This window comes from Nilaparvata lugens, chromosome 7, assembly GCF_014356525.2.
Source record: "Nilaparvata lugens isolate BPH chromosome 7, ASM1435652v1, whole genome shotgun sequence".
NCBI classification, from domain to species: Eukaryota; Metazoa; Arthropoda; class Insecta; order Hemiptera; family Delphacidae; genus Nilaparvata; species Nilaparvata lugens.
The window spans coordinates 38,841,798-38,913,886 of NC_052510.1; the positions used below are offsets into that span (position 1 = coordinate 38,841,798).

The window sequence follows — 72,089 nt, forward strand, 5'->3', positions numbered from 1 at the left end:
TATCAGAAAGCATTTGATAAGATGATAAGATGATAGAAGTGCTCAGAGACAGTGGCATTGACTCAAGAGATCTGAACATCATCATCAATTTGTACTGGAACCAGACAGCAGTTATGATGGTGGGAGATGAGCAGACAGAGGAGGTGAAAATCTTGTGAGGTGTTAGACAAGGATGTATCTTGTCGCCCATCCTTTTCAATCTGTATTCAGAGCGTATATTTGGAGAGGCACTGGAAGATCAAGAGGAAGGAATATCAGTGAATGGCAAAAGATTGAACAACATATGGTATGCAGATGACACTATTGTGTTTGCTGACTCCATTGAAGGTCTGCAACAGTTGATGGACAGAGTGGTGGAAAAGAGTTCGCAATATGGTTTAGAAATCAACACTAATAATACAAAGCTCATGGTAATAAGCAAGGAGAATATAGGTGGAGTACAATTGTTTATTAATCAAAATGCAATAGAAAGAGTCTCACACTATAACTACCTGGGTACCATCATCAATGAGAAATGGAATAACACACAAGAAATAAGATGCCGCATAGAAAAAGCAAGAGTTGTCTTCAATAAATTGAGTAAGGTGTACAAGAGTCACGACCATAAATTGAGACTATTGCGTTGCTATGTTTTCTACGTTCTGTTGTATGGGGTAGAAGCATGGACCCTCACAAAAGAAACAATGGTAAAGATTGAAGCTCTTGAACTCTGGCTGTACAGAAGAATGCTGAAAATATCCTGGATGCAAAAAGTTACTAATCAAGAGGTTCTCAGGAGAATGAATAAGGAACCGGAGCTCCTGAATACCATTAAAAGTAGAAAACTCCAATACCTCGGCCACAATATGAGGAATAGCTCAAGATACAGACTTCTGCAAGAGATCCTTCAAGGAAAAATCAATGGAAAAAAGGGACCTGGCAGAAGGAGAATTTCATGGCTGGCAAATCTGAGGCTATGGTTTCACCAGTCATATGCAGAGCTGTTCCGTAGCGCCGTCAACAAAATCAGGATAGCCATTATGATCGTCAACATCCGAAACGGAGAAGGCACGTGAAGAAGAAGAAGAACTCATCCAATACCTTCCCATACAGATTTATTGCTGCACCAATAGTTGATATTCCCTTGACGAAACCATATTATTGATAGGAAGGAATAAGCTTGAATTGAACAAATAGCTAGTTAATCTTATATGGATTGAGATGGGTCGATAATTGGCGATATTCGTTTTCTATCGTTTTTCTGTATATAGAAGTGACTTTAGAGATTTTCAGGCGATCTGGGAAAACTCCCTGTTCAAGCATTGAGTTTATGATGTTGATGATAGGGGAAATCAACTCGCTAATACATTTTTCTATTACACTCATCGATTATCCATCATAACCTTTACTTCACTTAGATTTTATACTCTTAATGACGGAAAGAACTTCATCTGTATTTGTTGGAGAGAGAAACATATTATGGTTTGGTTCAGGCGTACTATACGCAAATCCGTCTCTAGCATTGCTTTTCAATATCTCATTCTCAGTTTGCATTCCCACTGACACAAAATGCCCATTAAACATCTTTAATATCTCACTTGGATTTCTAATCATCTCATCATCAACTTCAATTTCAGCAATCCCGGACTGACTAGTAGTTCTGCTCCCATCAACTCTGAAGCTATTGATCACACTCCAGCACATTTTGGATTTGTTTTCAGATTTAGAAATAAAATCGCCATAAAAGTTTTCCTTTGCTGTGACAACCACCGCATCATAATGTTTTTTATTCTATTGATTGCACTCATATCTACCTCTTGTCCTGCCTTCAACCTTTGGGTAGCCATGTTCAGATATGGGCGCATTTGCTCCAACTCCTGAGTTATCTTTTATGCCACTCTTTTTATTCTTGAAGTTTTTTTTGGATCTCAGAGGACAACACACATTGAAGTGGTGAAGGAGAGTTGAATGAAATCGAATGAATTTTTTATTTGTGTCACATTCCTCATAAATATTACTTCATGTTTCGTTGGATAAATGTAGCCTGAGAAGATCAATATTGGCATCTGAGCAATAATTGATCAATGACTTGAATTTATTGTTTGGCCTCTCTGTTTAATTAGTTTCAGATGTACCTCCAGTAGAAATGTCAATGTATTGGGCAGCATGATCCGATAAGAAAGTATGAATTAGGCTAGTTTCACACTCATTCGGTTCGTTTCGATTTCGCCAAATTCCGATGAGTGTGAAACGGTAATTCGGTTTGAATTCGGTACCAAATAGAAACCGCATAGAACCGAACGCCCACTTGACTCTAATAGATTCCATCAGGTTTCAATTCGTTGCTAGCGAGAGGCTACTTTCACACACCTTCGGTTCGGCTCGGTTCGTTTCGTTTTCGGCAAATTCCGATAAGTGTGAAACGATGATTCGGTTTGAATTCGGTACCGAATAGCAACCGCATAGCACCGAACGCCCCCTCGACATGAATAGGTTTCATTATATTCGAATTCGTTGCTAGGGAAACAGAAAAAAACAAAGTCTTTTACACACGCTTGCCTTTTTCTTTTTATTTTAACCTGATATCGTGATTATCTGTTTCAAAATTTTCCAAGTCAAAATCATATGGTCAATGCATTTCTGTTAGTTCACAGAAACATTTTTCTCAAAGAATAGTTTGCTAAAAAAATATGAAAGATATAAATTAAAACTTAGGGAGAATTTTTATTTTTTTCCCACGAATATTACATGATTTCATCAATGGAGAGAAGAGATGGAGTTTTTTATACCATGTGTCAAAACAAGGAACAAATTTCCAATTAAAAAAAATAATCTCTCTGAACTTCCAAAATTAACATGATAAAAATGAAACTATTCAAATAATCCACAATTTTTAATTAACTTTAAAATGTTGTTGTTCAAGAAATAACATCTTACAATTTAACACCAACTGTTATATTTAAAATATACCAGCATGAACTGTGAAAATCCAAACACAGCTGTGTTTGAGAAGAAAATACCTAATACGACCGTACGAATTGAAACCTGACTTGTGTGAAAGCCTCATTCGTTTTCGGTAACGAGCCGAACCGAACCGAAAACGAACCGAACCGAATGAAACTGAAAGCGTGTGAAGCTAGTCTTACTTGAGTGGAGTTCTGTGAAGAAGAAACATTTGTGAATATATTATCAATACATGTACCACTTTTCAATCTTGTTACCTGGTTAATTGTGTGTGAGAGACCACACTGAGTCAAAATTTCCGTAATTCTTGAGCGTTTAATACTGTCCAACAGAAAATTCACGTTTATTTAACCCCAAGTAGAACAATAGAGTCCTTTGAGCCCACTGACATTCTGTCCATCAGAGAATCAAGATTAGCAATGAGAGTTTCAAAGACTCCATTTGGGGGTTGATAAATTCCAACCACAATCAAATTTCGAAAGGGAAGATTTAACTTTATTCTAGTCACTTCTTCATCACCTTTAACACATAATGACCCTGTATTTGACACTGGAAATACCTCACTATTTTTGAAGTACTCATTGAAATTTTTATGAATGAATATTGCTAGTCCGCCTTTTCCTTTTTCGTCTGTACAATGGCAAGATACTAGGGTGTAATTGTTCAGATTTAAGTCTTTAATTTCAAAGTCTCTCAAAGCATACTCCGTAATGACCAGGATATCAGGAGACTCATCTTCCAATAGTATGTCCAATCTATCCATCTTATTCATAATACCGTCGACATTTTGGTGAATAAATTTAATAGTCTTTCTAAATGGTATGTTGATCAGAGTTTGCCAAGAAGAGGCTCCGATTCGGCGTTTATCTATAATCTCTTTTGGAAGCTTATCAGACTGAGAGACTTTACCCGAAGAGAGGGGCGGTCTGGCTCAGTTGGGGGCCCTCGGCTATGACTGATTGTGGGGCCCCCACTGACGGGTCTGGGGGGTCTGAAATACCCCTCAGCAAGAGTGGGGGGTCCCGGGGGCCCCATAGTTTCCGAGGCCTAACAAATCTATTTTTATTTAAAATTTTATATAAATTGTTGCCTAATAACTGATTTTTACACCGTTTTGGAGTATATAATATGTCTAAAAATGAGTGGTATTTGGTAGCTTATTTCCAAAACATTTAGTTATTTTTATGAGAAAATACTTTTTTGAATTGCAATTGAGAGTAACTAAAATTGAACTAGGTTTGATAATAAAAACAAAATTTTTAATGTAGTCAAACAGATTTATTAGAACAATTAAAATTATTAAACGTGTTTCGAATACAACATGAAAATTCTAAATATAGCCAAAAAATGATAAAAATTGAATTCATTTGAACATAATTAACAAATTTACATTGATGTCAATGACTGTTAAATTACACAGAACGGAAAAATTACACTAAAAGTGCTTTGGACATTTCTTGGCTAGATTTGGCGAGCTTGTCAATTATGGTCTTTGACAACATTGTGAAATAAATCCCTCTCAACGTTCATCAATGGTTGAAGCCAGGTCCTGTCCAAGCGTCGCTCTCAAATGCGTTTTCAACTTAGAAAAAAACTCGCTCGCATGTAACTTGTGTGCATTGACAAACTCGTAGGCCACATACCGGTACAAGTTAACTTGCACTGCTCGCAATTTTGTCATCGTCACAATTTTAAGCTTCGTCAGGAGAAGCTTCCTCTGACTCGGAGTCTGATGTAAGATCTGATTCTTCTAGCTCTTCTTTTGGAATATCATCTTTATCCTTGGTGTTAGCTCCCTTTGGAAGCTTAACTTATAACTTAACACTTTTAACTTATTAACTTATTTCTACTTTGGCCAGTTTAGGGATAGCGCAAAGTATGTCTGCAGGAAAGCTGTCAAGTGTTTTCATTTCTTTAAACTTTTTCGGAACAGTCTTTCAAAATATCTTGGTTCGGAACAAATCGTTCTTCAATACTAACCAAGGCACAATTCATAAGTTGGAAATATAATAATGCAGATAATGTATTGTTTGGTAATGAGATTCGGGTACACTTTTCATGGTTTATGCGCGCACAAGAGCTTTTGCTTTGGTTGCTCAGAATTTAATAGCCTATCTTTTTGTTACCTTGTAGTCCAGTGAGCGAAAGTTTATAGAGGGAAAAGTTTGGAACACAATTCTCACTCCACAGCTCTTTTGAAGATAGGATTGACATATCAAAAGTCCTCACCCCTATCCCCTCCCCGTGCTAAAGGGATGGGGGTGGTTTGAAAGTACCATTTTTCATTTTTCGCATATATCTTATGAACATTTGTATTCTGTGTGAACTTAATTTTGAAGTTTACAAAATTACAAACAAGTTTTGTCCTTTACATTTTTTCCATATCTCTCTTAGTTTCTGAAATATCCGCTCTTGAAGGTAAGACATTTTTTGAAAACACTTCTATCTCCAATTTTTTCATATTTTCGGCCTTATAATTTTTGAACGATTGATGATAAAAAATTCGTTCTGATTATAAGCTAATAGAGCATCAAATTATCTACAATTTGATGTATATATTCACTATTTTACGTATTTCCCTACGACTGTTGCAGCAGTTTTAGTGTTGAGAGTGAAATTTTCTGTTCAGCAACAATAGATCAGTTGACAATGAAATTTGGAGGGAATGTTTGGAACACAATTTTCGACTTTGCAGCTTTGCTGACACTAGTTTGGATGTGAGCATATAAAAAATCCCAACCCCTTCATCAAGTGCTGAAGGGATGAGGGTGGTTTGAAAGTTGCATTTTCCACTTATTACTTACATGCTTATAATTATCTTGGAAACAATGTGTTCTATTGACATAATCAACTACATAGAAATGAAGCTTAATCAATTTCCTACAAGTTTTGTCTGGTATAGACAAACAGCTGTTTCTGTTTACTTTTTAGATTATGTTGTAACACATTGTTTGGTCACATACGTTTTTAAAAATTATTTTATTTGCAGTTTTTATAAAAATGTGGGTGGAGGAAAAATGTTGTGTATATCACGAGTGAAAAAAGTTTTTTTCCCTCAGGAAAATTGTTGCAGCTTTACTACAGCTTTACTTGAAAAATAGGTTTTCGATAGATATGATACTTTTCGAGATATTTATGCTCTAAAGTGATGCATTCGAAAAACCAATTTTTCGTCTATTTTTACACTCTTTCAAGTCTTATAACTTTTCAACAATTGATGGAAAAAGAATGTGCGAATCACGAGATTGTAGAATATTAAAATAATTATCTCTCATTTCATGTATAATTCGACTATTTTACGCATCCCCATACGACTGTTGCAGCAGTTTTAGTGTTGAGTGTCAAATCTCAAGATTTGCAACAAGTGACTTTTCTCGAATATCACACTATTCAGTCATAATAAATTATTCAAATTGGCAGTGTGCTTCAGTATGAACAATCATTTTGAGTACCTATTGGAACGTCTCCGGAACTAAACACAGGGGGTGTTTCTAATCTTCTTACCAAACAAAGACACTTAAAACTAAAACTGCTGCAACAGTCATATGGGAATGCGTGAAATAGTCGAATTCTACATAAAATGAAAGATAATTCCATGCTCTACAATCTCGTAATTGGTACACTCTTATTGGTAATTTTGTAAACTTCAATTTTGCACAGAATACAAATGTTCATAAGATGCATGGTTTCCGTGATATATGCGAAAAATGAAAAAATGTACAGTACTTTCAAACCACCCCCACCCCTTTAGCACAGGGGGTAGGGGTGAGGACTTTTGATATGTCAATTCTCTTACTATCCTTAAAAGAGCTGTGGAGTTGAAAATTGTGTTCTAAACTTTTTCCTCTATACCTTTATTTGAGCATTCATTGTCTGGATTATTGTTACTACGAAAAACATTCAAAGTCCAAGTGAATTTGCAAAAGCAGGCCTTACATTTTGGGGGCCCCAATAGGAGGCCCCTTGGCCTCGGGGCCCTCGGGGATCCCCGACCAGCCGACCTGGCCAGACCGCCCCTGTCCGAAGAGATCAATACCTCCTTAGCCACCTCATTAAAAAGACTCTTTCTTACCTATACTTCTGCATGGTGATTTATTCTCAACCAATTCCGCCAGTCTAGTACTCATTATATTGTATCCTGATCCACATGTCGGGTAAAGTTTGCTCGCCTCAGACTGCATCTTCTTCACAAATTTTCGTTTTGTGACAATGAAACCATTAGAGTAGACCATTAAAATGTACAACATAGGCCTACTTATTAGGTTTTTATATCACTTTTATCTTCAAGAAATGGCGATTTTGCAAGGTACGAAAATTAGTTGAACTCTGTGAATTATAACTATTCGTGGAAAGTATGTGTGTTTTGTTTTGTCAATTCCTCCTCTGAACACGGACTCATTCCATATCAGAGGAGTGATTTCCAGGGCAATATATTGTAGAGTGGACCCTTAATGAAAATTGGATAACATTGAATTGAACTGTGTTGACAAAACTGTGTGACTGGGACAATAATTGTTTCAACATGTGTTACGTTTATGTTTATCAACTATCAATAATTTCGGATGACATGAATTATAGGAATTAATCAGCTAGGGACTCAAAGTAATACAATTATTGCATTTCCGTTGAACCTGTAGCTATAGCCATGAAAAAAGCAATGTTACTTTATAGATTTTCTCTGCTGTAGCTTAGGAATTGTTTTTCTCTACTCTATAGCAAAACACGGGTGCCCTCTGATAGTAAAGTAACTTGCTGACATAGACCTATGGAGACTGCATAATCTGAGACTTGATAGTACAGTCTCTATACATGACCTACCGGTAGTATTTTGGTACATTCCCTGCTGAATTAAATTGATAATGAATATAAAATTCAAATTGAATGCAACAGATATGATAGTACGTTTTCATAAAATTAAAGTTTTGAATGTTGTAAGAAAATTACGGATTGAAAAAGTGATCGCCATTTAAACCTATTCGTGTAGCCCACACCATTTGATTCATAACCTTATAGAATTGAAGCTTTCATTTGAAGTCAACTGATAATTTGAAATATGAGCAATAACGAGGAGATTTCTACCTTGTAATAAAAATATTATTAATACTTCATAAATTTAAAAAAAATTAACTGTCTTACAAAATAATTGTCAAAAATGTGACTATTTCCCAGCCAGCATTCTTGTCCTGATTCGAAAATAACAGTAGAAACTTTTCCTAATAGATTCACAATATGCAAAATACTGTCATGAAAAGTTTATTCCAGACAATAATATTTTTCTTGATTAGCTCTACCGTGGAATTCCTAGAGATATATGTAACTTCTCACGAGCCCATAATATTTTTGCTTAATGACATTTATGTGGATTTTGGTCTTTCACATTCCTCATAAAAAATACTTGTGTCAAAATAGAATAAGAGAAGGAACTTTTCCCGATTGACTAACAATATACATAAAACTGTCATGAGAAGTTTTTCCACACAATAATATCTTTCTTGATAGATACTCGAGATACTTTTCAATTCAAAATAATCAATTGAACTTGCTCTCTTTTTTACAGGTAAGCTGTAATTTCAGGGATTTGCCAGTCATAATCTCTGTAGAGTGAGTAGGATAATAGTTAGCAATTATAGTGGTAAATTAGGCCTAACGTATGAGATGTAGTTGTATTGAAGACTTTTTGAAAGATATTTTCATTATTGGTAATAGAGTATTACCGGTGTTTTATTCTCGATGAATTGCAAAATTACTTTCTTGGGCTTATATTTGCAGTCGACCAGTATTTTTAATGAAAAAGTGTTGAAAATGATGATGTTATTATAACAAAAGATCCATTGATCCATTTAACAGTGCTTCTAGCAACTGTGTTATAAATACAATTAAGTTAAGTGAGAAATTTACTGAATAACTTCTGAATTAACTTTTAACTGATTAGATCTCTCTAATCAGATAACAGTTGAGTGAGTGAGGTGACTGAATGTATTTTCATTCCTTCAATCATTTCATTTTCATTTCGTCCAGTCTCTAGTCTCTCAGGCTATACGTCATTCGTCAATTCTATTGTTGGAGGAAGTTCACTTCATAAAGATCTCACGATTTCAAAATTCATTACTCACTGCACAAGTGAATTTTCCATCAAGTTTAGACGTTCCCGTATTTAAAAAATAAGAAAATATTGATTCAGTAACCATTTTTTTGGTCAAAAGTTACTACAAATGAGTTGAATCAGGTGAATATTTGAGCTTGAATTCAGGTGGTTCTATGCCATTTTATGATAAATTTCCAGATTTCAAAATAAATTCCAAATATTTCCTAACTTGGGTTGTTGGAGATGATCTCCTGGTTGACAGTCGACTGCGCACACTTTTCGTAATTCTGTCTTCTTCATGTGTGGTTAGTAATCGAGGATACAATCAATCACAAGCATTAAAATGATCAGAATAAGCTCTGCCATTGAAGCTTTGCCATAAGCCTATTCAACGAACATATTCAACGAGTTGATAGCTTGCAAATAAGATTCAATATTTTTGGAATGTAAAATAATATACATGCCTAAAACTCGGTAATTATTATTAAACGTGGGATCTAGGAATTAATGTTGTTTTCCAAGTTGGAAGTTTATATAAAAATAATTTAGTGATGCATGAAGTTTTTTCTCTTGATTTTGAATCATCGTGAGAACTAACTTCATTATCTGGTAGATTAATGAGTTGGTGAATTAAATAAAATGTCCCTAGCCCTCTTAATTAGTAGTATCCATATGATATGAAATTCCAGGTGTATTGATTTTGATGTTCCCTAGGGAAGAGGCAAAATGATAATTTAATAATCTAAGAAGATATTTCATCTCAAATATAAATATCTTGAAGGAATAGGATAATAATTTAATAGAATGAAATTCAACTGAATAAAATTGTTCAGAAATGAAACAGGAATGATTGATTATAAGAATGAGAGAACATTATAATAATGCATTGAGTGTGAAAAAAATGCTCGATTTTAAATGAATAACAATGAAAAATTTCGTAATGTATAAAATATTTGGAATTTTTCAAAAATGGAACACATCAAATTCGGTTAAGGTATAAGTTATCAATTAATTGAGAAAATTGTCTCAGTAAAGTAAGGTATACGATTATTAATCCAAAGTCAATGATTCAGGAGGTTGAAAAGACCACACCACTTTCAGAATTAATTAATTTAATTTTTCATCATATTGTCTTAAACTTGTTTACATATTATTTGAATTTACACACACACTCCAGATCTCACTGCACTGGAAACATACATCGTCATTCACCTGAATGGCATTAAGATACACCATTAGCATTAATATCACAATATCATGTTGTACAAAACTATGTACTCTAAGATGTGCATAAGAAGAATATTTTCAATAGATAATGTGTAATCGTATAAAATAATCACGATAAAATAATAATAATAATAATAATAATAATAATCATAACTAGATTATGAAGGAATTTGTGAATGAATAAGTGACCTTGATCGGTCAATAATTAAAGCTTTGAGTTGGTTAAGTTTTGCATTCATAACTTTTCATCTTCTTGTATTTTATTAAAACTATTCATGTTACTGTGTTTTAAGAAATTTGCTTTGACCTATTATTTTTCTATGGAACATATGAATAACCTATAGTTATGATTATTCTTTTACAATGGGATGTTAAAAATGATAATATTTATTATTCTATATTTTTACAATGAAGATGAGTTATTCAAATATTGGTGCAAGCCTGAATAGTATCATTTGGCACTACGGTAGGCCTACTTTGAATTTTCTCATAAATCTGCTCATCTAATCTTCTAGATTGAAATAATTTTTTGGGTCGAATAATATTACTATAAATGTATTTGTGTTTAGGAATTGAATGGTCGTGAAAATAGAACTGATAAATTGCTAGGTTATTGCCTTGCTATAAAAGGTGAGGTATCTGATTAGTCAAGATGAATTCAGATGCTATAATAAGAAGTGTAACACTGCGATGTATTCATCATGTATCATTGTTAAACTTGAACACTGTAAACCGTGAGCGCTTTATTGAATATAATTTCAAGTTTAAATTGTGATAATCCAAAAATAACTCGCCAATAATAATTGAAAACAATATGAATTAACAAAAAACCAGATATTCTTATTATCAGCTAAAATTCCATCTGAGAATTCGTTCATTTGATTGATTTATATAATTCATACTATTATTATGGATAACTTATAGCCTGTGAGAAATAATATCAATTAAATATGATATTAGATTTAGATTTAGTAGATTACAATTCAGGCAATATGCATATTATTGTTGTTACATCACAATAATAAACATGAATTACCTTTTTTATGATTTTCAGCTAGATAATGTAGAGGAACGAGTGAAACCTTCAGTTTTAACAAACAACGTTTTAACATAACTGAGCGAAAATTGTATGCCAACTCCGTAATAAATTGAAAACTCCATAAAGAATTTCACATCACCAACCATCAAATCACTTCAAATGATCTAAACTTATACACCGTTTCTTGAAACAAGTAGGCCTAGGCTACCGTCCTATTTCAAGCATTAACACAGTCTCATTCCCATAGTGATGTTCGTACTTTAAATTTTACTTTTAAATCTATTACAGTACTCAAAATAAATACCATAGAAATGAAGATATAACAATAAATTATCAAGCTCATTCAGAATGAGTAACATTAACTTTCCGTAAAGTCTTCAATGCTATTTAATCAACAATGACTAGTTTCAAAACTTAATATTCTTTGAATAATATCAATATGGATTCGAGCAATAAAATACCATAATCTTCAGTAGTATTTAAACTTATATAGATATCCTTAATAATAATATGTTAACAACATTCATACAGTAATTGAGATAAATCAGTCTGATATTTATAGAGGAGTCACTAGGACACAATTGCTTTTTATCAATGCTTCATCAAAATATGCGTTTGATCATTTTCATGGGATATAAAATTGGACAAGCATTGTTTAAGAGTTTTCATAGAGTTTGATGATAATGATTGGACGTGATTCGCTTCTCATTACTAATGACTTTTCGATTTAGTCAGATTGAGAATAATTGCAATGATCGGGGTTTTCAAGATATTCTGAGAATTGAGTGGTCAGTTTTGGGAAACTACTCCAACTTTAAACTTTGGCTCTAGTGTAATTTATGATACTCTTTGCATTATAAATGAATTATTAAATTTCTCGATGATTATTCATAAACCACTTTAATATTTCTGATTCAAAGCAAAATAGTTTAAAATTTCATTGCAATCAAATCATACTTTATAACATGGGACGTTATCTACATCAGAGTAAGCGAGTATTTTTTTAAACGCATTGATGTTTTTAATAGCAACAATTAGTTTGTACTCCATAAATTAATTCTATTTAAAGCTGTTGGAGAATAACATTCAATTAGTACATATCCCTATTCGTGGAACATGGAATTCAGCTTGGAATAATGATAAGCTTCATCCAAATCGTTTTTAAAAACATTCATCATAACGGAATTCAATAACGATCAGAATAATCATGTATCATACACAATTCGTTTTCTTCATAGGTTTACTATGGATAGTATAATTTATAATATAATTTAGCCTGTAGGATTAGGTTCATTATTAATGTTTTGAGTACAAATAAGAGCATCCGAGAGCGATAAGAGAACTGGCTTCTGTTATCTAACTTTAGCTTTCAATTTCAAAATATTATAGAAGTTTGATTATATTGAGAACTGCTCAGAAACATTGGGATGCTTCCTCACTGAGCAACATTTTTGAACAATATCACTTTTCTTCCAAGTAAGATAGAGCACTATCATCCATAATTGAGTACAGTCTGTCCAAAGTATAGGGATAGCAATGCATAAATCGGAGCTAATTTCAACAGAAAATATTGTTTGACTTTATATGGAATCATGCCATATTTTTGAGTACGATTGTATTTAATCCGAAAGAGTAAACTTTTAAGAGTAATATCGTACTTCATACAAATACCGTAATTTTCAACCACTGTACTATAATTTGCATCCAGATTACACACATGAGTGGTGTTAACTTTCAGAACGAGTTTTCAATTCTCCAAGTCATTATCTGACTCATCACTTGATCATTTGTCTTGATTTATTATGTAGAAGTTGTCCTCACACAACATAGTTTGTATAACTTAATTCCACATAAATGAACAAATAGACTACTCAAAGATTCGATTGAATAGATTTCTATTACATGCAGGATGCAGCTAGTTATAATTTAAGCTGAATTGTCAGGATGAATCACTAGACAAAAGTATACGATCCATAGCTTTCTTTTCTTTCGGACAAATGAACTAACATTATAACATTTTTGTCCTTCTGGTAGGGATGTTATGCGGCTAGCTTTAATAAACTACGAATTTGATACAATTTCTTTATAACTAGAAACTATTGAAACCAAGGTAGTAACAATACAAAGTAATAGGTGTTAGTGCCTTGATTGGAACTATCATATTATTATGAATTTCATGCATTTAAAGTATTGATTCGCAGTATAAATGAGTAGAACCTATTATTTCAGTAGTAAATAAAATAAGTGAATTATTGGATCGTTTGATGAATTGATTAAGTTGATGCTGATCAGTTTCAATAGAACCAATTTTGGATATTTGAGCTGAATTTCATCTTTTACAATAGATTTTTCATGATGGCTCATGAAAAATGACACAATGTTGAATCAATATTCTCAGTTTTTGAGGAGCTCATTGACTACCGCTACCGTATCTCCAAAAATTTCAACAACAAAAATAATTAGCATCACTTTGAACTTGAAATGCACATGAAATAAATTTCTCTGTATCTTGGCGGGAATTTGATACGATTTCTCTCAAAGCTTCAATGAAGCTCCAAGAAACTAGTTTCATATCGAGAATGATGACTATTTATTCAGGAATACCGGTATTAAACAAATCGATAGATACTCATTCCTTTATTCAAATGTGAGTTTATTGAACTTAAATTTGCTTATCCCAAATAGTTTGTTATTGAAAATGTCAACTACTCAAAGATCTGATGTAGATGTAGTTAGATTAGTGGAAGCATTTAAAATTTATGATTCATTTTTCAGACATGATATAAAATATAGTAATAAACTCAATATTTGTTCTTGAATTAAAACATACATATTTAGTCAGATTCCAAACTCAAGCCTACTAGATCTACTGTATTTTGATGAATATCGATTCTAGATCGAGCTAAATTACTGCAATCACGATTGATGTAATCGTTCAACCTAATCTTTAGTAATATTCAAAGTGGACTGATAAATTCTATAAAATACTATGACAGCAATTATATTTCTCGAATATTTATAAAGGTTTTAAAGAAGTGTGATTAAGAACAAGATATTATGAAACATGATGATTAGTAAGAGATAAATTAATAAATTTGAGTGTGGTTCATGAGAAGAATGTGTGAGATGGATTGTCTTAGTAACAGGGAAATTTAATAAAAACGATGAGTGCTGAATTCATTTTAGTCATCGGTGAGCAAGCTATGATCTAAGCTTAGATTAGCGATTTTAACCCTTGAAACTAAGTGAAGGTTTGTTAAAATTTTGAGTCATTCTGTTAACTGCTGAGATGGAAGATGATGATTGAGATGGTTATGATGATGCAGAATCAATTCTCTAGATTTTCACGAATTCCGATTAATCTAAAGTGACGAGAAATTAACGTAGTCTACGTTGTCTAATAATCGTTAGTATCGTAGTCCTCCATATCTCTGAAAAAGAAAGAAATTGATTACTCTTCTAAAGCTCTTATTTGGATAGAGAAATATTTGAATCATGATCGATAATCATGGAAATATTGATGGATATTATTTATTCATTAAGTGATTTTGAATGAGTTATAATATTAAAAGAACATCATGAAGTTATTTGTTTGAACTTACAATAGATTGTATTCATATTCTATACTGTACCTAAATATAATTGTTTTTTGTTATTTTTGAATTGTAAAGAATACATAAAATACTATTTTGAAAAGTTGTAATCGACTATTATCCGAAGAATAGAACAAGTTATACAGGTGGCGATTCCTGGAAATTTCAATATTAATTAATCTAGTTTTGCGTCATTGAATTTTAAAGGAATTGAACAAATCCCATCCAGAGAAAATGTTTAGCATGTTTAAATAAATAAATTCCAATTTTATGAAATTCTCTATTAAAATATCTATTGAATCGAGGATACACAGATGAAATACATCGTGAGTTGGTTCTCAATAATATGAGGAATGATGAGGTGGTCTCAAATTGTACAGAATCATTGCCTGTCTATTTTTATTATTTTGAAATTTGCATAATTATTTTTGTATCACTATTTTCGAACTTGAATAAGTTTGTTTGGGGTTTGGCCATATCGCTCATGGATCCAATTAGGAAAATATCCGGTTTCGGGAGAATAGCAACGTTGCAAAACCAGGTGCAGCCAGCTGGCAGCCTCAGCTGCGTTTTCAGGCCTTCAACGAACCGTGCTCGTTTTTATAGATGTTTAGTTTTTAAAAGCGTCCCAGAGATTCGTATTGGAGTATATGAATTGTCAAGATTCAAAACACATAAAAAAAAGAAAATATCACACAAATGAACCCTTTGTCCACACATACTCTTCCGTGGTTTATAGGATACTCCAGCTATCAAAAAGCTTTTCAATCCCTTCCCAAAAACATTGATTTCTTCACAATTTTCCAAATGATTGAGGAGCTTTCTAATAAATCAGATGTGCATATATGTTTGTTTTTTCAAGAAGGAATGTTTTGTGGTATAGTGAAGAACAGTCTCCTGTATTCCTTATATTATATCAGAGATGAACGAAACTATAATACAGAGTATAACTCTCAAACTATAATTTGAGGAAGGTTTCTGAACAAGATTCGAGATCTGTTACTTTATTGTGTTAGTACCAAGTTGAATAGGAGAGAAAAAAGTCCGAGAACGGCTTAATATCTCATAGACAAAGGTAATTTGACGGTGGGTGTGATTGGATGAATGAATGAATTTTATTTGCCAAAAACAAAATACAAAGGATTGAAGATCCTAATCAAATTTAAAAAACTACATTACTATGACTTTAAAAATCTGATCCGCCATCTTGGATCCGCCATATTCAATGCAACTTTTTTTTTTAAATAGGAAGGTGGTTATGCGATACATGATTCCGATACGGAATTTCAAGAAAAAAGAATGGCGAAAACTGCATATCGATATCTCAAACCGTTTCGAAGATATTCACGTTATTAATCAATACTATTCAAAGCAGAAAGGAGAGAAAAAAGTCCGAGAAATGCTCAGTATCTTCTCATGAAACAATGTGATTCCGAAGTAGGTGTGGTTGGGAATCCTACCCAAATTGAAAATACTACTTTACTAAAACTTTAGAAATCTGATCCACCATCTTGGATCCACCATTTTGAATGCAACTTTATTTTTCTAAATAGAAAGGTGGTCATGCGATACGTGATTTCGATACGGAATTTGGAGAAAAAATGTATTGTGAAAACCGCACATCGATATCTCAAACCGTATAGAAGATATTCATATTATTAATCATACCACTTATGCATTTCATTTCTGATTTGCATAGTATTGATTAATAATGTGAATATCATCTATACGGTTTGAGATATCGATGTGCGGTTTTCGCCATTCATTTTGTCTTGAAATTCTGTATTGAAATCATGTATCGTACGACAACCTTCCTATTTAAAAAAATAAAGTTGCATTCAATATGGTGGATCCAAGATGACGGACCAGATTTGTAAAGTCATAGTAAAGAAGTATTTTCAATTTGAGTAGGATCCTCAATCACACCCACCATCAAATTACCTTTGTGTATTAGATATGAAGCCGTTCTCAGACTTTTTTCTCCCCTATTCAACTTGGTACTAACACAATAAAGTAACAGATCTCGAATCTTGATCAGAAACCTTCCTCAAATTAATGCCAACCTTACAGAATTGGACTGATTATTGATTTAGTTACCAATTCAAACCATCTGATTTGAAGAGGTAATCTAGATTACAGTCTTTTTTAACATTATGGTATGTACATTCCAATAATAAATTCATGTCCCATGAATAACATTTGAACATTCTGAGAAATCTAGAAGGAAAATTGAAATATGGGCTTCGAGGAGCACGAGATTGATATTTTTAGAATCCATGTGCAAAATTTGGAGATGTAAATAATTCCCGTTTTTCCGGTATGCAATCCACAAGTTGACTTGTTCCGATGCGAACAAACGAAAAAACACAACTCTACTCTCTCTTATTATAAAGATAATTTTGTTAATTTGTAATTTAATTTTACAAGCTCCATATTGTTTCTCCATCTCCCACTAGGTTAGTTTTGTTCATGCGAGAATTCATTCTGAATACCCATGGAGTCATCGTCAATCAACATACAGAGTAGGACAAGAAGATTTGAATGATTGTAGAGACATAATAGAAAATCAAGTATTTCAACAATCACAGACAATTCCTCAACGAAGCTCAATTTTCATTTCTTGAATGAGTAGCTATCACTAACGATTAATATAACTTTAGTTGAAAAACGAGCATGTGAATGTTATTGGAAATCATTCATACCTTGAATGACCAATCCTCTTTAGCTTTGAATAAAACTGTCGATAACAGTTGATTGGGTATGATTATCAAACTCAAACCAACTCTGCATACCGGTAATCAAATTAACTCTAGTTGGAAAAACAAAATAGGCATCGTAGTCATTTATTATTTAATTATGAAATTACTCTTGTTTATCAGAATGTTCAGTTTTCTATTTTATAACAGAGTCTCCCCTTAGTAGTTTTCTTTGGTATATAGGCTGAATAGTACGGCATGCCCTATCCCACGAGAAATCTTCTTGTGTATGGTTTTTTAATGGTGGAGGGTTATTTATTCAGCAAATCGTGAGGGTTAGAAAGGTTTTATCGTAACAATTGAATACATACATAATAAACATAAAGAGTTACTAATAGCAAAATAACAAATAAAATTAACTATTTTCAATGGGCAGACACACGATTTCTAGGAATAAAGGGAGTTGTCCTACCAATTGGGGTTTCAATTAATTATTGAAGAATTGTGAAATTTTTGCGGAAAATGATGATAAAATGAAGTGTAACTCACTCATCCTTGGGTGGGGGAAACTTTTCGACGAAGGAGGCGGTATCGATGTCTGCCTCCTCCTGATTGCAGCGGGGACAATACCAGTAGCTGAGCACACTGATCGAGATGACGAACAGTAGGTTGGGGATGATCAGCGACAGAATCATGTAGCGCAGGTTATCGTCCCAGCTGTAGCGCGCTACAACCATTTCCGGGTAGTTCTTGCTGTAGTAGCAGGGGAAGGGCGTGCCGAGGTTCTTGTAGCCGTACTTTTTGGCGAATACGGAGCAGTTGACTCGCGGCGGGTAGCCACAGCCCTCTGTGTTGATGAAGAACTTTGTGTCGTTGACAAACCAGTCGATTTGGTCCACTGGAGTATTCAGCTGTCAATGGAAAAGTGACAAAGTTTAGTGGGATGACGAGCTTTCGAGGGACAAAGCATTAATGTGGTTCAGTAATATAGTTGTGTATAATCAATAATAAGCATACAGGGATGAATGAGGGAGCAATTTTGTCGCCGTGAGACGGGATGTTTAACTGTCAGCAACGCTTCCAGATAAAACTCTGAGCAACTACTTGAATTTAAGGTAGTCTTCACACTTACAGTGTTGATGATGATACGCTACACTGGAATACGTCTTTGGAAGACGTAGCTGTCCTATCCCTCAATATTGAAAGCTACGCTACGCTAATGTGAACGGGACAGATTCGTAGCGTGGATTTAACATTTAAGAGATAGGACCTATTTTAGCTTTGCGTAACTAAGTGTGAAGAGAACCTTAGCGCTTCAAATGTATGTGCTTGAACGAAGAGACTTTAGAGGTGCGTACAGATTTATGCGCAAGGAACAGGCATTTCTTTCGCTTCTCATCAGCTGATGTTCAGCGTATTATAAGTGTATTTTTTTACAGAAACAGCTGTTATAATAGGCATAGCAACAGCTGGATTGCGCTTGCTCGTGGCGCATAGGTCTGCATGCACTATGGCGCCTTATATCATGAAATTACAAAATCACCTGGATAATTGACCTGGATAAACAACAATCGAAACCGAGAAAGGTTTTATCGTAACGACTGAATACATAGATAATAATCGTAGAAAACACTGATAGCAAAATAATGATTTAAATTGATTATTTTAAACACACCATTTTTGAGAATGAAATAGGCCTGCCATGAACTCTCGTCTAAGTTACCAATTCTGCAAAACAATTCGAGTTAAAATATCAATATACATATTCACCATCTCTTCATGACACATATATGTTAACTATGCACTTTTCGGTGAATTATCACCATTTTTTCGGTTGCAGATTGACAGTGAGGAGGGCTGATCATTTCATATCAATATTCTTATAGTATGGAAATAAAGAATTATAATCGGAACCTTTCCAGTTTCATAACTGGTTTGGTCACTTCAGCTACATTTTGTACATCATGTGGAACAAAACAGTTATTTTTTTGTATCAACCTTGGACAAAAATGATATCCAGAGAGAACAATATTTTATCTTACCAGAGTTTTATGATGTATTGATAGCGTAACTTTCTAATGAATCCTCTTCTATCATTCAATATGCTCATATAGAATGCAAATGTTGAATGATAAGAAATTTTCCTGCATTAAAACGGAAACAGTAAATTCATTTGAGCAAAATTTTGTATATTATGTGGAGCATAACAGCCATCCAATATCTCACAATATGGTGCACAATTTATGTTCAGAGAAGAGGGAAGATTTATCCATGCTTTGCTGAGGGTGATACCCACATGAGCTTCAGGCTTGTACGTGAGTAATAAGACACGAACATGGTGTCTCATTACCCACTGGATGATGAGAGATGGGTAGACCTTCAACTGTAGGTGGGTTCTGATCCAGCGGAAAGCGATTTTTAGACTCATGAATGAAGTGGGATTAAGTGGGACGGTGACCTGTTTGTAAGCTAACCTTGGTCCAGTTGTCGAATGTGATGAGCGAATAGTTGACACGTATCTGATGACAGCGTAGCGCGGCGGTGGTGCATCCCTCGCGGCAGGAGGCCCACGTGCAATTGCTCAGTCCCTCCGAGTATACGTGTTCGGTCGCCACACACGTGACGGGCTCCTGTTGGTAGTCGGCCAGGATCGTCGAAATGGCCGGATCTATAATGAACGGAATCAGAAACAGGAACGCAAACACCGACAAAATGGCAGTTGTACCCATACATAACGACGTGTAGAACTTAGCCTTCTCCATGAGGGTCTCAATCTCCTCCACCTCTTCATCCGCTCCTGGATCCTTGGTGGCTGGATCCTTCTCCTCATCCTCCACCTCTTCCCCTTCATGACTCCCATGCTCGTTCTCCTCCTCCTCTTCCTCTTCCTCCTCCTCCTCCTCCTCCTCCGCCCCCATTATGATCCGGGTCTCCTCCGAATCTATGCTGAGGCCGTTTCGTTTTCTCGTCTTGACGGTTAAATGTACCACTTAGCTAATTATCATAACCTCCTACCCCTCACTACACGCAGTTCTCCCCTACTCTTAGGAGATTTTCTCTCTACGATTTCTAGGATTTCAACAACTTCTCGGTGTAATCTTTGCAAGTATTTTCCTTTGCTTACGCTGCTACTCTCATATATCAGGTCTAGAAATCCACACACAAACAATTAATCCACAATTATATTGATCAATATAGACTTGGAAATTCTTTGGGAAACCTTTTTTATTCTGAGTTGTCTCTCTATCTCAAGATTCAAAGAACACTATGATTCTCTGATAAAAACTTTGTTCATCCCTCTATCCTTCCTGATCGCTCAAAAGTTCCACCATTTTTTCCCAGTTTATACCATATATACTGTCTGCATTTCTAGACTACTGGCAATTTTTAGAAATTATTACTTTTCTCGTATTAACTGAAATTATACTTTCTAGGTTCAAGCAAATCACTCACACACTTCTTATTTCTGTTGTATATCCTCTTATATGCTTTTTAGACTACTGAATACCATTCTGAACTCCTATTACATAATATGTCTTTCGTCTCTAGGTTCCCCCTACTTCAAACAACTACTTCTACAAAGCTATTCAACCGTTAAATCTCGAATCTAAAAATTCCCTCTTATTGTTTCTCTTTGTTTAACCTAGTTCAGCAACTAACAATCTAGCTCTTCAAATCTCTAGTTAAAAATCATCAAGCGAGTTTAATAGCGAATTTAATTGAGAGAAAAGGCGAACCGCTACTAACGTTTTTTCTATGACGCGATTTGGTGATCTACGCGATGATCTTCTAACATTGCCGTCTGAATTTAATTTATTATTATCATTATTATAACTGACATAACTCAAAGCTTCTCCAAAGATAAACAAGTAAGTGTACGAGATTTCTAATGATAGTTACGTGGATAACTATAATATGGAAGATCAATGTTAGCTCTTCCTGGTAATTTTGTGTTTAGTTTAAAAAAAATATCGTTGATATTTTCAAAAACAAGCGAACATCTGTAATTTATATATTTCGCTGTTGCTATCCTCGATTAATATTATATTTTATAAACTTATGAGAGAATAGTTTCGTGGAAGGTCGTTAATATAATAAATTTATAAAGCAATTGTCTTTTATCACTTATTTGGCTTCTGTTAGTAACTAACAAAATCACAGGATAAAAAGCACCATGCTGCTTTATTCACCATGGAAGGACTGGATTATAATTTGGCTTCCCGCGTGGATTACTTTTGTTTGTTGGTGGTGGCCGATAAAATTGTATGAGCAATTTTTTCCCTGTCAGACGTGCTTTCCTTCACAGTTGGTTTGCGACGGTACTTATAAAAAATTCGTAATAAATTTGATTAGAAAGTCTTTTTGTTCGGGCGACAACGACGATTCTTAGTGCGGAATCGCGGTCTCAAAAAGGAGCGAAGACGCTTTCCCCTCCGTGCGTTGCGTTGCGTTGCGTTGGCAAGTGCTAAGTAATAGTCAATATTTACAGATGCGTTGGTGAGCAGCTTGCTGCATGGCCAGTCAATAGTCCTGCAACGAGAAGACGTGCTGTTGCTGGTGTGTAGGACTATCCTGGAGGAGGGGAATGCCTGAAACATGCACAAATGCAAAACAGTTAGATATTATTCCCGCTTCCCGCTTACAACCACAAACTTGACAAATAACTTCTGTGATATTTTCATTTTCCACTTTTCAATTATTTTTCACTAAATTCAGACTGCAGTGTCGGCAAAAATGATTCAAAAGTGGAATATCAACTACTTAACAAGTTAGTCACAATAAGTATTTGAATATAGCAATGGAAACTACGAATAGAATTTAAATAATATTGAGAAAACTACATCAGAGAATCTGCAGAAATTTTATTCTGGAGTGAGTTACATTTTCCAGAATATTCTGATGTAAATTGTTCATGTAATTCATAAATTATTCTATAAAAGTTATAAGTAAAAGGTCCAAAATAATGCATAAATATATTGATTTGTCGTGGACTGCTAAATTCAACCTTGTTTGCACTAGTAATTCAATGAGAAACGTTGAATTCGAAATTCAAACATTGAGCTGAAATTTCATGTATTTCATACATGATAAATAGGTACTTTGTATAGGCCTACCTATATGTTAGGAAAATGTAAAGATAGAGAGAAGGGTGTTTGAGATTTCCAATATAGAAGAGTGTGAATATTAAAGAAGAAAAGATCAAACAAAATCAATAAATTAATGTATTTAGTAACATGTTACCTTGAAAAAATAAACAATAGGCCTATACATGCTGAAATAAGAATAAATTAGATGTGCTATTTTTCCTTAACAATGTCTCTAGCAATATAAATGCAACTTATTTCTCTTATTTCCACTGTGTAGTCTCTAGCAAACAACATTATAACAATAAAGTTTCATACTCGCGTTCACATGATAATCTATTCATCTCTCGTGTATGTAAGAACCCTAACAAAGCACAGTGTATTTACGTTGGCGTGTATATTTTTCGACGCGAGGTGATCTTGTATGTGTGTGTGTAGTAAAGGGGGGGGGGTGAGTGGCGCTCTAAAGAAAGCCGTGGGGATCAATAGAAATGTCGCAGTCATTCCATAGATAACAGCTCTTATTTGCCAAGGTCTTTGGGCTGGCTTTTCCACTCCACATCAATAATAATTATTGAGTACAAGCGACTAATTCTGTTCCGGTGCTATCAATAATCAATAATAGTCGATAACTGTCAGAAATTTTGTTGGCATAATTATAGAGCCGCCACTCGAAAGTCGAAGAATACTTGATTGATTCTTCAAGCACGGTATTCGGGAAGGTTGTTTGGCTTTTGGATTGGAAACCTAATGATGGAAATATGCCTATCACGCAATCGATTTCAGTTGTAGCTGAGTAGAAAAGGGTAGAAGATTTTTGACATGAATAACATGAAAAATTACTAGAAGACTTTTTGTTTATACCTTCTTTAAACATGGCTACCTTTCAAATATTGATTTTTTATGCTCGATTTTCGATGCCATTTCAGACCATATTTTGGTATTTAAATGCCAACATGGAATTCTATAACAAACTAAGGGTATAAATTGCTTCATGCGTTGCCATACACATAATACTGGATAATTTCTGTTATTGGAAATTATAATGTTGAATAAATATCATAATAATTTAATTAATTTTTGGATATAGCAAACTATACAATATAGTTAGGAGAGAAAAACAAGCTATAATTGCCCAAAACTTCCTCTATTTCTCAATTTTGTCTTGAATCGTCAAAATATTATGTATGTGGCTATGCTCACATTAATCCCTACACCAAATCATTAATATTGAAATTACAAATCAAAATGGAACAAACAATTTAAAATTTAGATAGGTTGATAATAGAACTTCCTAAAAACCTCATACTTCAAATTCACAGAATATTGAATAAGAACAAAATTGTAAGAACAATATAATATTTTATATTGTTCTTACATTATTATGTACCATATTATGGTACTTTTATACCAGGTATGAACCAAGTCTCCTAGAAATTCCTCATGTTATTACCGTGTAAAAATGTTCAGAATCTTTCACCCTTTTCAACATTTGTATGATATTTTACTTCATTTTTGAACATCTGCTCCATTCTTCCCTTATTATTGTACTTGTTTGATGATTTAATGAAAGATATAAATACTACTCAATGAATTAGACAAGTCATTCTCAATTCCCCACATCAATTATTGAAGAGAGATAGATTGAAAAGAAATAGATTATGAGAAAAGAGAAATATTTGTTTAAGAAGTAAGAAGTGAATCAGGAAGTTGACGAATGCATGACAATTGGCGTTCAGCCAATATAATATTTGTTGGAGAAACTAATGAAAATGACGAATGAACAAGTATTTTTTATTTTTCTTGTATTGAATTGCAAAGTATAGAGGCTCCACACAACTGACACCCATAGCTGTCGAAAATGATGTTAATAATGATAGCTTGATGCATGAGTAATTGATGCATTAATGGTTGAATCACATGTCTCCCATAGGAAGTTGAGGCAGATTGATGAAGAAAATTTTTCACGTCTTACTCAACTTATATTATAATTTAAGATGAATAGATTACATTACTCATCAACTTTCCACTTGTATTTGCAAATCTCTATTGCATAAATGTGATACAACGGAATCACCAAATACAATATATCTCTATTGCTGTATCTAATCTACAATAATCTTGGATACCTCAACTTCCATAAAATCATAATTTCATTGTCAAATGGTGTTCGTTCAGTTTATACTGTATTCAAATCCGTCATGCTTCAGAAATAGAAACTTGAAAATCGATATTATTTTTGCATGTCGTTCAACTATCATCATGAATTTTAGCTATTTCATAGCATTATCTAAGACGGGACTAGGACTAATATTACTTGAACTGGAATATCAACATATAAACATTCGATGCAGTACTAAAATTTGCATTCACTTGAATTCAGCAGTTCAACATTGGATTCTCGTGCTGCAAGCTATTTATAAAATTCAAATAGAACCTAATGGGAGTTCCTTGAACCGATTCTTCGACTATATTTTTATCGTAGGGCCCACATTCCAATGGGGAAAACAAAAATGATTCAGAATAGAATACATTGAAAGATCAACTGCTACTTGGAAAAATCAGAGATGGATTTCAATTCAATTAATAAATAAAGTGAGAGTCTCAATCAGATCTAAGACAGCTTAACAACAATTACATTCTACTTCTTGAAAAATGAGAGTACTCTTGTACTTTCAAGAGTTGATTCACTGAATTTATTCTATTCAGTACTTATTATTATTAAACGAATAATGTAATGTCGCTATGTAATTTCCATCTGTAGACTGGCTGGCCGCTATGGCTTCGTATAAAATGAGCGCTGCTATCCGGAGATTGTCAGTTTGGTGTAAGGGTAAGCATTCCTGACCGGCAATTAGGAGGTACTTGGTTTTATTCCCGGGCTGCCAAATAATTTTTGAATAGTAGCGCTCATCGAATTTCCATCTAGCTGTTCACCCTGTTGTCAATATTTGCAGTAGCAGAAGTATTCGGGGTGAATTACAGCATTTAATTTGGATTTTCATTTAATAATAATAACTAAATCATTAGCATTTGAATAATTGCAATATCTTAGTAATTTTCATCTGTAATCAGTACTTTATTGTTTGATTATTGTATTGTGTTTTTCCATGCAAATCATATTATTGATTATTCATATGATTATGGCAAGATTTGTAGAGATTGTTGACAGAAGACAACATATTGATCGGCATTTGGTGAATATGTATTTTATCATGATTATTAACAAGGCTATATCATGTTTGAACCCTTTAATCAATCATAATCATAGAGGTTATTATCAGTTCATTAGAAAACTATTTGAATATCTTCGAACAACTGTAGAATGGAGAGTTTATCTCTAGACTGACCCTATGAAAGGTTCTGTTCCACATTCTCAAAAGTATGACATTGGGTTTTATCTACAGCATATCAGAAGTATGTATTTTGTACTGACACTTACTGATGATGATGGGACCCACTTCCTTGAAACAAATCAAGTAATAATAGTTGACATAAGAATACGTTATGAGTACAACCATAGAGGGAATAATATAGCATATCTATAATAGAGTAAAGATTGCATGCTGTTGCATTGTACTATAGTGGTTGAGAGAATAAGATTGTGTGAGCATGTTTACACAGTTACATTATAATCTGTAATAGAAGAAAAATGTAACTGATTTATCCCAAATATAATAATTTGTGAGAAAAACATTTGTAGTAACTCCCCTCTCCCACAGTAGGCTGAATGAGAATGGGAAAATTGAAATTGCCAACTTTATGAACATAGTTTGACTCCTTACGTGACGGATCTCAGAGTGCCATAGCGGCGTCGCCCCCTCCGGCGTCACCAAGGCCGTTGTCCTTCTCCGAGGCGTTGCCGGCTCCTTTCCGCTTGAAGCGCATTTTGGCGTCGTCGCCGACCTCCACCGTTCTCTGGCAGAGGATGAGCGTCAGGCAGCTGACGATGAAGAGGATGGAAGGCACTAGCGAGGCGATGAGGAACTCGCGATAGGTGGCCTCCAAATTGAAGCGAGCCACCACCACGTCGGTGTTGTCGACGGCAAAGAAGCACGGGAAACGAGCACGTGCATTGTGGTCGGTGCCGTCCTTTCCGTATTCCCTCAGGAATTCCTTGCACTCATCGCGCAGGGTGTTCACACACCCTTCCAGGTTGATCAACAACCTCGACTCGTTCGAAATCAATAGATCCATCTCTGGTGGTGCCACCTTCCTCTTCTCATCCAACATTCTCGTATTAGTCACACTCAAGTAACTCAAATACGTGAAATTGGTCAAATCACTCAGCACACTCTTATCCAACAGCGTTCCGTTGATACAGTCAGTAGCCTGTACCCCCAGAGACGTATTTTCAATAGTGTAACAACTAGCCATCAAAATATTATCATCACTTTCATTCCACACTTCCTGTTCTGTGCCCATCACCATAGCACGTTGACACTGCGATAAATACACTCTATCACCACTTAGTAGTATTGTGTTTTTATTGCGAGTGGGTATATCAACACAGCGACGATCACAGTTGTAGGGAGTTCGAATTTTTTCACAAGTGCCTCGGTTACAGTTCTGTAAGCCATCTATGTCTATACAGTTTATTTTGCCGCGTCTGCCGGAGCACTTGAGAGGGGGATCGGTGTCCTTGAAGACACACTCGAAGGCGTCGGTGATGTTGATGCACATGCCTTGGGTGCAGTTGAACGTGCCCGTCAGGTTGCGACACTCATCGGCGATGCACCGCGACTTTTTCGCGTTCTCTTGGTCTATACCGTAACAAGTCTTGTTTGCACTGTTGGTACAATTGGCTAGTAACACACTGCTGCCGTTGTTGCGGAGATTGACGTAGATTTGGATGCAGGCACCGGAGGTTTTGCTGAGACACCACTCGCCGCACGAGCCCCAGTCGCAGTTGTCCTTGTTGACGGCGCGGGTGGTCGTGCACATGACGGGCGTCTCGGTGATGCCCGACTTGAAGGCGCGCAGGCTGGGCATGTAGATGGCCACCGTCAAGTAGACTAGCGCCACACTGCTCAGCACCGCTGTCATCTGACACATGCATATTGTGCCGCAGATCTTGGTGTCCTGCGGTGGGATGACGAGGTCCTCAACGGGCACTGGCTTGTGCTTTGGCATTTCGACCAAGTTGTTTCCACTCTCCGGTCACATCACGCGCCAACACCAACGTCTGATTCTCACCGGCAAAGTATGCCACAGCCTGGCAAAGCGTTTCGGGGAGGGGAGTTGCTGCCTCAGTTCTGCCAACCTCACAGCATTCACTTCATTCCTCCCTCGTCAGCCACCCCTTCACTGACACCCCCCCAACTACCACAAACAATGATCATAATAATTATTTCTTTATTCAACTGACGTTGGCTACGTCTGTTCATGACGTAAATTCCCATGGCGCACATGTTTCCAAATTATCAATTTATATCTATTCACGCTATAGTATTCTGTATTCATGTAACAGGAACAATAACAGATACATCTATTCATGCTGTTCAATTATGTATTAGCTTAATATTAAGTATAATTATTATTCAATGTTATTAAAATAATTTATAATTCATCATGTTACATCATTATCAAAATCATCAATGAATTACTGACAAACATTACCAGTCAATGATAATACAGTGATAATTTTCTAGATAGTAGTGCATTTGCATGTTCATTAATACCATTCCATGAAATTAAAAACATGATCAATTGTGATAGCAAGTACATGATCAATAATACATAGCATCATGAGTTGTATGCTACTGTGTGTTGTAGAGCTAGGGGTAACAGGCTATTGTTGTAGAGTGACATTGAATTGATAAACTTGAAATGTTAAATAGGCCTACCTACAGTTAATTCTTCTCACCCTTATAATTCAATTCAATTCTTTTTATTTGCCATCAATACAATTTACAATAAATTATTCAAGAAATTCATAGAAATAAAAATAAAACATAGCTTACAATGAAGCACATCTTCAAACACAAAATCCAAAGAATTCACAAAACTGATAAAGAATGAGCGTTAAAAAAATTATATTTAAGCTGGGTTCACACCAAAGTTATTAACGAAATGTTAATAACTTGATACTTATGTATTTTATTAGATTGAAGGGAACTTGATGAACACATATGTTCATCATGTGTATGAAAAGTTATGTTCAATCTAATAGAATCTATAAGGATTGAGTTATTAACATTTTGTTAATAACTTTGGTGGCCTTATTCACACAGGAGATATAGTGATTCATTTAGTCATTTTGCATTCCAGTATCAATGATTTGTTTCAATAATTTATTCTTCTTAAATTGATTTTCTCATGTTTGGTTTCACCAAGCTCGATCGAGACATTTAAATGTGGTTACGATTCATAACGAGTGCACGGGAAAATATATGATTTCTATAGTTACTATTCCAGTACTTACTTGTAAATTGTACCCAGCTTGACTGTGTTCACATGTCTTGACCGAGCTTGGAGAAACCGGGCATAATAGTGAATAATCCATGATGAACAACCTTCTTGCCTACACGATTCATAATTATTTCTTATCACTAGGATCAATTTTGATATGAACTATAGGCTCCAGCTCTATTCTTAAAAGTCGTCATCTCATCGGTTTACAAGGCGATAAGGTGCTTTGAGAAACTTATTGATATTATAATCTATTCAATTATATTCTACATAATCTTTTAAATTAGTACTTGAATACTTTTCGATCTACCAAATATTGTAAGCTAAGGAATTGTATCATATTCAAACAAGCATTTCCAATGCTTCACAAAAAACTTCAGATCAGGCTTGAAAACTTTTGATAAGGCTTCAAAAGCACTTGTAGCGTGTGGTTTGAAATATATATGCATTCGTGACTGACTAACAAGATTTTCTAGTGATAGGTGGGCAGGTAGCCCATATTGTTTTGTTGGTTCAGAAAGTCAATAAAAGAGCTTTAACATAACAAGTAGTAGGGAACCTCAACACGAATAAATAATTAGGTTTAAATTAACATCAATATCTGATTGATTTCTTATTATATTCTTGTGATTGGCCTATATAGGTTCACTTCATGGAGGCGCCCGTCAAATCTTTGTTCAAAATGCAATATAAAGTCCCCAAATCATTTATTTTCAATGCTTCCATTTTCCATTACAACAGTATTATTTTTTATGAAATCATAAATGGAGAAGGGTATTTTTCTGAAGGTAATAGACTGAGGAAAGATTAATTCAAAGGATTTTCCAAAAACTTGATTCTATTTTTTTATTCATAGGCTATCTTTATTACATTATCATTCCTATCACGTGGGATGTATAAAATTATTATTATCATTTGTTACGTGAAGCCACAAATCTGAGCAGAGCTCAAGTGGCATGTAACATGTCATGAACATTTTTCTATGCAAAGTGTATGCATCTGTATCAACTCAAAGTGTGAAGGCACCACAACATTCCTCCATTTTATAGGGACACGCTTCCACAAGTACATTAGTAATAATTGAAGACAAGAAAAGCCTATGACTACCACATAACCGTATTCCTTCAGGTAGACAATTGAAGAGCTTGAGTCCCGAATAATATGGACCTTTTTCCAAAAGTGTCAGTCTGTGAGCGGGGTACTGATAAAAATAATAAATTTGTCTTCTATGGACTATTAGCAAACTGAATCTAATTACTACCGAAAGTAGAACTCTGTATGTCGTGTATGCATGCAGAGGAGAAATTAAAAAATCTTGAAGCAATCTAATTTAATTATATTTTGATCAAGATTATTTGAGAGAAAAGTATATGAAAAAAGGCAGATTTTGTATCTTGGAACGTTGAATCTGTTTGAATAGCCCGTGTCTATTTCAAGTTTCTACTAGAGGAAATTCGTGTTCGAACCCAATGAGCTTTATTTTGTTACATCGAATTAGTTATAAATAGCCCATATCTATTTCAAGGGTATTTCATGTTGCTAACACTTGTGAAGAGTACAGCAATTGATCACTCTCATGGACAGACTGGAGTTATCAGAATTGGGCGGAAAGTGAAGAGGGGTGGTTCAGTAGAGTGAGATGGGCAGAAATCAGAAAAAAAGAGAAATCCATTCTGTGAAAGTACGGCATACTGTGTGAATGAGAACGGCCTCCTATCCGAAGGTCATGCCACGGAATCTCGTGCTGCTTTGCTTTTGACCCTCTTGTACCATTAAACCCAAATATAATAATTTGTGAGAAAAACATTTGTAGTAACTCCCCTCTCCCACAGTAGGCTGAATGAGAATGGGAAAATTGAAATAGCCAACTTTATGAACATAGTTTGACTCCTTACGTGACGGATCTCAGAGTGCCATAGCAGCGTCGCCCCCTCCGGCGTCACCAAGGCCGTTGTCCTTCTCCGAGGCGTTGCCGGCTCCTTTCCGCTTGAAGCGCATTTTGGCGTCGTCGCCGACCTCCACCGTTCTCTGGCAGAGGATGAGCGTCAGGCAGCTGACGATGAAGAGGATGGAAGGCACTAGCGAGGCGATGAGGAACTCGCGATAGGTGGCCTCCAAATTGAAGCGAGCCACCACCACGTCGGTGTTGTCGACGGCAAAGAAGCACGGGAAACGAGCACGTGCATTGTGGTCGGTGCCGTCCTTTCCGTATTCCCTCAGGAATTCCTTGCACTCATCGCGCAGGGTGTTCACACACCCTTCCAGGTTGATCAACAACCTCGACTCGTTCGAAATCAATAGATCCATCTCTGGTGGTGCCACCTTCCTCTTCTCATCCAACATTCTCGTATTAGTCACACTCAAGTAACTCAAATACGTGAAATTGGTCAAATCACTCAGCACACTCTTATCCAACAGCGTTCCGTTGATACAGTCAGTAGCCTGTACCCCCAGAGACGTATTTTCAATAGTGTAACAACTAGCCATCAAAATATTATCATCACTTTCATTCCACACTTCCTGTTCTGTGCCCATCACCATAGCACGTTGACACTGCGATAAATACACTCTATCACCACTTAGTAGTATTGTGTTTTTATTGCGAGTGGGTATATCAACACAGCGACGATCACAGTTGTAGGGAGTTCGAATTTTTTCACAAGTGCCTCGGTTACAGTTCTGTAAGCCATCTATGTCTATACAGTTTATTTTGCCGCGTCTGCCGGAGCACTTGAGAGGGGGATCGGTGTCCTTGAAGACACACTCGAAGGCGTCGGTGATGTTGATGCACATGCCTTGGGTGCAGTTGAACGTGCCCGTCAGGTTGCGACACTCATCGGCGATGCACCGCGACTTTTTCGCGTTCTCTTGGTCTATACCGTAACAAGTCTTGTTTGCACTGTTGGTACAATTGGCTAGTAACACACTGCTGCCGTTGTTGCGGAGATTGACGTAGATTTGGATGCAGGCACCGGAGGTTTTGCTGAGACACCACTCGCCGCACGAGCCCCAGTCGCAGTTGTCCTTGTTGACGGCGCGGGTGGTCGTGCACATGACGGGCGTCTCGGTGATGCCCGACTTGAAGGCGCGCAGGCTGGGCATGTAGATGGCCACCGTCAAGTAGACTAGCGCCACACTGCTCAGCACCGCTGTCATCTGACACATGCATATTGTGCCGCAGATCTTGGTGTCCTGCGGTGGGATGACGAGGTCCTCAACGGGCACTGGCTTGTGCTTTGGCATTTCGACCAAGTTGTTTCCACTCTCCGGTCACATCACGCGCCAACACCAACGTCTGATTCTCACCGGCAAAGTATGCCACAGCCTGGCAAAGCGTTGCGGGGAGGGGAGTTGCTGCCTCAGTTCTGCCAACCTCACAGCATTCACCTCATTCCTCCCTCGTCAGCCACCCCTTCACTGACACCCCCCCCACAACTACCACAAACAATGATCATAATAATTATTTCTTTATTGAACTGACGTTGGCTACGTCTGTTCATGACGTAAATTCCCATGGCGCACATGTTTCCAAATTATCAATTTATATCTATTCACGCTATAGTATTCTGTATTCATGTAACAGGAACAATAACAGATACATCTATTCATGCTGTTCAATTATGTATTAGCTTAATATTAAGTATAATTATTATTCAATGTTATTAAAATAATTTATAATTCATCATGTTACATCATTATCAAAATCATCAATGAATTACTGACAAACATAACCAGTCAATGATAATACAGTGATAATTTTCTAGATAGTAGTGCATTTGCATGTTCATTATTACCAATCCATGAAATTAGAAACATGATCAATTGTGATAGCAAGTACATGATCAATAATACATAGCATCATGAGTTGTATGCTACTGTGTGTTGTAGAGCTAGGGGTAGCAGGCTATTGTTGTAAAGTGACATTGAATTGATAAACTTGAGATGTTAAATAGGCCTACCTACAGTTAATTCTTCTCACCCTTATAATTCAATTCAATTCAATTCAATTCTTTTTATTTGCCATCAATACAATTTACAATAAATTATTCAAGAAATTCATAGAAATAAAAATAAAACATAGCTTACAATGAAGCACTTATAATGAAGCACTTACTTATAATGAAGCACATCTTCAAACACAAAATCCAAAGAATTCACAAAACTGATAAAGAATGAGCGTTAAAAAAAATATATTTAAGCTGGGTTCACACCAAAGTTATTAACGAAATGTTAATAACTTAATAGGCTACTTATGTATTTTATTAGATTGAAGGGAACTTGATGAACACATATGTTCATCATGTGTATGAAAAGTTATGTTCAATTGAGTTAACATTTTGTTAATAACTTTGGTGGCCTTATTCACACAGGAGATATAGTGATTCATTTAGTCATTTTGCATTCCAGTATCAATGATTTATTTCAATAATTTATTCTTCTTAAATTGATTTTCTTATGTTTGGTTTCACCAAGCTCGATCGAGACATTTAAATGTGGTTACGATTCATAACGAGTGCACGGGAAAATATATGATTTCTATAGTTACTATTCCAGTACTTACTTGTAAATTGTACCCAGCTTGACTGTGTTCACATGTCTTGACCGAGCTTGGAGAAACCGGGCATAATAGTGAATAATCCATGATGAACAACCTTCTTGCCTACACGATTCATAATTATTTCTTATTACTAGGATCAATTTTGCTATGAACTATAGGCTCCAGCTCTATTCTTAAAAGTCGTCATTTCATCGGTTTACAAGGCGATAAGGTGCTTTGAGAAACTTATTGATATTATAATCTATTCAATTATATTCTACATAATCTTTTTATTAGTACTTGAATACTTTTCGATCTACCAAATATTGTAAGCTAAGGAATTGTATCATATTCAAACAAGCATTTCCAATGCTTCACAAAAAACTTCAGATCAGGCTTGAAAACTTTTGATAAGGCTTCAAAAGCACTTGTAGCGTGTGGTTTGAAATATATATGCATTCGTGACTGACTAACAAGATTTTCTAGTGATAGGTGGGCAGGTAGCCCATATTGTTTTGTTGGTTCAGAAAGTCAATAAAAGAGCTTTAACATAACAAGTAGTAGGGAACCTCAACACGAATAAATAATTAGGTTTAAATTAACATCAATATCTGATTGATTTCTTATTATATTCTTGTGATTGGCCTATATAGGTTCACTTCATGGAGGCGCCCGTCAAATCTTTGTTCAAAATGCAATATAAAGTCCCCAAATCATTTATTTTCAATGCTTCCATTTTCCATTACAACAGTATTATTTTTTATGAAATCATAAATGGAGAAGGGTATTTTTCTGAAGGTAATAGACTGAGGAAAGATTAATTCAAAGGATTTTCCAAAAACTTGATTCTATTTTTTTATTCATAGGCTATCTTTATTACATTATCATTCCTATCACGTGGGATGTATAAAATTATTATTATTATTATTATTATTATTATTATTATTATCATTATCATTTGTTACGTGAAGCCACAAATCTGAGTAGAGCTCAAGTGGCATGTAACATGTCATGAACATTTTTCTATGCAAAGTGTATGCATCTGTATCAACTCAAAGTGTGAAGGCACCACAACATTCCTCCATTTTATAGGGACACGCTTCCACAAGTACATTAGTAATAATTGAAGACAAGAAAAGCCTATGACTACCACATAACCGTATTCCTTCAGGTAGACAATTGAAGAGCTTGAGTCCCGAATAATATGGACCTTTTTCCAAAAGTGTCAGTCTGTGAGCGGGGTACTGATAAAAATAATAAATTTGTCTTCTATGGACTATTAGCAAACTGAATCTAATTACTACCGAAAGTAGAACTCTGTATGTCGTGTATGCATGCAGAGGAGAAATTAAAAAATCTTGAAGCAATCTAATTTAATTATATTTTGATCAAGATTATTTGAGAGAAAAGTATATGAAAAAAGGCAGATTTTGTATCTTGAAACGTTGAATCTGTTTGAATAGCCCGTGTCTATTTCAAGTTTCTACTAGAGGAAATTCGTGTTCGAACCCAATGAGCTTTATTTTGTTACATCGAATTAGTTATAAATAGCCCATATCTATTTCAAGGGTATTTCATGTTGCTAACACTTGTGAAGAGTACAGCAATTGATCACTCTCATGGACAGACTGGAGTTATCAGAATTGGGCGGAAAGTGAAGAGGGGTGGTTCAGTAGAGTGAGATGGGCAGAAATCAGAAAAAAAGAGAAATCCATTCTGTGAAAGTACGGCATACTGTGTGAATGAGAACGGCCTCCTATCCGAAGGTCATGCCACGGAATCTCGTGCTGCTTTGCTTTTGACCCTCTTGTACCATTAAACCCCCTCCCCCCCAGGAGGGAACCGAAAGGGTTATCTGGCGTTAGGTTGGTAGTCCTGGTTCCTCCCGCTTTTACTGCACAGGGTCTGTGATCAATACAATGCTGAAACTCTGCGTTGAATTCCCCCCTGTGGGCCCCCCTAAAACCAACTCATTCCAATGCCATATCTGACCGACGCGTGGCAAACATCTTCCCCCACCCCTTTTTCTCATCCAACCCAAAAACCAATGCCTTCTGCTAATAATAAGGTGGTGGTCATACTCCTCCAACTCATTTTCTTCCACTCCTACCTTATTATTATCATCACCATAATCATCATTGTCATTTCCTCTCCTCCCCACATCTCTTGATAACCTTCTCTTTTCTCACCTCCTCATCCTCCTACCATTCAAAGTCTAACCACAATTTCAAATCTGCATCCTTGAAACTAGGTTGACTCCAAAAGTAATTCATAGAAAAATTTCACCAAGGAAATAAATGATTATTTTGAGATTCATCATCAATACAACATCAATTTATCAAATGAAAAATGTTCAATGAGTAACAAAAAAACTGAGTGATAGATGGGACGGTTTTTTATTTCTAATATTTCCGTAGATCTTTAGAAAGGAGTAAATCAATATTTTACACTATTGATAATAGCAGAAGGCAATATGAAATTTGAAAAATAAGATTGATCCGGAATAGCTCATAATTTAGAATATTCATTGACATATTCTTTTACTCTACCCCTGTTACTTTTATAATTCGGCTTGATTCGATGAATATTATGTGATTGTCTCAGAGTTCACATTATTACACTGAAACTCCAGACTTTTAAATGTTGAAACTATTCGACATTATCATTCTACAAAACTTCACTGAACATCTTGAAAAATATAACATTCCTTTAGTCGTTTACTAGGAATAACTGAATAATTGATGGACGTGGAAATTATCAAAATGAATGATCATTTTATTGTATTCACTGCTCTGGTGGATGCGAAATGGTTAACTCAATGATTCTTTGTTTTTCAGGTAAGTGGGAAAGATTTATTTGCTAATTATCAAATCTGTGGACAGCATCAGCTTCACGTCTTATCCAAAATTGCAGGAAGAAGAGGTGAGTGAGAAAATAATGATTGCTCATCAAATGAGTTTCATAACCGTACAACAAAATTTGTTTGATAATTCACTTAAGATATTTTCCCAAGTATTAAGATATAATCGATGGTATTTCGGATAATCAATAGTTTTTCTGTTTAGATTTTGAGAAATGGAATTAATACATCTCCTTGGAAGTTCTATTCATTCTATTGTGCCTCCTATTGATTGATTTTAATCCAGTTAAATCCAGAACAGTTTGGTCAAACTCGAAGTAGCTCACACCATCACCTCATCATCAACTTTTAGACCTAATTAATGGGAGTCTTCCAATACCTTATCATCGGTTGATTGAGCTGAACTCTCGAGGTTGGAAGACTTTTGCTTATAGGGGAGCAGAAGTTGGCTGAAGAATCAACTTACGCGTTCTCTGGTGGCAACATTTTCCCCAATATGAGTTCATATCTTTTCCATGGAAGCGCTAGTGTCTGTGCTCATGTCAAAAAAGTAAATTCAAAATAAAATTATTTTCAAATTCAAAATCAGGCGCTCTGCCTTTATCATCTGATCTCCACACAATAATTACTTTCTACACGGAAGCGATAGTTTTCGAACGATCCCCTATTATAAGATCCTGTATGAAACACGTTTAACAAATAATAATTCAACTCAACATTAATTAATATATTATACCAATCGCAAAAACACTGTAGGACACTAATTAATATATACTACTTGAAACAAAAACACTGTAGTAAGTTTTATAGAAATAAATAATGTACATGGTTGGGTAGGATGATTTAAAATAACATTTACAGACTCATTTCTATACAAAACTCAAAATTAATTTTCTTTGTGTGTATCTTGGATGTTGCTATTATAAAAATTAAAGAGGGAAGAATTAAAACATTGATCATGTATGAAAAATGACATCTGTTAAATGCTGTCCGTTCTTGTCCATACACTCTTGTAGACGTGGTGAGAAGTTGTCCATACTCCTCTGAAGCATTGCACGTGGTACCGCTCGAATTTATTGTGTTATTGTTTCACTCAGGGCTCCAAGGGTTCGTGATTTGTTCATGTATACACGTGCTTTTAGGTAGCCCCATAAAAAAATAGTCACAATGTGACAGGTCCGGTTACCCAGGAGGCCACTTCACATCTCCACGCAACGAAATAGAGGCGTCCATATGGTAAATCCATACTAATTAAATGATAATTCTTTTGGTGCTGTCTGCTATTCTGGAGAGCCTAGCGCAGGCTACAGTTGAGGCCTCTTTTTCAGGAGTCCTCTACGGTCGCAGGTCTCGACTCTCGGGGCTGTACGAGAATTAGAGAGGCCTCATCTGTCGCCTAACGCAGGCGACATTTGAGTCCTCTTTTTCAGGAGTCCTCTACCGTCGCAGGTCTCGACTGTCGAGGCTGTACAAAAATTAGAGAGGCCTCAACTGTCGCCTAACGCAGGCGACATTTGAGGCCTCTTTTTCAGGAGTCCTCTACCGTCGCTGGCCTCGAATGTCGCAGGTCTCTACCGTCGCTGGTCTCGACTGTCGCAGGACTCTTCTGTCGTTTGACATCGACCCCCAGGGAAGGCCTTAGAAATTCCATAGCTGCTCTCGATGTATGGTATATCGCCCCATCTTATTGAAACCAAACAGTAGACTATATTGACATTGATACGTCGTCTTCTCAAATTGGCCTAAAAATCCAAGCAGCATCGTTAGGTAACGATCCGTTGACAGTGACGGTTCGACCGTTTTCTCAAAGAAAGTTAGGGTCAATAATAAGTTTTATGGGGCTACCTAAAAGCACGTGTATACATGAACAAACCACGAACCTTTGAAGCCCTGAGTGAAAAAATAACACAATAAATTTCTTTATTCCATGTTAAACAATAAATTGAACCAGATTTTTCCTTGTAAAATTCTCTTGTGGTAGATACAGAATGGCCCAAAAACCCCGTATTATTTGTTCATTCTCCAGTTTTCACCTATTTCCGTCAAATCCTGTAATCGAACATAACATTTCGCTCATGCCTTTTTTTCTATAATGAGGAATTCCAAATATAATGAGATCATTCGGAACTCTCTATCTTCAATTGAGTAGTACTGGTTACAATTTTTTAAAAAAAAGTAGAATTTGAAGAAAAATCAATTTCGATGAAATAGAGTTATAGTATAGTAGGCCTACCTTTTTTGAAAATGAATAAAATAATAGAATGAAAATACAAATTATAACAAAAAATGGTACTATAATTACAGATGGAATTAAATAGAGAATGCATTTATTCAAATGCTAATTAATATATAATTATTATTGAACGAAAAGGATAGTACCACCTGCTTTGTCGAATGATAGCAACATTAAAGTTTATCAAATACTGTCATTATAACGTGGACCTCACTATAGTCTTCTAGATCATAAAGCCTCAAGATTGGTTACGAATTGCAGAGAATTTCATCCTCTAGAAGCTCAGTTGCATAAAATTCATCTTGAATCACTGTTTCCTATCATAGAACTGCCAAGACCGTTGATATATCTTCAATTTCATGATTTTTTTAAGGATCGAATTTTACTTCAAGAACATATTTCTTTATGAATCGTTCACAGCGAATGAGAGAAAAAATCTATTCTACAATTATTCGAGATCTAGATTGGTCTATATTATAATAAAGTGTTACCAAGATACATAGCTTGAATAGCAATAATATAGAAATTAGTCATTTTTCATGTATTGGAATACTGGGTGAAGTACACTCAAGGATAAATTTTCAATTTTTTGACCGAATTTGACTTATGATGTATGATTTTGATCCGCCTTGACAAGTCAAGAAGAAAGAGCTGTGTTATGATGAGATCCGATTATTGTGTCAAAAGTTATAAGTGTTTGAAAGTTTGATTCTCAGGGTGTCGTTATGCGCGCCTCTTCACTGGGAAATACTTAAATGAAGTGCATCTAACGGGTGATTCTCATAGAACATGATCTTATGAACTTCTATCATTGTGCGAAATCTCAATGTGATGACAATTGAGTTGGTGATGATGATTGAAGCTAAAAATTAGCTGTTTCCCTGCAATACAAGGAGCATTGTTGTCAGGTGTACCTGGAAAACCATGTGACATAGAGCGCTCTAACTGATTGATGCTAAAAATGAGGGTTTTTAAAAATACAATGAGGTTTGTTGTCAGATGTATGAGATAGAGCGCTCCACCTGGTCTCAGATTGTGGAGCACAAAATTACGCCCAGAAGGAAATTTGAATTATACATTTAAATGTTAATAATCGGGAGATATTGTTGATCAAAAAATGGAATTCATCAAATTGATTTTTTCTTGAAATTTTACTCATTTTTGAAAAGTAGTCACTAATCAGTGGTAGAATAGTGATCAGTATTCATCGAAGATGTGAGTTCCGAATGATTTCATTTTATTCAGAATTCCTCATTATAAAAAAATCCAGAACGAATTTGTCTGTCCGCCTACAGGATTTGGCTGAAATAGGTGAAAATTAAAAAATTTACCAAGGATATGAAGGTTTTTTTGGGTCACTCTGTATTTCCTCAAGGAAATTTTGCATGAAAAAATTGGTTCTGGACTCCACTTTTGTATCTAAACTGTTTAATATTGGAAAATCTGAACCACAATATGAATTGCAAGCATTTATTTATTTATTCATCATTTACAATCAACTTAAGGACAAAGAAACGGCTAATAATACAGCTCATATCCCCTCCTTCATGTCCATATTGACTGGATAACTCTGAGCTAGCTCTTTCCAATCTTTTTTCTGAATTGGAAGATTGAGAAATGATTATCATCCCTCTCTATCGGACTTTAATCTCCTAGTAATCGTATTACTGATGGGTACTCATCATTGGTTATTATGCTAGTGTGGTCGATCAATTCCAATTGCATGTGAGACCGGGGCTTAATTGATGAAGTCAATCAGAGAATCTCAAGAGAAATCAGGTGTAATTGGAGTATTCGATTTGGTGATAATAATTATTACTGTGTTCATATTCCAAGCGTCCTACTGAGTAGAACAGAAAAGGAATAATAACTTTATTATATGGGTGGACAAGTTTAATGAAAAATGGGATATTACAAATAGTCTGTGCACCAAATAGCTGCTCTCCATTGAATTTAGTTAGACAATTTTGAATATGTATTCCTTCTTTACTCAGCTCTTACTCTATTTTAAGATTGCTTATAGTGATTGTATTTCAGTTCTTCAGTGAACTCTTCTTCAGTTGGACTATTAATTGAATGGTTGTATATAATCCCATTCAATGAATGTAACCTTTGAGAGTATGAGTTCTGTACTGAAAAGAGATTAATCCCAATTTCAATAAGACTTGAACCTTACAAGTTGATAGATTTTATAGTCTTGCAACACAATAATTTCATACAACGAACTTTCAAGGTCTTCTGACAATTGATATAAATTGTTCGCCTATCAAGACTTCTCATGTGTCACCTGGTCATATGGGACATATATATGATTCATATATTTATCTCATATTGATCAGGATTTTAGAGTTTTATTTTACGAAAAGTTTAATGAACGGTGTTTCTGCCTTTGAACAGTTTTGTCATCGACAGAAGGATTGTTTATTTCACTTGTTATCAAAATTATTGTAGTTTCTCTTTTGTTTTTCATAACAAACGTGCTGGCTTGTGCGACGGATAAAAATATGTATTTGAAATGGCTTCATGTTTGGCATTGACTGAGTTATATATTAATACCCAAAATTTTACTAGTCGGTGTGTGAGCTCGTTCGTTAGGACTGTGAGTAAAAGTCCGGCTGTTCTGGTGAAGGGGATAGATTTTGTTCTTGTTTTATAATACAGTTTTCCTGTCACAGTTCGGGCAGTTTAAAGAGAATTGTATTATTGAATAAGAAGGGATCTGAACCCACTTCATTAGATCAGTTTTTTTTATTTATTTTTCATTAATAATTAACGTCGCGATTAACCAGTGGATGCCAAATTGGGGGCCATTATCAAAAAGGTAGGTGACTACTGAGTCATTGTTTTAATTTTCCATAACCACAACAAATTTAATCTTCACTAGCAGCCAAGCGAGTAGCCCTTGAAATATTCATATATTTATTGTTATTTCATAATTTATAATTATAATTCTAATTTTGTACAAATAATTTATTGTTTTGTTTTAATTATCAAAACCAGTACGATCATTTCTTGTTTTCATTTCCCCACCTTTACATACTCGGTGTAGGCACATATTGCTTACATATTGGGTGGAGGTTTATCCTGCCGTCCAGATCGTGCTTACATAATTGGTGGAGGCTCAAAGGGTTTTTAATCCAGCTTTTAAAATTTGGACTTTTTCGGTTACCTCATTGAAGATTCAATTTTTGTGGTTTCATTTTTCATTATTAAATAATTATATGTTTTTATTTCAGTGAAATTATGGGTGAAATAGTTGAGTTTGAACCTTACGGGACTGTAAAAACAGTTTGTAGGATGAATTTCGAGGATTTATTGAATTTGTGGAACAATCATTGATTACTAATAATGGATTTTAACGGATGGAGAATGATGATTATAATTGAACAGATTAATTTTGAGATTCACGATATTGGAAGATTTACGATTATTATTGATTTTGAATTGCAAAAGCTATGACAATTGAAGATTTTGTACGATTGCATGATTTATTATCAATTCTTATTAGAAAGAATTAGATATTTATGATGAGATGAGAAATTGATGATTATTAAGATATGATTGAATAGGTTAAATTATTATTATTGAAGAGATTTTGAGATATGGAGAATTTATGATTATTGGAACCAGATTAATTGGAAATTTATTATTTATTATTGAGTAGAATTGGATTGGAACAGATTAACAATGGAAAAACTTAGACCGTTACTATTACCGAAATTTTTTGATGGAAAAGATGAAGAATTTGACATTGATGATTTTTTCAACTATTTTGAAAAGGTTGCCTTAGCGAACGGTTGGGATGAAAAAGATAATTTATTATACTTGCGGTTTTGTTTGGAAGGAGTGCTGAGAAATATTTTGACGTTATTGAGAATGATTTGACTCGACAGGACAAATTTGAATATATGCCAGTGAAAGAAAAATTGGTTAATTTCTATCGATCTCCTCTCAAATTGTGGAAACTAGAAAAGGAATTAGATACTTGTAAAATGGAATTTGAAGAAGATGGTAGAGATTTTGTAGCACGAGTCTTATCCCTATGTAGAAAAGTAGATTCGAATATGCATGAATCTCGGATTATCAGGATAATTTTAAGAGGTTTGTCTTCAAATATATTTGAAAGAATTATAATGTTATCAAATAGTACTATTGTAGAATTGTATAAAAATATTGAGAAATATGAATTATCATGTCAGTATTTGAATGAGTGGAAATTTGGACAGGTGCAAGTAATTAATGATATTATGGAACCAGAATTTGAAGAACTATTGGAAATCGGAAATGAGTTTGAAAATGAGAATTGTTTAGAAAATGCTATTATTTCTGATGATTTTGATTCTTGTAATTATTATGTTTCAAATGAAGTGGATGTATATTGTCATGTTAGTAACTTCGAGATTGAAAATGGGTTGGATGAAGTTCTTATTTGTAATGATTGTGATTTGAATGAGGAAGATATAATTTACAAAGAGGATAAAGATAGGGAAATGATTAAGGAAGAGTTATCAGATTTATCGGAAAGTGATTTGGATTTCTCTTTTACGATTGATAACAGGCCGTTTGAACATTTTGTGAACTCTGGTATGCGTAATGATTGTGAATCTAGAGGAGTCAAGATGCATCAGAATGTTAGTCTCGTGAATAATAGGACTAATAGAAAAAGAAGACGTAAGAAATGTAAAGTTTGTGGTAAACATAATCATTTTACGCGGAATTGTTTTTACAACGTTAATTATGCTTATCGGGTTTATAAAAGGATGCATAGAATTTGTGAAAAAGAAGGCTATGATATTAGAGTGTGTTCTTTTGATGGCAGAAATAAGTTTTCGGAAAATGCTAGACGTAAGAAAGCATATTTTACTGATAGGACACAGGAGTTTAGTACTAGGCATATTGATGAAAATGTTTTAGACGGCGGTCCATCAAATATTGATAATTCAAGGAATGAATTAGGAGGTTGTATAGTCACTGAATCAGGTTCTACTTTGGAAGGTGTTAGGCACAATGGGATATATGTTAGAAGAAACTATTCTAATACTGATGATAAGAAATATTCAATCTCCCATAAACACGAGATTGATCTTGTAGATATTAAAATTAATTATAGCCAGAAATGTGGATCAGCAAATAATGGTGTTGAACGAAATATTACTGACTCATGTTCAGAGTTGAAAAGTGATGTAGATAATAAACATTTTGTTAACAAGATGAATGAATCAATAATCATTGATAAACAAGAACCAGGCCATGGAAATAGTATATTGAACCAATTACAGAAAAAATGTGAATCAGCGATTTGTGTGAACAGTGAAGGTGAAAATACAGAGTCAGATTTGAATTATTGTAATTATCCGAAAGATATGAAGAGTAATAAAATTGAAACTGATGGAATTGATATTAATGAGAGTTCGGTAGAGAAATATGATGACATAATTTTGAATAGTTTGGAAAGCGTGTCCCAGTTAAGCGTTAATAGCGATGAAATATTTATTGAAACAATAATTCTGGAGAGGTTTGAAAAACGAACTCAGACTCAGCAGACTCAGCGAAAGTATTACATGAGACAATATTGCTAGTAGAACGAGGTCTTTTAGCTGATTTGCAGTTGTCATTCAATGAAGAACGCTGAACTGTTTGGGACTAATACATCATTCGATGTCAGATAAATTGAAAATAATCATTGTCCGATATGAAGAATGATTAATATTATGTTACGTGGAAATATGAACTAAAAAGAATAATGATAAGAATAGAATAAGCTACATTAGGATAGACTATTTTAATTCTAGGATATTTTATTATTGCATTTTGAAGCCTAAGAGTTTGTTGACCAGTTTTGATATAATAGTTGAAAGTTTTTTTTTAACATCATACATATTTGGTTTTTTCGTTGGGATGATAGTCATGTTTCAGGTGAATTAAATTTTGGGATTTTATAATTTTTTTTTCACTGAGCTTGTAGGTAGTGATAATTTCAATCGTTTATGTCCAATAAAATTTTTCGATTAGGGCAGTAGTTTTCGAGTTAGGTATTTTCAATAATTTTCAAAAATTTTCTTTTTGGGATTTTGTGATTTTTTTCTCTATATAAAGTTTTGTTTTAGTATTTTGAAACATATTCTGGAAATTCAATGTAATTCACCGAACGAATCTGTTGTGAAGGAAGTTTTTCAAACGACGATTTTGATAGCGTTCGATATTGATTGACTTCTACTAAATTTTTGCTCTACTGGCTGCTGTTATGGCGAAATTATCGAAAAATTCAGAAATCTCCAGTTCATGGAAAACAATTTTGTGAATTTTCGATTTTTTTTTTCGGGAATCTTATTTTTTAGGATGAGTACGTTCAACTTTGTTCTGTGAAAAAGTTTGTTTAGAGCAAAGGGTTTTGAGGTTTTTCATTTTATAGTTTTTGTTGGTGACCTTGTATAGTAGCAAAAAATTTTTTTTTTTGAATTTAAAGTTGAATTTTAGGTCATTCGCTTGCATTTCTAAAATGGGATAGGATATGTGAAGTAGATATTTTTGAGATATTTGAGGGTTCGTGAGTTATTTCAATAGGTAGTAAATTTTCGGCTACAGTCAGACACGGATTTTGAATTTCGCGCGTTTCTGCTGAATGGTTATCTACTGATTTTGAATTTCGCGCGTTTTTGCTAAATGGTTATCTGCTATTTTTCTATGGTTTATGTTGGGATTTCATTTTGGTTTCATGATATTTGATGGATAGTTGTATTCTACATATATTGGATTTTGGTTTTCAGTTATGATGAGTCCGATGAGTTCTTTTTTTTTTACGATTTATGATGATTACAAGGTATGCGGCGTATCTTGATTGTTAGTCTAGAAATTTCAGACAAATTCGGAAAAAGTCGATTTTCGAAAAAAATTTTATTGCAGTTTCATATTTTCTTAGCATAGATTTTAGCATTGCGATACTTATAATTTTGTTTAGGGCAAAGGGTTCTGAGATATTTCACTTTAGAATTTTGGCCCTTTGGATTTTATATTTCATTATATTAAGGTTATGAATAAGTTTTATTGAAATATTTTCAAGGGTTATTAAAGGTAGATATTTTGTTGATAGAATTCATGAATTAAATATTTGAATTTGTTGTCATAAGGTGTTGATAATTAAGGTTTAATGGTGATAGTCATTTTTTTAAGTCATATTTTTTTGAAGTCATGCGCTATATTAAAGTCCCTAAGAGAATTTTTGTAAATATTATTCGTAATTATTTATCATTTCATCATTGTTTATCAGAATTGATTATAATATTTATGGATTTATCATCCAGTGGTTGAATAATAGGATCATATTTTATTTATTTGATCTGTTTTCGATGGGGTCTTATGATTCAAGCCTATAATTATAAGTCCTCGTAAAATTTTATTAAAGTATTATTACTGATTATTGTTGCTGGAGGTGAAGTCCATATTTTTCAATGGTAATATAGACCAAACTTATTGTCCATGGGTTATAATAAACGGTTATAGGGGAATTTTTTAGCTATGGATAGCAGAGTTTCAGTTTTATACGTTTATATCTTTGAATTGAATTTCGTTTTATAATTTTTTCTCAGTATAAACTAATGATTACTATATTCTTGATTATATTTCATGATAATATTTGAGTTTCATTGTGTCATGGTTCTAATATTAATGGTTTTGAGTAGAAAAATTTTTCTTTTGGCACAATAGGTTGAGTTCAGGGCTTATTATTATGGTTGAGTTTTTATTTTCAGAAGTGATTTTTGGTAATCATTGTAGAACCATGTTTTACGATATAGAATCAGTTATTATAGAAGAGGGTTTATTATTCCATGGTTACATATTTATAATTTTAGGGTACAGTTACCTATGAAAATTGGTATTTGGCTGGGTTTTACATTTAATTTCACCAGTTGCATTATTGATTTTGTATTGATTTTACAGTTATGATTAACCATGTTATATTTCATAGTCATTATAATTATATCTCAGTTATTTCAAATTATGGTTATTCCAGGAAAATGAACAGGAAATATGGTTGATGGATAGTTTACCATTTTATGATAACCAAATGGTCATGTTTCATTCACATAATTACATATTCTGATTACATGTTACATTTTTGTAATATAACATTATCACTGATATAACTTTCTTTTTTTTTCTCTCGATATATCATGGTACGTTTTAATATTTGGTGCCACGAAAAAGTACAGTAATGTAATTCATTGTTTTGTTATTTTATTTTTGCGTTTGTACTGATGTGACCTACGTTAAGAAAGTGCAATTGTCACGTATTTTTGTTTAGTTGTCAATCTTGTTATTCATATCCAGGGCAAGGTCGTTCATTTGAGTGACAAACGTTGTTATTGATACTTTTAAACGTTCACTAATAGAAATTCATAATGAAGCTGTTATAAGACAATTATATTTTTGATGGATGAATATTTTATTCACTTTTATTTTGACTTGAATTTCTTTCTCAATAAAAATATAACTAGAGTATAAGTTTCTTATATTCTGATGATTTATTGTATGATTGTGATTTTGTTTTCATATGACTCATATATTGTTCTGATTTCAGAATTGTTCCAGTATATATATATATATAGGCCTATGCACTTCTAATAAATTGTATCATTTCTAGGTTTCTGATTAATAATATATGCTAACCAGCCAGTCCAGTTGTTAATTGTAATATTCACGTCGAGTTTATTAATATTATTGTAAACGTTTCTCTTGATTTTTTTTTTATTACGATTTATTTGCGGTTGCTTCAAGTAGAGTTTTTTTTGTTTGTAAGAGGTTCTGTTACGCATAAACATGTCAATTATGGTACATTTTGCGTCATTTCTCATTCTCACGACTTTCACGGCGCAACTGGAGGCAGTCAGGGTCTTCGCGGGAGTTTTCTACAAGGAGCTACGTCACGCTGTAGCGTATGAATCATCGGTTCCACTAACATACGAGGTAGATTTCCCGGCAGCTCAGCTCGACATCTTGCAGGCGGAAAGGGTGTTCTGGCCTAACTGTCAACAAGAGGATTGCAGTTTAGCGGATGCGGTAGAAGTTTTGTATAATTCTACAAACGGAAGTCGAAAGGACACCAGTTAGCTATACCTCTATCGGATTTGCAGCGATATTTTGATCTTCCACTTACGACTTGCGTGGTGAAGGAGAACTCCATGGTGCTTAGCTTAAAAGTACCGTTGGTCAGCATCGGCGGACAGTTTCAATTGCACAAGTATGTGAGGACACCTATGTATTTCGACGGCCAGATTTGTCAGCTTCAGCAGCAGGATTTCGTTTTGGCGCGGAGACAGGAGGACGGTGAGATTCAGGTCATCTCGGGAGATCATCTCTCTTCTTGTCGGGCACAGGACGATTTCTTATGCTATCTTCCGCGGCTGGTGCATGGAGGACATATGTCATCAAGATGTATGCATCACTTGTTTGCGGCGACAGAGCTGAAGGACATCCAACAATATTGCAGTTTAAGCTGTCGTCCAGCTAAGCAGGAGTTGGAGATAGTCGAATTTTCGCCTTCGGAGTATATCGTCGCGAATATACAGGCCAACACTACAGTCACTTGCGAGGGAGGTTCGTTTCATCATCTTCAACCTATTCCGGGAGCAATGTATGTGGTTTTACCCTGTCATTGCGAGATTTCGGTCGGCGGGAGAATAATGGTGAGAAAGACTTTTCCGTGTGACGCAAATGTTGATAAACAACCTCAGGTTCTCCATTACTTACCTTTGCATTGGGTTAAGTTTAATTCGTTAAAAATTGATGTTTTGCAACCGCATTTCAATCCTAATTTTGTTAATTTTAGCGAAATTTTAAAAACTAATATAGATATAAAGGTTCCGGAATTTACAGTTCAAGACGTAATATCGTCAGATATATTTCACAAAGTAGATCTTCCAAATTCTTGGGGAGATGTTGTAAATTCCTCTAGCTTTGTTTTTTATATATTATTTGGCTGGTTAGGGTTTTTAACTTTATGCTGTGCATATTTAGGCATCAAGTTGTATGTGTGTAAATTATCTGCTGTAACGGTAGCACAACCCAAGATACATATAATCGATAGTTAAGAGTTATATAGTTACTTTTTGATGGATTAACTGTTTTATTGTTTTTTTTTCTTGACTATATAGTTATGAGTCATGATGTACTTATAAAGTTTTTTTTTCTCTTCTTCGATTTTTATTGCAGCTTTTGAAGTAGTTCAATGTTGATTCACAAATAAATTATTGTCAATTGAGATTTTCTTTTCATAATAAGTTGAATATTCATGTATATTAATGTGTATAATATTGAAAGTTAGTTTCATATATAATCAATGTTATTGTGCAGCATAGTTTCGTTTTGAATTTGATTTGAATGTTTGTAATTTAGTTTGAGTAACCTACCTTTCTATGTAAAAGTTTGATTTCAATGTATAGTAGCATTATCAAGTCAATCAGGCACACGTTTGTTTCCCGAGTATATTATTTTGTTTAATCATTATTTTTTTATTTTTTTTTGTTCCCCTCTTGACTACAGACTCAGGGACGAGTCTTTCAGCGGGATGGGTGATGTGTCACCTGGTCATATGGGACATATATATGATTCATATATTTATCTCATATTGATCAGGATTTTAGAGTTTTATTTTACGAAAAGTTTAATGAACGGTGTTCTGCCTTTGAACAGTTTTGTCATCGACAGAAGGATTGTTTATTTCACTTGTTATCAAAATTATTGTAGTTTCTCTTTTGTTTTTCATAACAAACGTGCTGGCTTGTGCGACGGATAAAAATATGTATTTGAAATGGCTTCATGTTTGGCATTGACTGAGTTATATATTAATACCCAAAATTTTTACTAGTCGGTGTGTGAGCTCGTTCGTTAGGACTGTGAGTAAAAGTCCGGCTGTTCTGGTGAAGGGGATAGATTTTGTTCTTGTTTTATAATACAGTTTTCCTGTCACAGTTCGGGCAGTTTAAAGAGAATTGTATTATTGAATAAGAAGGGATCTGAACCCACTTCATTAGATCAGTTTTTTTTATTTATTTTTCATTAATAATTAACGTCGCGATTAACCAGTGGATGCCAAATTGGGGGCCATTATCAAAAAGGTAGGTGACTACTGAGTCATTGTTTTAATTTTCCATAACCACAACAAATTTAATCTTCACTAGCAGCCAAGCGAGTAGCCCTTGAAATATTCATATATTTATTGTTATTTCATAATTTATAATTATAATTCTAATTTTGTACAAATAATTTATTGTTTTGTTTTAATTATCAAAACCAGTACGATCATTTCTTGTTTTCATTTCCCCACCTTTACATACTCGGTGTAGGCACATATTGCTTACATATTGGGTGGAGGTTTATCCTGCCGTCCAGATCGTGCTTACACATGTCTTTCTATGAGTAATTCACTTATATCTCAATTCTATAAAACGTTATTGCACTATATGCAAAGCTTCATTTAGTGCTACACAATCTTTCAAATTTTGAAAATTGAATATGAATAAGAGATTTAAATAATTTATCATTATGCAAAGCATTGAAATTTATAATATACGCATAGAATACGTCAACAACTGGAAATCTACGAGACATTTTAAATAAGATTCATATAATTTGTTGCTTTGTTTGAACTTTTTATGAAAGTACAAACTGATTGAAATTAATTTGGCTTTGTACTATACTTTTTCCAACAGTGACCGCTCATGGAAAGTTCAAAAGCGTCAAACAAAGGCACAAATTATATAAATCTCTTTACAACCATATCTTTGAAATTGGACTTGACCGATAGTTTTCTAGTTATTCAAAAATATCAAAAAATATATAATATATATACGTTTTTCAAAAATATAAAAAATATATAATACACATACGTTTTTCAAAAATACCAAAAATCTATACATCTCGAGAACTAAGGTCGATATGAGAAAATTATCTGTACATTTTTTATTAAAAATTCCATGTAGAATGGAATAATGCATTTATGGTCTTCGGCTGTTATACTTCTAGTTGGACACTCTGTATGATAAGAGGCAGTTTGGCCACCCCTTCCTCAGCGGTAGGACCTTCAAATAAGGCCAGGAGTGGAACTCACGTGGGTCACGATGACTAATCAGTCAGAAGAGACTGCCAGGCAGGTCACACTGGGTTGCAACAAGCAACCGGGTGATGAATGGGATGTTAGTATAGGGAAAAATAGGGAAGCTTGGGAACACAATAAGCTTCGGTTGACGTGTGGGGTTCTTTGAACCTTTGGATCCTTGAATCCGTCCCTTCAAAACAATAAACAATAATAAACATCGTTCAGAGAAAATTGATTGCTACTGATGAAGTGATTCAAGTGAATCAGCTCCGACCAAAAGCAACTTGAAACTACAAATAAGAATCAGAAATTCAAATGATTTTGTTCATTATTTTCATTTTGGAAACCAGTTTGGAAGTAGAACAGAAAAGTTCAATAGAAAATTAGGTTTGGGATGAATAGACTTCCAACAATTTGAAATCAATTGAGAGAGTATAAAAACAAGTATAAGTAAATCTAAGAATCGTCGAATCTCGAAAACTTTTGTTAGCTTTGCAGTTTGGAATCACTGATCAGATTGTAGTTGTAATTCTAATTTTCATCCGATCTGACAATATTATTCGCCTTAGCACATTTCCAGAGGAAATGGTTCAATCTGGATTAATATTATTGGAATCAGCAGAAAAGATTAAGTGATCATATAGTATTGGAGGAGTGGGTTTAAAAAATAATGTGATTAACAATCGAAAGATTATCATTGAGTTTTCAAATTGACAAGATAAGAATCCAAGCAAGTGGTAGAATGGACAGTCGAATTCAAGCTACAGAAATGGGGTTTCTAAGGAGTGTATTTGGCTGCACTAGAGTTGATAGAATCAGAAATACTTATATAAGACAGGTTTTATTGGTTGCTCCTCTGCATGAAAGAATTATTCAAAATAGACGCAACTGCTGCAGTCATGTGGATAGAATGCCACCCGGAAGAATGCCCGTTTTAGTCCAAAACTATAGACCTACAGGAAAAAGAGATGTAGGGAGGCTAAGAAAGAGATGGGTACCGGAACAGGTTAATAATTAATAAACCTAATCCCTGAAGTGAAGATGATGATGAAGAATCCAAGCAGAGTTCTCGTTATATGGTGAATGACAAAGGCATGTCAATCCTCAAGGACTGGTTGCACAAAATCCTGCTCTAATTTTAATCATGATTAAATGCCACGAGAACCAATCAGAGGAGACTTTTTTAAAAAGATTCAATATTATGTCATTTAATGACGTTCTGAGCTTGAGAGGCTTTTGTGCAACCGAGCTGAAGAGTTATTAACGTTGAAAGACTTTAGTATTGACGTTAAAAATGGAATCGGATTAGTTTAATTGAGAAACTCTGGCTGACTTTGTTATGAATGAAGGTTGACGTCATAGGGCATGTGGAGGAGTAAATTGATGACGCTGTGAGTGACGGCAACCCTCAATGGTAGGTTATCAAATGAGTAATGGTGGCTTGTGTGTGATGCAACTGTCTGCTAATTACTTAATAAAATCAAGGCCGGTCGCTCCTTCATATTCTTCATTCATTATAAGCAAGCCTACTCCACTCCTAGATCCTCATAGTCCAGTCACTATATACATTGATGCATGCAATTTATATTGTATTTCTGATTTTTTAATATATTATTCGGGTACCGTACATAAGAGAAGTTCAGAACCAATTTCTTCATGCAAAATTTCCTTGTGCTAGATACAGGGTGGCCCAAATACCTCGTATTTTTGGCTCATTTTCCAGTTTTCAGCTATTTCTGCCAAATCTCGTAATCGGACAGAAAAATTTGCTCTTTTTACTTTCCTTGCCCTATTACCATAGGTAAGGAAAGTATTGCTTTCCAAAAAAATTAAGGTACCCTAATTTCAAGTTTTCTATACGTTTCAAGGTCCCTTGAGTCCAAAAACATGATTTTTGGGTATTGGTCTGTGTGTGTGTATGTGTGTGTGTGTATGTGTGTATGTCTGTGAACACGATAACTCCATTCCTAATTAACCGATTGACTTGAAATTTTAAACTTAAGGTCCTTATACCATGAGGATCCGACAATAAGAAATTTAATAAAATTCAATCCAAGATGGCGGAAAAAATGGCGGATAATTACTAAAAAAACATGTTTTTCACGTTTTTCTCGAAAACGGCTCTAACGATTTTTTTCAAATTTATACCATGGATAGCTATTTATAAGCCCTATCAACTGGCATAGTTCTCATTCCTGGGAAAATTCCAGGAACTCCGTAATATTCTTGAGAAAAATGGCGGATAATGACTGAAAAACCATGATTTTCACGGTTTTCTCGAAAACGTCTCTAACGATTTTCTTCAAATTTATTTATAAGCCCTATCAACTGACATGAATCTCATTTTTGGGAAAATTGCAGGAGCTCCGTAATATTCTTGAGAAAAATGGCGGATGATGACTAAAAAACCATGTTTTTCACGGTTTTCTCGAAAACGGCTTCAACGATTTTCTTCAAATTCATACCATAGATAGCTATTTATAAGCCCTATCAACTGACATGAATCTCATTTTTGGGAAAATTGCAGGAGCTCCGTAATATTCTTGAGAGAAATGGCGGATAATGACTAAAAAACCATGTTTTTCACGGTTTTCTCGAAAACGGCTTCAACGATTTTCTTCAAATTCATACCCTGTATGGTTATTTATTAGCTTTATCAACTGGCATGAGTCTCCTCTCTGGGAAACTGATGGGGGGTCTACCCCATCCTTGAGAAATGGACTTAGTAACCTTGAATTATACATCTAAATGGTAACAATCGGAAGATATTGTTGATCAAAAACTAAAATTCATCAAAATTGATTTTTTTCTTCAAATTTCACTCATTTTTGAAAAATCTTAACTCAGTACTCATGCGAGATAGAGAGTTCCGAATGATCTCATTCTATTCAAACTTTTATAATCTAAAAAATCTGGTGTGGTACACTCACACAACTTTCCTTGCTCATTGAACTGTAAGCCTCATTCTTAGACGAGAATAATTTAGGGGAATAACATAATGACGATTGGCGGCAAAATATTTGCAACTACGATCAGACTACTTTATATGTTTATAAATAATAATATTGTTTTCAGAGTACTTTTTCCTTTGTGAAAATTGTGAAACTCGATGATTTTTTCAATAGTCATCAAAGCAGCTGTTCTACAGATGAAATATCTCGACTATGACTGCGTTCTTTTTATAAACTGCTCTACCTACCTACCTCATGCACGAGAAGGAGGTTACAAAGTCCATTTCTCAAGGATGGGGTGGACCCCCCATTGGTTTCCCAGAAAGGAGACTCATGCCAGTTGATAGAGCTGATAAATAACTATACAGGGTATGAATTAGAAAAAAATCGGTCAAGTAATTTTTGAGAAAATTGTGAAAAACATGGTTTTTTAGTAATTATCTGCCATTTTTCTCAAGAATATTACGGAGCTCCTGCAATTTTCCCAAAAATGAGATCCATGTCAGTTGATAGGGCTTATAAATAGCTATCTATGGAATGAATTTGAAGAAAATCGTTGAAGCCGTTTTCGAGAAAACCGTGAAAACATGGTTTTTTAGTCATTATCCGCCATTTCTCTCAAGAATATTACGGAGCTCCTGCAATTTTCCCAGAAATGAGATTCATGTCAGTTGATAGGGCTTATAAATAGCTATCTATGGTATTAATTTTGACGAAAATCGTTGAAGCCGTTTTCGAGAAAACCGTGAAAAACATGGTTTTTCAGTCATTATCCGCCATTTTTCTCAAGAATATTACGGAGCTCCTGCAATTTTCCCAAAAATGAGATCCATGTCAGTTGATAGGGCTTATAAATAGCTATTCATGGTATAAATTTGAAGAAAATCGTTTGAGCCGTTTTCGAGAAAACCGTGAAAATCATGGTTTTTCAGTCATTATCCGCCATTTTTCTCAAGAATATTACGGAGCTCCTGCAATTTTCTCAAAAATGAAATCCATGTCAGTTGATAGGGCTTATAATAGCTATCTATGGAATGAATTTGAAGAAAATCGTTGAAGCCGTTTTCGAGAAAACCGTGAAAACATGGTTTTTTAGTCATTATCCGCCATTTCTCTCAAGAATATTACGGAGCTCCTGCAATTTTCCCAGAAATGAGATTCATGTCAGTTGATAGGGCTTATAAATAGCTATCTATGGTATTAATTTTGACGAAAATCGTTGAAGCCGTTTTCGAGAAAACCGTGAAAAACATGGTTTTTCAGTCATTATCCGCCATTTTTCTCAAGAATATTACGGAGCTCCTGCAATTTTCCCAAAAATGAGATTCATGTCAGTTGATAGGGCTTATAAATAGCTATTCATGGTATAAATTTGAAGAAAATCGTTTGAGCCGTTTTCGAGAAAACCGTGAAAATCATGGTTTTTCAGTCATTATCCGCCATTTTTCTCAAGAATATTACGGAGTTCCTGGATTTTCCCAGGAATGAGAACTATGCCAGTTGATAGGGCTATCCATGGTATAAATTTGAAAAAAATCGTTAAAGCCGTTTTCGAGAAAAACGTGAAAAACATGTTTTTTTTAGTAATTATCCGCCATTTTTTCCGCCATCTTGGATTGAATTTTATTGAATTTCTTATTGTCGGATCCTCATGGTATAAGGATCTTAAGTTTAAAATTTCAAGTCAATCGGTTAATTAGGAATGGAGTTATCGTGTTCACAGACATACACACATACACACACACACACATACACACACACACACATACACACACACAGACCAACACCCAAAAATCATGTTTTTGGACTCAAGCGATCTTGAAACGTATAGAAAACATGAAATTAGGGTACCTTAAATTTTTTTGGAAAGCAATACTTTCCTTACCTATGGTAATAGGGCAAGGAAAGTAAAAAATGTGTTGTTATTTGGTCTGCTGAAGAATTATTTATTCTCATTATTCATTACAATTCTCTCTTATTTATTACAATTCTCATTGCGATGAGAGTATATATTCATCTCGTTTTTTTCTGTCCACTTGATGATCAATTAATAAGTATGTCAAATAATTTGTTCAAGTACCATTGATTATAAAATATAAGTTTTCTGTGTATTGAATGAATAAATAATCAATTCATGAATAATAACATAAAAATAAATATTTATGTACATTCATTAGAGCTGAAAATCAAATGATGTAATCGGTTTTGTTTGTTGATCCACTTGTGAAAGCTGTCTGTTGAATTGCTTCCACTTGGTAGAGATGTCAACTATTGAGCTGATGCATTTCCAATCTGAATTCATTCATGAATATTAGCAATCAGACCTGATAAGCGAGTTCAATTTGGTGACCTTCATTCCAAGATGGAGGTCGATAAGAGAAATTGATAGACTAACAGAACTGGAGCTACAAATATAACTTTTTGAGGTTAGAGGCTTTTCTGTTGACATACTGCAATGAGGTGATTACAACCCCCAAACCTTTAGGACCGCAGTGGAAAATTCTAGACGGGAGGGTGTTTATTGATTCGCATCGCACAACGTGCTGCATTCAAAATAGTGTCATCTGGATATTAAAATATATATCCACCTGCATTGGTTAAGTCGAGGGGGATACCTTCATCAGAGTCAATAATAGTCATATTACAGTTATATGGAACGATATGCATGAAGCTTAGTCATACATGTGTTGGGTTAAAATTCATTTAAATCCACCCATTTTAATCGTTTCTAAGTATTAATCTTAGTCTTTGGTATTCCCAAAGATAGTAAATGGATCTTATTTCTAATAGAATTTCAACCCATACTTCATTTCTCTCTTCATATTTTTGAAAATTAAGAAGACAGTTTCTATGTAGGATTTGATCATCAAATTTCTAGAGATAGTAAAGCAATTTTTTGTTCCGATTTGCTCTATTTGCAATAACAAACCTAACATTGATTCTCTATCACTTTAATAACTCCTTTTTAAATGTTAAGCTGATACCGCCGGTAGAAATCCCACCCTGCAAAACCATTCTGGCTCTGGCTATAGTAACCTGAAGCTGAGTATCAATTTTCAAGCCTAACTCATTTAAGGAATAGCATTGAATTCTCAAGATAGATTCGATAGTAATAAATGACTCAAACACAGTATACCTGTATTTAATGTTGCGGCTTTGCAAAGCGCACGTTTGATGTTTCCAAGGTTGACACGCTGCATGTATAGTTATAGAAAGCTCTATGTACACTGGGGTTTCACACTTTAATGGTTCTGAACAAACAAGAGATCAAAGGAAAGTTGACAAGTTTGTGGGGCAGGTTGTCAGTGAGCGATAATTCACAGATGACGGATGGCAATCTGAAAAACTCACCTGGGTGTTTTTCTTTGAGAGTGAAGTGTCTTGCCGCGATGAAAACGTCCGACATCTTGATAAAATGGCGGCGCTCTGCGGCGACTTGTGCGCCACCTGCTGGAGAAACCCGGAAACTGGTGAGCCAGCTGAGCCTTGCAGTTGGCGCTCTCACTCGCTCTTGAATCAATAGAGTGCTCGTTTCGGGCTTGGCACGCTCACGAGGTCAAACCCGGTCAGCGAATCGATTCCATGGCGCCTTTTCTACGCTTTCCTTAACCCGTCTACTCCAGCGTCTTATCTCAGACAAAAATGAAAAGTCTGAATCCTAATTGGACATGACAACAAAAGGGAGAAGTTTGAATTTATTTCACTGCTCCTCAGAAGCGTTCACTGGTGGTCGATAAATGAGCCACTGACCTACATTTGCCCCCGTTTTGCTTCTTCTAGAAACAACTAAGATGATCGAGTTTGAAGATAAATGAAGATATTGGCTTCCATTGGACAAATAATGTGCCCGACTATCGAAATCGTATTATACACGTATAATTGTACACGAAATCATATTGAAGGCAAATTCAAGCTTCAATGGATATGATCCCAATTCTCGAAGCGACTCTGAAAATACGTCTGCTGTATAGTACATATCTTAAATCTTCGTTTCTATTCTTAATTTCCAATGTATTCAATTCCATAGTTCAGGAACTGATTAAAAAAAGTAGAATTACACGTACATAAGTTGTATTCTGTATAGCTTTGGAAGAATGACAGGATTCCAATCAATGATCTTAATTTTCAAATGAAAAACTTTAACTGAATGATTTCTGAGTTCTCTGTTGAGGTACATACCCCATTTGATTCCTTCTCTCAAATCCAAACTCGGATGTACAATCTGGTTCCTTTTTCTCTAGGTTTTATTATTGTAGCAGTCTGACTTCTCCTTCCTCAATCTGGATTTGCTCAACTCAACTGGATATGTGACATACATAGTTCAGGATGAAGTTGATCTAAAACTGTGACGGTTCGGAACACTATTATCTTGGAATAATGTCGGGTAGTGAATTGTTTAAAGTGGAAAGAAATTTGAATGCTCTGGTACAAGTATTTTGCCAGGGCTACTTGAAAGTTTAATACTTTCATACTGTTATTATCAATACTCTTTTACTTATTGATAATTAATTACCAGTCATCATGATTAATTATTATATTATTCCACTAATTTCAGACAAAACTTTGATTTAGATTTAAAATGTTGTTGTCCGATCAAGGTATAATGACGATGAGAACGGGTGAACAGGTTCGATCAGCGGAGAATGATGCATAATAATTGAGCATGGATCATACTACGTCAATCAACCCTACTTCAAATGAGCATCGAGCAGACATAATTGAACAACAATTATGATCAGCTCATCAACTCCATGATAAGTACTCAACATTATCTTCATAATATTATGGTAATTCCATGCATAACTATATTATCGGATAACAGCCACAAGTGAGACTCTAACATATCCATGATTCAACAGTAATATGACATAATATTGTCTCAGATCATTCAATACAGACAGTTAACCGTCAAATTTGTTCAATTTCAGGGTTAATGAATACATATGATATCAAATTTAGAAATTGAATGAATAACTTACAATGTGCTATTAGCATCACTGAAATTTTTATGATAATAATATAATACTTCAACTATTCACCCATTTAGTAAACAGATAATGATGTGATAATACAATAAATTCCTTAATTTCGTCGAATATTTCCCATTCAATTTTCTCATTTCGTTCATTCAATCCTACATACATTGAAGCATTTTCAACTTCACTTTTTATACATTCCCCATTCATAAATTAGCACAGTGATTTGTTAGAAGAGATTCAGAATGAGATGGGACTGTGAATGGAACAGATATAATAATGACATTGGGTTGATTTTTTATATGAACCGCCAATCGAGCGCCTTCTCTGTATCCTTTACGTTACGAAATTTTCCCGCTAGGTAGCGTTCAATGTACAATGGTGAGAAACTCGCAACCCAAAAATAGCATTTACTGGATGTGAAGCGTTATAATTCATCAACCAGCTATTTCTCCTCGCTTTTCTGATCAATAAATACCATTTCCACTGACCTTCCTCACAAAATTACGACCTTTTGTTATAAAAAACACATTCTGTGAACGGAAAAATCAATACAGGGAGGAAACTCACGGCGATTCATTCACAGACACTCGAGTTTGGAAAGTATACTCAAATGACGACGACATTGCTCAAGCTTATAAATAATAATCAGTTGAATATGAATAATCAACTGAAGAAGTTCTAGTACGACATGAAAATTGACGTTGATATTGACATAATTATTCAAATTATCATTTAATAAGCTATCAATATTTTCGTACTTCAAAATTCAAATACTGTAGTCTAATGTATAAATACTGTTGTGAACTGAATTCGAATCCATGAAAACAATACAGCAATATTGTATTTGAACAAAAGATTTAGTTCGTTTCTATGACTGCGAGGAATATTAAATTCTCATCTATCAATGTGAATGAGTTGTTTTGCAATAACATGTATTTTACAGTCTTGGATTTACTTACAACATACAATACATTTGACCTCATTCTTTGTATAACCAGAGTGATTTATTCCCAGATTTTCTCTTGACCACTTCTCATGTTATATTTTTTCGTCCAATTTATATCGCAATTCATCTTTCTTCAAATAGTTTGAGTCAAGAAATACATAGCTTTTCAGACAAATTAGTGATAGATTGCAACTGAAATGATATTAGTACAAAATTTCTCTCTCTCATGTTTCATCCATTCTATTCTTTATGTTGGCTAGTCCGAGTATTTCCAAGATTTCCGATCGATATTATGTTATCAATCGTATCTCTGTGAGGAACAAGAGTTTTCATATTCCGCAACTATTAAGCACAGTTAAATATTTCTGAAAACTGATGTTATTCCATCTGTATCTTCATTGGGTTGATATGATTCGATAAAAGCTAGAATCTCAAGTACTAGCAATTACTCATTAATTCCAGATACTATACAAATAAGATTATACAGCTGACTCGAATCCTAGCATTTCCGCGTATAGCACTTCTTGTTCTTGTTCTTGTTCTTGTTCTTGTTCTTCTTCTTCTTCTTCTTCTTCTTCTTCTTCTTCTTCTTCTTCTTCTTCTCCTTTTTCTTATCAGAAAAAAGGAGAAGATATTATAAGCTGTACATGGCATTTCTGTACTAGGTACTCATCTGTATTTTACCATAATTGATTATTCAGTAGATACTAGTTTTTATCCAAATGACCCAATTGAGTTGACAGTACGATATTATGACTGGAGATTTCGTCCTGAACTCAAGCCAAAAATGATCTGGTAAGGACAAGGAAGCTTGTATAATTATTTTGAATGGCACTCATTCTAAACAACTATAACAATAATAATTTCTGGTCTCTGCTCTACATTTTTCCTGATCTTATTAGCTCTGAAGCAGAGCTTCCTTTATTTTCCCCAGAAGAAAATGACTATAGTATTTTTCATATCGAATAATCTGGAAAAACCTCTTTTTGAGAATTTATTCTTTAATTCTCTATAAAACTTACGTACACATTTCAATATTGGAAAACATGAATTCCAAAACAGTCCAGTGAATAAGAATATTTTTCCATTGCTTAAAACTCACAGAATCAGTAGAAGCACTCAATAGTTTGAGGAATTCCAACACTATTTGAAATGCTGTATAGTCATAAAAGAAATATATTAATCTATCATATATCAACAATTCAGGAGCATACTTTCCAGAAAAATCAACAATCAAGAGAATTGACATTGGAATCTTGTTTGACAATGAACAGCAGATACTCGAGAAAAATGTAAATGAATAATAATTATACTGAATGTCATTATTATCAAATCAAATTAAATGAATAATATTAAATCAAATGTAAATAAGTCTTATGAAATCTACATTTTGCGTTTGTGGGAATATGAGGCTTTAAATGTTAAAGTAAATGTCCTAAATAACTGTAAATCGGCACCAATCACCGTTTCTTATACATTTTTAATTAACTAGGAGTGAAGTGAAATATCAAAAAATTCAAACGTCACCGAACTTAGCTGATAAAACCCTGCCTGTGCCACACCGCGAGCTGTCCATGTCCGAGGTCCAGTCAATTCTTATCCGAAGGCATCGAGTGATTAATTTCATTTGAATATTTTGTATTGGGCCCAATGCACAGTGCAGTGCATCGATAAAATATAACAAAAGCGCTAACGACGAATTATTTGAAATTGCTAGCCTCCAACAATATAAATGAAACTTGTATTAATCATTTCTTACTTTCCACGCCAGCCCCCTGAGTCTCAGTCGCTTAAGGCTAGTAACTAATCTATCTATCAAATATTATCAAACCTCTTCAATTCAATATCTGGATTTTGTGGAATCAAATATCCAGCTAAAGACTTTAAATACAGTAACTCTTCAAATTACCATCACAGCGCTGAACGTGTTGCACACGTTAAACTGTGATTTTTTGTGCAAAGTGTTGTTTTTTAGTGTGCAATATATTTCCAATTTGTTATCAATTCATAGCTATTAATTTTTCCCGTGTTTTGGCAAACTCACAAGGTATAGTAATAAGTCGAGCAAAGAGCTCCCTAAATTATATTCTTGGCTGTTGGAGTCAACTGGAAGTGTTGAGCTTGTTGAGACATTTGCAAGCACCACATCACACTACATACTATCGCCTGTGATTGTATATTATTTTGATATTTTCATTGAGTTCTATGAGGACGGTGTAATTGAGTCGAAAGGAAAGAATAACCACATTTCCAGACTGATTACTCCGGACTCATTCAATTCATTCTTTGTTCACTCCCGGGCGGAGGTGAACCTCAAACAACGTGGAGATCATTACAAGAGGGTAACCCCCTGGAAGATCATTACAATATTTATTAATACAATATCGGGGCACCGAGATTCGCTCTGGAGTATAAAAGCATAAAAACATGGTTTATATTTAGTTATTTATTGATACACAGAACAAATGCTTTTAAATGATTGGGGAAGGACCTACAGGCACAGCCCAAAACTGTTTCTTTCCCGAATTTCGATGTACACACTATAAATACGGTAGTCCAAAAAGTAGGTTATGCTCCATACACAATTTAGGTACAATTCTCAGTCCAAACATTTGAAAACAAAAAAACAAAATTTCTCACAAACCAAATTGAATAACAAAATAAAACTCACTTATCATTAGAAACTGTAAAATAATTTTTAGCTTTAAAAATTTTGATACAGGTACTTCAATTCAGAACGGTAAACTATGTTTGCGACAATATTTGTTTTATAAATAAATTTAAAATAATTGATCTTGAATAAAATCATATCGTTGCTCATGTCAACAAATCAGATACGTTGATCAAGTCGATTAGTTTCTTGCCAGACTTCTCGTGAGATCAACAGCTTAACATAATTATTGTCTCACTCCCACACGCACTTGTATCATCAATATTATCGACAGACAACGGAATTATGATCTGTTTTTCATCCTTTTTCCAAGGATTATTATCCTTTTCATGTCCTTCAGCGAGCTCTCAAGAATGAGACCATGTGCAATCGAATTTTTAATACTATATTGCAAATTTCATCAAAATCGTTAGAGCCGTTTTCGAGATCCGTTGGAAATAAATAAATATACAAATGAATATATGAATAGATACTGTGAAAACTCTGTTTTCGTGTCACCAGGGGTGTAGATATTGCCCCACGTTGTGAAGTCATGTTATTATTAAAACAGGGAAAATTCAACCATGGTTGTTTACCGCTAGACGATCATCTGGAGAAGTGGTTATTCTCGAAAATACTGAAATTCATACACCCGTGAATAAATAAATCTTGGCTTCTGATTGGTTGATTCGATTAGAAATAGCTTTCGTCACAGTGGCGTTTTCAAATAAAGAAAGTAGTCTCAGATACAGTGATTCAAAATCAGTAATTTACATAGATTCAAAATAGGGATATTTTTAATACAGACAAAAGTCGAAACTCTTATCACTAAAACATACATTATGGAGAGCTTGCTTCTTCCTTATCAGATATCACATTCATGCGGTGATTACAAAAATCACTGACCTTCGATAACTTTGAAACAAGCCATATCATACAGTGATGTGAAGTGTGAGGAATAAAAAATAATTTCAATAAATAAATTTTAATTCCACGAAAGAAAATAGAAAGGAAGGCTTATTTTGATAATAACGGATCAAAGATAAGCGCTTGACAGGTTATTGTCTACTTATAACCACAATTCAACTACTATATACCGGTGAGTAAACACAACTTTAATTTATTTATTTTACTGCATGTTGTCTTCCAATACTTTCTAATTCAACATCTTCAAGATATTTTATAATTTCAAATATGAAAAATAATGAACATTCATACTTCTCGTCTACTGACAGATTGATTATTTATGAGGCTGTGCTCTTTTGACATATTTTAAAAACATGTTGACTGAATGAGGTTGGTTTTCTAATAATTCATATTCATAACAATAATTTTATAAGGAAGTGAGTGCACAATAAATTCATTATTATATATAAATGACATACAAGATAAGATGCATGATGACACATTAAAAATATAGGGTGAGATGACAGCAGTAGTAACCTTTGCTAGGTCTTGTATTAGTTTACACAAACCACTCATGATGGAAATATTTGTATTCTCTATAATTTGATTTCTTCATAATTCATTTGTCAATTTTAGTTCCTTAAAAGGAGAATATCGTGACAATATTTATGATAAATAATCACATAATCTGTCTGGAGACGTCGACTGAGTGATATCATCATGAACTTGATCTTCAAGCTTTCTTTTGAATGTATTTTTGCTCTAAATTAATGCATTCATTCATTCTGTGCAAATGCAATCTAATGTAGTTGACTGAAATACTATAATCGATATTGGTTGATGGTGATTGGTCCAGTAGGCTGATAGTGAGCTGTCTCATATAAGCCACCTCACCTCAGACCTCATAGTGTGATTATTTTGGTCGATGTCACCATTTCGTGACCCATAATACACCCATAATATATTGGTCTCTATCCCCGCAACTATCACCATATGCATCCATATGTGCATCCTGTGCTCCATATGCCGTAACGTAATTCGGATAATACATTCAAACAATGGGCAATTTAGAGAATGAACAGTTGATGGGAATCGTCTCCTAGTGGTAATAACTAGTATTACCCTTTAGTACGTGATCTGTGATAAATACCAAAGTATACATTGCATTACACAGCTCATATTCATCTCTCAATCTGCTGATGCTGCTACGGATGTATGCTGAATTATTATATTCTAATATCAACTGTGGCTGTGTAATAGACATTAAATGTCTATGTTCTAGTATGTGAAGCATCATCTATCCTCCTACCTTCAGAGATAAATTTGAAATCATCTTTGAAATAGTTCGGTTTACCGTATTTCAAGATATCTCTAACAAGCTTGACTATTCGAAAAAGCCTTTGATCGGGAAGCTTTAATGTTGAACTAGCAATGTGGGCTGGGGTGATATGATCATGGCGTTGAAGAGAGTAGACGAAACTTATACAATAATTTTGGCAACGCTGTAGTTTATCATTCAGAGTGACTTGCATATCGTTAAGAACAGAATTAAAATACATTAAATGTGGGAAGATGAGAGATTGAACCAATAATAATTTAATGTTTCTAGGGAGGATATAGTGCATTTTAATAATGAAGTAGTCTTGTGGAGGAGGGTAGTCACCATGAAATGATGCTGTTGATATTGATAATCCATCATAGTAGGCTACATATTGAATAATCTGTAAAAAAGTATTGGATGACTCTGTTAGGCTAGTTCACAAACATTCGGTCGTTACGTTTTCGGTTCGTTTTTGACAAATTCCGATAAGTGTGAAATGGTAATTCGGTTTGAATTCGGTACCGAATAGAAACCGCATAGAACCGAACGCTCATTTGACTCTAATAAATTCCATCAGGTTCAAATTCGTTTCTAGCGAAGGGCTACTTCCACACATACTCGGTTCAGTTCGTTTCGTTTTCGGCAAATTCCGATAAGTGTGAAACGGTGATTCGGTTTGAATTTGGTTCCGAATAGCAACTGCATAGCACCGAACACCACCTCGACACGAATAGGTTTTATCTTATCATATTCGAATTCGTTGCTAGGAAACCGGAAATAAAAAGAAAGTCTTTTAAACACTCTCGCTTTTTTGTTTTTATTTCAATTTGATATCCTATACTATTAAAAGAGCAACTTCTGTTTATATGTTTAGATGTTTGTATTCACCGGATCTCGAAAACGGCTCTGAGGGAAGCTCGGTCCCCGATATTCGTGATTATCTGTTTAAAAATCTTCCATGTCAAAATCATTTTATGATCAATTCATTAATGTTAGTTCACTGGAGCATTTTTTTTCTCAATGAATAGTTTGCTGAAAAATATGAAGATAAATTAAAACTCAGGGAGAATTTTTCCATGAAAATTACATGATTTTATTGATGGAGAGATGACAGTAGGGGTGAAGTGAGAGTTCTGAAAAAAAGCTGAAGAAAAGCTGGCTCAAAGCTGAAGAAAAGCTCGAGAAAAGCTGTCTCAAATCTGATTCTTGGTTCTAACCTTGCCCAATCCAATGTAATCTGAACAAACTTAACCTAGCCATACCCCCAATCTCACAATAAATCTCAAATGAAGATCCCCATTCCCACTTTTTTGGAAAAAACTAGATCCAGATTTTTTTATTTTCTGAATAACTAAGAAACCGTTGATTTCACCAAAAAATTAAAAAATAACTTTTTCTAGTAAATCTAATTATGAATCCATTGACACCCCATTTGTCAAGATTGAACAAAAAAAAAAAGGATCTCATGGGAAAAGTAGATCCAGCTTTTTTCAATTTCTTTAATAACTAAGAAACCATTAATTTTACGAAAAATTTACAAGAATAACTTTTTCCAGTAAATCTAATAACAAATCCATTGACACCCCATGTGTCAAGATTGAACAGAAAATAAGGATCCTATAAAAAAGTAGATCCAATTTCTTGAATAACTAAGAAACCAAGAATAATTTTTTTTCAGTAAATTCATTTGTCAAGGGATCTCTAACCTAACTCAACTTTTTCTGAAACTGAGCAACAAGCACACAGAATCTCTAATGATATTTTCATGTTAAGACCCTTTCTCAAGGAACACAAACCCCAGCACTAAACCCCCCCCCCCTGTGGGGGGGATGACCCTCTGTCTTCAACCAGCTGAGTTCGAACTACTTGAAAACTCAGCTCAGGTTGTATTGAGAAGAAAAAATATATAATAAAAATGTATAAGAAAGAAGTCAAGTCAGATATATTACTTGTTGATCAGAGTGTACACCTTGATGAGAGTATTACTAAATATGAGTATATCACTCACACACCATATATTCAACAGACATTCATTTACAATGATGAAATTTGAATTAGTTTAAAACAAGAAGATATTTATACACTTCCAAGTAGAAGTTTTCTTATAATTGAAGGCAAAATCAAAGTGAAAGATAAGAATGATGTTGAAACCAAGGACTTTTCTCTTATCAATAATGGAGTTGCATACCTATTTGATGAAATCAGATATAAATTGGGAGGGGTTGAGGTTGATCGTACATGTAATATAGGATTGACAACAACCATGAAAAACTATCTACATCAATCAAAACTCAATGAAAAAATTATGGAGAATGCAGGATGGAAGTTGACTGGATGGAAAAGTTCAGATTTCTGCTTTTGCATTCCTTTGAATATGTGGTTAGGTGTAATGGAATACTAAAGAAAAGTTCTATTAAATGTTTGTCAGGAAACTGTTCTATTAAGATCATCATCAGACCTGAATTGTATTGGATCAGAAACAGCAAAATCGGTGAAAATTGATATTACAAAACTACAATGGAAAGTACCTACATACATGCTTCTGACACTGTTCATCTTGATCTGCTGAGTTTAACACATAGTGATATACCAATTAGCATTCCATTCAGGTCATGGGAATTGCATGAATTTCCACAATTACCTGAAACTACCAATCTTCAATGGACAGTTATGACAACTTCGAATATATTGAAACCTAGATTCATTATTCTTGGATTTCAAAAGAATAGGAAAAATGTTATAACTGCTAACAGGTCACATTTCGATCTCTGTAATCTGAACAATGTTAATCTCTATTTAAATGCTCAATCATTCCCCTATGAAAATATTGTTGGTAATAAACATTTATTGTATCACAAATGTTCTCTGAATTCCAAAATGAATACTATCCTTATAACAGCAGTACTTCAATTGAGTATAAAACATTTGATTAATATGCACCATTGGTTGTTATAGACTGCAGTAAGCAAAATGAACTATTGAAATCTGGAGCAATAGACATAAAGTTGACATTGGAAATAACAAATAATTTCTCAGAAAAAAACAGTGCCTACTGTTTAATCCTCTATGATAATGAGTTTGAATATACACCACTGAGTGGAACAGTAAAAAGAGTATTATAAATTTGAAAAAATCTTCTATAAAATAACAAGAAACTAGACAATATTCAAATCAAAAGTATTAATCTCCCACACTCTACAAATGTATCAATATTTTACCTTGAGCATCATCCCATTGATTTATCATTAATTTGTAGAATTGTTCTTGTCTTCCCATAGATTGTTCTCCAACCATTTTCTCCAAATTTAATTTTAAAGCATTTTATATTATTATTTGATTTATCAGCTTCATTCAAAGCACAAGATATTCAAATACTGACTGTGATGATAGTGTGTCAAATTTGTGCCATCTATATGAGCTTAGATTTTTCAAATGAATTTTTTTTATTGAAGTTGAATAATGTTCTTGGTCTGGGTAACCAAACCTACATTTTTTTCTGAATGTACTCACCTACATCTACAATTTCTTTCTGGGTGTACTCGCCTAAACCTAAGATTTTTCACCTATATTTATTACATTTTTTTCATACCATTCTTTAAAAGAGATTCCAGAAGAAAGTGAGAATTGTTGGATTAAGTTTGGATCAGTCATATACTTCCACCCTTTTTCATTATTGAGATTGATGTTTGGTATGAAAGTTGCAGCTAATGGTATGCATTGTAAAAAATGGAAAACCTTCTGAATCAAATTTTTGATATCAACATCAATATCATTATTATTGTCTTTATCGACCAAATTTATCAACACTCATGATCTATTTTTATAATAAATGTTTCATATAATCTGAGGTGAGTTTCCAAGTAGTTTGAACTTAGCTGGTTAAAGACAGAGGGTCATCCCCCCACAGGGGGGGGGGTTTAGTGCTGAGGTTTGTGTTCCTTAAGAAAGGATCTCAACATAAAAATATCATTAGAGATTCTGTGTGCTTTTTGCTCAGTTTCAGAAAAAGTTGAGTTAGGTTAGAGATCCCTTGACAAATGAATTTACTGAAAAAAATTATTCTTGGTTTCTTAGTTATTCAAGAAATTGGATCTACATTTTCCATAAGATCATTATTTTCTGTTCAATCTTGACAAATGGGGTGTCAATGGATTTGTAATTAGATTTACTGGAAAAAGTTATCCTTTAATTTTTTTGTAAAATTAATGGTTTCTTGGTTATCCAGGAAATAAAAAAAGCTGGATCTAGTTTTTTCCAAAAAAGTGGGAATGGGGATCTTTATTCGAGACTTATTGTGAGATTGGGGGTATGGCTAGGCTAAGTTTGTTCAGATTACATTGGATTGGGCAGGGTTAGAACCAAGAATCAGATCTGAGCCAGCTTTGAGCCAGCTTTTCTTCAGAACTCTCACTTCACCCCTACTGATGACGTTATGTACAATGTGTCAAAATTGAAACAAATTTACAATTCAAAAAAATAATCACTCTGAACGTCCAAAATAATTAATATAATCAAGAATAAGCTATTCAAATATTTCACAATTTTCAATTAAATTGAAAATTTTGTTGTTCAAGAAATCACATCCTACTATTTCAACACCAGCTTTCATATTTTATTACCAGCATGAATTGTAAAAATCCAAACACAGCTGTGTTTGAGAAGAAAATACCTAATCAGAACCGTAAGAATTGAAACCTGATATGTATGAAATCCTCATTCGTTTTCGGCAACGAACCGAACCGAATGAAGCCGAATGTGTGTGAAGCTAGCCTTATTCTGTTTATTGCAATCATAATTTATCTGTTTCTCAACATTGGTATCAGTTATTGTTCTTGTTGTACAGTGAACGTCATTTATGTCAATATGGTTTCTGAAATAATGTGTCAATAATACAATGACCATGAATCATGGTAGTGGAATCAAAAGTATATTTGCTCACATAACAATTGAATCTCATCTGAGCAATTAGAGAAGATTGATGCACCTCCCTTTGCATACCAATATTACTAAAATCACTCATGATTTGATTAAAAATAACTTCCCTCTCCATTGAAAAGCATCGTTGAAATATAATATTGACTAATTATTATCGGTCACAAATGTAGCCGGCTATTTGATTACATAAGAATAAGACAATCCTAGGTAATCTGCACGGATAAAAAAAATCTCTAGTCACATAGCTTTTTCGAGTCACTTCAATATTTTTTTATTAGTCGGTGAGTTTACACTAAGGAGTTCTCTTTTGTATAAGTAATCCGAGAATGAGCACACAAAAGTTTCTGGATTACTACTTCACAATGCTCTACTAATGCTTTTACCTTCACAACGCAAAAAGAAGGAGCTTGATTTGATGTCAAATTCTTAGCGACTGAAATACAATATTCTCCACCCGCTTACAAGACAATCAACGGAATTAAACAATCCGGATTGGATTATCATCTATAGATATAGAAATATATAGAAATATGCTACATTCAGCAATCAAGCGAGCCAAGTATAACTATTACAAAAACAAAGTTGAAGAAGCGACTGGTAACCCTAGAAAATTTTGGTCGGTTATAAACGAAATCTCAGGTCGTATAGATAATAGTAAATCATTCCCCGTTAGTGCATTCTCCCGCCCTGGTGAAGTCATCGACTCTCAAAAAACTAAAGAAATTGCCAACCAATTTAATCAATATTTTGCCAAAGTTGGGACAAACCTAGCAAATTCTATAATAACCCAGGATGCACCAGTAGTGAGAGATGATGAACATGCTGCGGACTCTGAATTTCAACTGCAACCGGTCTCAAGGCAGGAATTGGAGGAGGTAGTGAAGAGTTTGAAAGGGCGATCAGCTCCAGGTTGTGATGGAATCCCTACTAGAGTGATTAGAAACAATATTGACATATTAATACATCCTATCCTACATATAGTCAATTTAAGCATTCTGGTTGGACACTTTCCTTGCGCTCTCAAAACAGCCAGAGTAATACCTATTTATAAATCAGGCCCCAAAGGCATATTCTCCAATTACAGACCTATTTCTTTGTTGGCAACATTATCTAAAATAATCGAAAAGTGTATAAAAATACAACTGACTAAGTATTTAAACGAGTACAATCTCATCTCCAACTCACAGTATGGTTTTCAAAAGTCCAAAAATACATCTGATACTCTTTTCAATATGTCTAGGGCTATCTCAAGTGGTATTAAATCAAGAAGAAAAGTACTGATAACCTTTTTGGACTTGGCAAAAGCCTTTGATACAGTTGACAGGAGAATTTTAATAAAAAAACTTGAATCATTGGGGATAAAAAATATCTCTCTACGATGGTTTAAGAGTTACTTTCACAATCGACAGCAATCAGTTTGCATAAATGGTGAAAATAGTGATAAAGAGAATGTTGAGTATGGGGTAGTCCAGGGAAGCACCCTTGGGCCACTGCTATTCCTAATCTATATCAACAATCTGTCAAAATTAGTAGTTGAAGGTGAGTTGTATCTGTTTGCTGATGACACAGCACTAGTGTCTACTGGGAGCACTTGGGAGGAGGCCTACATGAGTGCTTCAATTGATTTGTCAAAAATAAAGAACTGGTTTGATCACAATAGCCTTACAGTAAATGTGGAAAAAACGAAGTTTATGCCAATAGTTACAAGAAATCAAGCTGATCCAGGCTCTCTAATACTAACGATGCATTCTTGTAATAATCCCAGGTCTGCTGGATGTAATTGTAGTATGATTGAGCGCGTTGATCATTACAAATACCTGGGCGTTGTCTTGGATTCCAAGATGAGTTGGGTACAACATGTCCAGTGTGCTAAGAATAGGCTCAGAAAGCTGCTTCACGCATTTTCAGAGCTTAGTAATGTTCTGAGTGTGGATCAGTGCAAAGTAGTTTACTTTGCCTATGTCCAATCTATAATACTATATGGAATTCTAGCTTGGGGAGGGGCTTCCTCCTCAGTCATTGAGCCTCTCGCAGTCACCCAAAGATCAATTATAAAAACAATTTTAAAGAGAGACTTTAGATACCCAACAAGACAATTGTTTATCGAATTTCCCGTACTGAATGTTAGACAACTTTTTATTAAATCCTTGTTGATCCACATAAAAAAATACAAAACTGAACTTCTGGGAGAAACAGTTAACCATAGCTACTCAACTCGCCACAGATCCAATTACAGCTTTGAGATACCTCAGCTGACTCACGGCTCTGAATTGACAAATCCTTCATACCTGGCCCATGTCTTGTACAGAAATGTGCCAGGGGTGATTAGGGAAGCAGAGGCATTTAGTTTGGTAGTGTTTAGGAAGAGGGTGGACAGGTGGCTGTACCAGATTGGTTGGGAAGCTTCAGAAGAACTACTCCAATCTCGTTATGCTTGGTGACCAACACGACTTCAAGGTTTCCAGACAATTGATTGGTATTTATTTTATCATTGATATAACCGATTTGACTGTTTTGCCTTTCTGGTTTATGCTTTTTTTTCATTCTCTCTTCTGAGAATTTCTGGAATCCCTGCCACTGCGGCCTTCAAAAAAATATT

At 34.5% G+C, this 72,089-nt stretch overlaps 4 protein-coding genes across 5 annotated transcripts; 1 reads left to right on the forward strand and 3 right to left on the reverse strand.

Moving 5' to 3' along the window:
• Positions 1 to 10,123: 10,123 nt before the first annotated feature.
• On the reverse strand, positions 10,124 to 27,864 carry LOC120348866. Its single transcript, XM_039432716.1, has 4 exons — positions 26,453 to 27,864; positions 20,058 to 22,172; positions 18,133 to 18,494; positions 10,124 to 14,725 (listed from the first exon to the last, which is right to left on the reverse strand). The coding sequence occupies exon 1, from the start codon at positions 27,798 to 27,800 to the stop codon at positions 26,463 to 26,465; it is 1,338 nt and encodes a 445-aa protein (XP_039288650.1). The 5' UTR covers positions 27,801 to 27,864; the 3' UTR covers positions 10,124 to 14,725; positions 18,133 to 18,494; positions 20,058 to 22,172; positions 26,453 to 26,462.
• Positions 10,124 to 57,213, reverse strand: LOC111050189 (protein tipE). 2 transcript variants are annotated; one of them, XM_022336463.2, is made up of 4 exons: positions 57,105 to 57,213; positions 20,058 to 22,172; positions 18,133 to 18,494; positions 10,124 to 14,725 (listed from the first exon to the last, which is right to left on the reverse strand). In XM_022336463.2, the coding sequence occupies exons 2-4, from the start codon at positions 20,499 to 20,501 to the stop codon at positions 14,692 to 14,694; spliced, it is 840 nt and encodes a 279-aa protein (XP_022192155.2). In that variant the 5' UTR covers positions 20,502 to 22,172; positions 57,105 to 57,213; the 3' UTR covers positions 10,124 to 14,691. The 2 variants fall into 2 exon arrangements, with proteins under 2 accessions (XP_022192155.2, XP_039288653.1); XM_039432719.1 differs by lacking the exon at positions 57,105 to 57,213 and adding an exon at positions 56,890 to 57,056.
• On the reverse strand, positions 22,052 to 32,381 carry LOC111050188. The gene is made up of 2 exons (XM_022336462.2): positions 30,974 to 32,381; positions 22,052 to 22,172 (listed from the first exon to the last, which is right to left on the reverse strand). Exon 1 carries the CDS (start codon positions 32,319 to 32,321, stop codon positions 30,984 to 30,986), a length of 1,338 nt encoding a protein of 445 aa, XP_022192154.1. The 5' UTR covers positions 32,322 to 32,381; the 3' UTR covers positions 22,052 to 22,172; positions 30,974 to 30,983.
• On the forward strand, positions 46,886 to 48,839 carry LOC120352406. The gene is made up of 2 exons (XM_039432718.1): positions 46,886 to 47,772; positions 47,879 to 48,839. Exon 2 carries the CDS (start codon positions 47,888 to 47,890, stop codon positions 48,794 to 48,796), a length of 909 nt encoding a protein of 302 aa, XP_039288652.1. The 5' UTR covers positions 46,886 to 47,772; positions 47,879 to 47,887; the 3' UTR covers positions 48,797 to 48,839.
• Positions 57,214 to 72,089: the final 14,876 nt, after the last annotated feature.

What these genes read in the sequence shown, in the direction of transcription:
- LOC111050189 (XM_022336463.2), bottom strand. Translation starts at nt 20,501, where the DNA reads ATGGGGGCGGAGGAGGAGGAGGAGGAGGAGGAAGAGGAAGAGGAGGAG. An exon ending in CATTCGACAACTGGACCAAG is followed by an intron (nt 18,495 to 20,057) that starts GTTAGCTTACAA and finishes TTCCATTGACAG; the next exon opens with CTGAATACTCCAGTGGACCA. An exon ending in TTTCCCCCACCCAAGGATGA is followed by an intron (nt 14,726 to 18,132) that starts GTGAGTTACACT and finishes TTTCTTTTTCAG; the next exon opens with AGATATGGAGGACTACGATA.
- LOC120348866 (XM_039432716.1), bottom strand. Translation starts at nt 27,800, where the DNA reads ATGCCAAAGCACAAGCCAGTGCCCGTTGAGGACCTCGTCATCCCACCG.
- LOC111050188 (XM_022336462.2), bottom strand. Translation starts at nt 32,321, where the DNA reads ATGCCAAAGCACAAGCCAGTGCCCGTTGAGGACCTCGTCATCCCACCG.
- LOC120352406 (XM_039432718.1), top strand. Translation starts at nt 47,888, where the DNA reads ATGGTGCTTAGCTTAAAAGTACCGTTGGTCAGCATCGGCGGACAGTTT.